Source organism: Zosterops lateralis, assembly GCF_965231275.1.
Source record: "Zosterops lateralis genome assembly, chromosome: 4".
Taxonomy (NCBI): Eukaryota; Metazoa; Chordata; class Aves; order Passeriformes; family Zosteropidae; genus Zosterops; species Zosterops lateralis.
Genome location: NC_139765.1, coordinates 22,960,730 through 23,021,677, shown reverse-complemented (window position 1 = coordinate 23,021,677; position 60,948 = coordinate 22,960,730). Strand labels below are relative to the sequence as shown.

Here is a 60,948-nt window from a genome sequence, read left to right as displayed (position 1 = left end):
TCTGTCCCAGCCACCCTGTCAGGCTGCCTACAGGCTGGGGAAAGCAACTGATCCACATTCCACACTCCAGCAGATTTCTCAAACAGTACATTTCTTTTAGAATGGCCATCCCAGCTCCAGAGCAAACTCCTCGGGTGAGGAAGCACACAGGTCACACAGGACTGTCTGTCCACAGTCTCTCCACAAGGCACTAAGTCCTGGAGAGAAGGGAAAGCTGCTGTGTGATCCAGACCAAGGTCACCCTGTCCTCCAGCTTTGAGCTGCAGGCTCCTTGGTGTTATACACCCCTCCAAACAGAACTTCCCTCTCCTCCTCTCCTTCATCCCTGTCAAACCCATCAAACACAGAATGCTCTAGAGCATGTAACTCCAAAACCAGAATAAGAAATATTCTCCACACATGGGACCTCTTGGATACTTTGGCTGAAATGCAGTTTGGCGTAACACTTTTGGCCTTGCCTGAGTTGCTCTTGCAGCTTAGAAACACCCAAGAATCCCAGGTGAGACAGGTGAATAAGGTAAACTCACCCATTAAATCCCATGACCTTTCTGGAGGGGGCTTTAAGGGCAATGTTTGAGAACTATTTTGGAGGTGAGAAAACCACACACACCCCTTAATAATGTTTATTCTGTGTTAGTGCCCAAGAACTCACCCCAGGGTGGGGACTAAATCCAAGCATACAAGGTACCAGTGATAACAGTGTCCACCTTCCCAGCAATTACCTTCTTCAGAAAGGAAAGGGAAGTGCAAGAGGACTCCATTCCTTACCACAAGCACGTGTGCCACCCAGCTCCCTCCAGAACCCTCCCTTTAGCAGAAATTGCACTGCTGCTGTCAGTGTTGAGATCATACCCTCCCCTTAACACACTCTGGGGAACAGCTCTCTGTGCACACCCTACAAGAAACGATGGAGAGATATATCAAGCTGGTGCCATTCACTTTAGCAGTTGGTGGCCAGCAGTATTGTTCTGATGTTCTCCATAGAGCCACAGGCACTGCTTTACTCTTTTCCCTCCCATTTCTGGCATGAGGAATCTATTTACTTGCCCATTGCTGGGTTGCAAATTTTTCTGGTGTGGGTTTTGGACACTTTTCTTTCTTTGTAATTTCCTTTCCAGTGCACATATGGAATGGAAGGAGGCCTGGCTGACAGAGGCAGAATACTCCAGGATACTCCACGACAGAGACCAGCATGCTGCTTAGGCTTACTCTTCTCCTCAGAGGATTCACTCAGTTTTGTCACCAGTACTCCTAAACCCCAACCATACATTTTTTTCCTCCCCCTGCCGAGGGCAACCACAGTAAAAAAATACACTGAAGTCCTAAGAAGAAAGGCAATTAGCTGCTAATAACTGCAGCAACCCTGAGGTAAAGAGCAAAGGCAGCCTCTGCCACTCCCACTCCGGAGAGGGCCACACAAATACAGCAAGGGCATTAGGGCATTTCATACTCCCCTGAGCTATCGCAGTTACGATCAGCATATTCAGCAGACAATGGAATAAGCCATTCCTGCTCTAGCGAGCTCCGCCTTGCCACAGAAATAGCTCCTAGCTATTCCATTTTCCGAGCACCAGTGGATTTCACTATCCTTTAAACACCAGGAATTATCTTCCCCTCTTTCCAGCTGGTACTGGCATTAGCACAACTCCTGTTATGCTTCAAATAAGTCACAGATTTTTTTTTTCTTAGCAAAATGACTTCAAATTTATTCACAAAGTTACCCAATTTCACCTGGCACAAGTATCAAACAAAAAGTTCCCAGGCATTCAGGTGTGGCACTGTGTTGTGTGGTGAAGAAACACAGGAGACAAGATGACACCGTATCTCCATGGAAAAAGGATTTACTGCACAGCAGAAATGCCAGGGCACTGATGCAGGAGTGCAAGCAAAGCTCTCCCAAGTCTCTCAAATTGCCCTGACAATGATGTGCCTGTTGCACTCTGCCCGAGATCCTCGGGGGGGAGGGGGGCAAAGATAGAAGGGTTACGCCAAATAGAGAACACGACCTTCAGCAGAAGTTTTTAAGATATTCTGTGGTATCCAGACACTTAGCTGGAGATCACTGCAAAAATAAATGGGTAGAGTGTCTAGTCACCCTGGCCAGTGCTCAAGAGGCTAGAGAAAGGCTGAACGGGTTCCTGGCTAGTCAGAACGCCATGTAAACAAGGTGCTTGCCCACAACGACAGGGTCCTGAAGTGCAGCAGGCCAGATGTGGAGCACTGTCTCAGCAGGTGGTCTGAAGATTATTTTATCTGTTAATCTTGATCATGGCCCATTTTGCCAGTCAGCCTCCGACGCTGAGTCTTAGTGGTTCGCCCTGTGCCAGACTTCTGGATTTTCTTACATGAGCCTTGCCCACGTTGAGATCTCTTTCCTTTTGTCTTTTTCCGGCTGTGCATGTGCAGTGTGGCAGTAAGAGCAGAGATTCTGTGCAGGGCAGAAAGAGAAAAATGTTTGGGGACTAAAGCCTGCAGAAGCAAGGCGACACCACAACAATAGCTGGAGAGCTCTGTGTGGCCCAGAAGGAATGGATACCAGACATGGCAAGTCCCAGAGGGACTCTAAGCTATGCAGGAAACCTGCAAGTCTCCATGTGTGGTAACAACAAAAATTAATGTTGTGAGCATTGTGCTGCCCAGACCTCACAGAGGTAAAGTAACTCTCCACACTCTATAAGCAGTTGTAAAACCCGGATATTGAAAAATGTGGAGAACGCCTGAGCTTTCAGCTTTAGGAGCCTCTGACCTTCAACCCTAGAGACAAGCTCTGCACGCTGCAGAATGTGCCGCGATAAAGGACTGGTTAAGAGGTGAGAACGAAGCCCACCCTCCTCCCTCTCCTCCCGCGCGGTCCCCGGAGCTGCAGGAGAGGAGCGGGGCGTGCGGACCGCGCTCCGCCAGCGCCCCCTGCCCGCGCACCACCGCACCTCGGAACATTCCCATCAGCTTCCAGAGCCAAATAGCAAAGGCCTGAAGGAATCTGTACGTACTTTTCAGACAGGAAGGGGTTTCTGGACTTCTTGGGCATTATTCTCACAGGCTTGTTCACCACCTCTTCCTCTTTCTCTTCTTCAGATCCACCAGTTCTTCCCTTAGAAAAAAAGCACTTTTGCGATTCTGAGGTTTCCACTGTCTTCTTGGTTTCACCCTGTTTTGTGAACTAACTAGTCACAGATGAATTTTTTTTAATTCCCCACACCCCTGTCTAAGTGTCAAGGTTTCCTATTGAAGTCTCGCAGAAAGGCACATCCAGAGATGTCCTACAGTAATCTACTCCAAGATCCAAAAACTTCAGCATGATCTTAATGGCCATGCGATTGAAGTTTAAACTTGAATGAACAAAAAGTCTTGGCTTTTGCTTAAATTGCCATCAAGACTCTTTGGATTTTCAGATCAGATGACCTTACAAATAAATGTAAACACAACCAATACTTGAAAGTCTCTATGAAACAAATACAAGATCTTAGTTACAAGGTATTTTGAGAATAAAAGTGACTACAGCCAGAACTGAACGGTTTTCTTATTTGTGGTCCAAGCATAGGATTATGGAGAGAAAAATGCCTCCTCATGCTAACAGTAATATTTCCAAACAGGACACAGGAAAGAGGTCAAGGGTAGACCATGCAGAAGAGTCTGAAATCTCACTGTTTGTCTTTTATCACCTTTTAAAATATTACACTGTTGCCATCCAGTCCAGTAACACTTTTCCTTTAACCAGGGTCAGTCGGGACTAGCAAAGGATTCCAGCGAGGTTTGGAGTGAGCTATTCACACAGGACACCTCCTTTTGAGGCCAAATTTAAATTGTGGAAAATATAGAAGTTATGAGTTTCCCTTTTCATCCCTGTTCCCAACCAGCTGCAAGGCCTTGGATATACTCAGGGACCACCAGCTCTACCTGATCAGCCCCAGGAGTGTGTGCAGCTGATACAGAAAGGTAGCAAGAGGCTTTACCACAGGGTTGGTCAGTCCCAGCTGGCGTGCCCCCGAGAGGTCCAGGTCACTGATGGTGGTCACTGTTACAATGTGCTTTGGATGGTCGATGTTCACAGACTCTGTCTTTGATGTCACCAAATGCTCCAGTTCATCAGCTTCCTCTGGGAACATAAGAAATCCTGCACTGCAAAGTGCCCAGCTTTTCACGGGATAAACTCACTTGTTTCTGATGCCCCATGCTAGGCAAGGGCGACAGCCGGCCTTGGCATGCAGGGATAAAGGGCAGAGGGGCTTGGCACTGCAAGCCTGGAGGGCAAGCTCCTTCTCCCCCCTGAGGGGACCCGGTGACACCTTGGAGATGTCCTCCTGCTTCTCCCTTTCTGTATAACTCTCATGATTCCTGGGACAGAGGGCTGCGGGGGTCACTGCTCAGACTGCTGCCCAGTTTGTCTGGGGAACACGACAGGACCGAGCCGCTGTTGTTGTGGGGACAACGTGCGGGCATCCCTGCCCCAACTCTCAACATCCAGTCAAGGCTGGACCAGGGGCGCCCACCTCCCTCCCCACCGAGGGCCCAGCACGTACCAAGCGCATCCTCCCTCTCGCTCAGCATCTTCAGATACTCCTGGTGCCGCTGAGGAATGGAAACAGGTCATGCGGCGCCTCTGCCCGCCCCTCCTGTCCCGCTCACTGCCCGTCCTGGCGAGGGGGGACACAAGACCCTTCCCTCACCTCCTCTTTCATTTTTTTCTGCTCTTCCTTCAGCTTCCGTTTGATCTCCTCCAGCGCCGCCTTCCTTCGCTCCACCTTCCGCTTGTGGAAGCCGGTCAGGTACTCCCTACCGCCGGCAAAACAGAACCGCCCAGCTTTTAGCGACCGGGGATGCCTTCCTTCCCCGCCCTGGGGCCCGCCTCACCTCCGCCGCTCCTCGTCGAAAGTCACCACCAACCGCCCCTCGCGGCCGCCCGGACCCTTCTTGTTCTTCTTGCGGCCCATGGCGGTCCCGCGGTGCCGCCGCTGCCGCCCGCCCCTTCCGCCGGAAGGCCGGCACATCTGTCCGCCGCCCCCCGGCCTGGGCAGGACACAGCAGCCGACGCCGCGGACCGCCTGCGGCTGTTCCCGGCCCCAGCGTCCGGCCTGGGGTGGACGGGACTTGCTTCAAGCGTGGGAGCCTCCGGCTACACCCCTCTTCAGCTTCCTCCCAGCAGAAGATTCTGTGGCGCTGCCGTGTGCGGAGAACATGGCAGTGTGGCACCCGATCTCACACCCCGAGACTCGCTCTGACACTCCAGAGTGTTTTGCATCTACATCTCTTTAATAAATGTCACTCTTCCCAGTAGTTAACACCTGCACTTCTTCAACTGAACATTCTTCAACAGAGCGCTGAGTTTATTTCAAGCTGTTGTCGTTTCTTGGTGTTAGCAAAGCGTGTGCTATTCCTCTTAATTGGGGAAGGCGATTGAGGAGATGGGTCTCAGTTCTGATGCTGTGTCACAGCGTCTGGCTGGACAGCCGTGATTTCTGTAGTGGTGGAGAGAGGTACTGGCATGAGCTGGTGGAGGCATCAAGACTGCCATGTTCTAATGGCTTAGAGTGACATTGGCTGAGCTCCTGAACCTTTATTGCTCCCCTGTTCTCGCCCTAAAAATGGGTGTAATTGCTGTGTGGTGGCCATCTGACTTTGGTGGAAGCTTCTGAAGTGTTGTGGGGGCAGCCAAAGCCAGTCTGCCTAGCCCACTGAGCCTGATGAGTCCTGACAGGACTCCTGTCACAGCCTGGCAGTCACTTGTCCACAGCCAGCTTTTCTTTATCAGCTTGCTTGCTGCTTGTGCTCTTTTCCTGGCCTGTCCTTTCACCAGCAGAAATGCGGAAAAACCAGTTCTGTGGTTAATTGCTGCACTTCCCTCCACGCCCATGGGGCAGGTCTCCTCCTCCTCATGACTCCTCAGGCACAGGCTGAGTGCTCTTCAGCCTCCAGCCTCTTTGCCCCTGCCTGTGCTCAGCCGGCTCAGGTGCACCAACAGGCCTCTGTACCCTTTCCATTAACCTTAACCTTAGGCTTCTTTTGCCTTTCTCTTTTCCCTCTGCCAGAGCTTGTCTCTCTGGTGGCTCCTTCTCTCCCGGATAACACAGTGGGTTGGCCTGCAGGTGTATAAGGTGCAGGAAGCTGCCCTCCTGGCCCTGCCTGGACGGATACCATTCCAAGGTGATGGCTGGAGGAAACGAGAGGAGCATGAAGGCCCTGAAGGAAGTGTGGAAAAGAGCAGAGAACTCTTTGTGTGCAGACTGCGGGAAGCCAGGTGAGTCCTCGAAGGATGCTGGAGGAAAAGCTGGAAGCAAGGAGCTGGGGTTGATCTCTAGCAGCCACTTAGTGCTGGCTATCTGGACTGCACAGGAGCCTGGGGTGGAAAGAAAGGAGAGGCATCACTCCGGGTATTCATTTCCTCTCCCTGGAGGTGGGTTGGTAAGGGAGGAGGGAGAAGATGCTGCCATAGCACTGGTGGGAAGGACAGGGAGTGGGAGTGCTAGATTAGCAAGGACTGCATAGCCGCAGCCCCATGGGTTGTAGTCACGTCAGATCTCAAATGCAGATCAAGGTCATGCCCAGCCAGGACCTGACAGGAAAGCTCTCAGTGAAATCCTAACTTCTCCAGAAAGAAGGCATGATTCAGGAGGGCATTGTCTCCACCATGACTCAGCTCTGAACTGACAACCTGCCACAGTTGCCTAGTAAATTTCATTTCCCGAACGGCCTGCCCTCTCAGAAGGGTACCCAGTTTGAGGTCCTACAAGTGCTTCTAACAACACCCACCATACACCTCCAAAAGGAGTGTACCACCCAAACCAAATTAAGACTGGGCAAATAAGTATCATTTTGCCCTACTTGATTATTCCAGGAGAGTCTTAGATTCAAGGTTGTTTTCTACTTCCTAAGCTAAACACTGTTAGGGGTTTGCTGTGATGCACTAAACAACTCCTGAGGTCTTTTCCCAGAGGTGGTTTCATTTTTGTCTTGGTGATCCTTTACACAAAGGGAGTTCACAGAGGACTTTGGGGTTTTTCAAGATACAGGTCATTAAAAATTCAGTCAAAGTGATTGGAACTAGGAATGAGGGACTAATAGCTGTGTTTTTTCCTGACTGGCATCCATGCCTTGGGTGTTAATTACTCAGCTTGGATGAAACTCTGGTCACCAGCTCCCTGTTTCTCAGGACTATATTCTCAGTTGAGGCATATCTCCAAGGGATATTCACCACTTCTAGTTGTACCTTTTTCCATATTCTCAGATCCTGACTGGGCATCTTCTACTTTGGGTGTCTTTATATGCCTCAGCTGTTCAGGAATTCACCGCAACATCCCTAGCATCAGCAAAGTCAAATCCCTGAAGATGGACTACTGGGCTGATGCTCAGGTGCAGGTGAGATCTTTATGCTCAGGCGTATGGCAGGTGGTTTGGACTAGGCTATACAGTCAGTGTCCTGGCAAAGTTGGTCCTTTGACCTCACAGAATTGGAATGTAATCTGGTTTAATCAATCTGTTTTCTACTTATGATAATCAGGGATAACTCCCCACAACACACTGGGAGAGGAAGGATACACTTGCATTATGTGTCTCACGTCCTGTTATTTTATGGCAAATGCAGAGCTCTTGTAATGTGTCTTACTAAGGCTTAGGGTCTTTGTTGCTTCAGATTACGTGTTTTCCACTTGCCAAGACCATTCAGCCTCAATGTCTCCTCTTGATTTCAGCAATCCAAGGGGAAAATCTTGGGCAATTCCATTCTCCAAGAAAAGTTTCCAGATATAATATGATCTCTTGAGAAAAATGGCACTTCCAAGAACTTGACTCCCTGTTACAGCCCCCTCAACTCTCTAATCTTCAGAGGACTGAAAATATTTTCTGGAGATCCAAAGAAAATATCTGCATCTTGTTGCTCTTTGGAAGAGGTTGGAATGTCCTTCCAGGTGGCATTGCAGAACTGTTGTCAAACTCTCCAGGAGATGTGGGGCATGGCAGCAAGTCCACTGAATGTGTGTGCACCCAGCCTTGCGGAAGTGACATTTATGGCACTCTGTTGATTCAGGTGCAATCACTGTAATGTCTGAGAGTAGATGAGACCTTTGAGACCCACCTGTCTGCAGCCAGACTGCTGGGATGTTGCAATGGAAGGGAAAGAGAATGCTCCATTAGAGTTTAATGTGCATCTAGCTCTGTAGTGGGTCAGGAAAGAAAAGGTCCAACATAAGTCTGCATCAAAGGCAAGGCACTAATTCTCTGTCTAACTCTGCAGTTTCTGGCCAAACATGGGAATGCTGTGACTAAAGCCATATATGAAGCTCACATCCCTATTTACTATTACCAGCCAACCTACAATGACTGCCAGTAAGTTGTTGCATACAGAAGAAAAGGGGGAAGGGCAATTCTCTGTTCCTTTAATTCCTCTAGTTTGTTTCTTATCTACCTGTCACCTCTCTCCATAGAGTGCTGAGAGAGCAGTGGATACAGGCTAAATATGAACGCAAAGAATTTACTGAGCCGGGAAAACAGCTGCCATATTCTGATGGTAAGAGCAGAACACAGCATCAGAACATGCTGCTTGTTGCCTTTGCTGGAAACTTCTGAGCATCATGAACTCTCCGTGTTGCAAATCCCACAAGTACTCCTGAGAGCCCAACTGGTACTTACAGGGCTTTGTTTTGGAGATCTTAAATTGTGGACAGCATAAGCTGGCACTGTCAGAGGTAGCTTAAAAGCCTGCTGTTACCAGGTGGCATTTTTCAAAGGCATTTGATGTCTTGGTGGAGACAGACTTCTACAGCAAGAAATATCTGTCCTGCTGCATGCCACCTCCTCTAACCATGGCAGTTGTCCTTGAAATGGCACTCCCAGTCCTGTGACAAAGGGCATTGGAGTCCAAGAGCCTGCAGACCCAAGTGGAAAGAGTTCTGGTCCCACACCAGAGTCTGCATGGGTCAGGACTCTAGTGTTCTCAGAGGTAGTAGTGAGAGCAGGACTTAGGAGTGGGAAGAATCTGGGAATGTCTTTTGGTGAGTGCTTATCTGCACTGCAAACATGGGAACACCACCGTCTTTAGTTTTAAGTCAGAGGTGAAACATCTGAAGTGTTTATTCTCAGCAGTAGTCCATCATGTTCTTTGTCCCAGAGGGATGGCTGAGCCTCAGGCTGCATGCAGCTCTTTGATGCCTACTGTGCCTGTGGGGGAATGCTATTATAAGTGGCTTTTCTGCTCCAAGGGGTGAAGGAAGGCATCCTTTGGAAGCGAGGTCGAGACAACGGGCAGTTCCTACCCCGCAAGTTCTTCTTGTCTGAGAGAGAGGGATGTCTGAAGTATTTCACCAAGCAGGATGTGAGTATGGTGGTCAACTCCCACCTCAGTGTGTATTCCACCCAGAGCAGCGGGGTCACAGAGATGTTCTGATTTCGTACACATGTTTCTGAGGTTGCCTTGCTCATCCTAGCTCAGGGATGATAACAAAACATGTTACTAAGGAGAAGGGTTCCCTTCCTCCTGTTAGAGTGACTTCTCCTCATGCTCTCCCTTTGTGCCTCCCTCACTACTGAGAAAAGGATTGATCTTTCACTTCACTCTTATTTGATTGCCTGGATGTGTAATGCTGCACCATTCCGGGAACCGACCTCACCCCACTGTGAGCCAAGTTAGCAAAAACCTTTTCTCTGGTTGGTTTTGAGGAGGGCTACTTTTCTGCTCATTTGTCTCTCTGAAATGGGTGGGGTAAGAGCTAAAATGCTGTCACAAGGGAGGGAATAGCTCAGGGTTGGGAGAAGCAGGACATACCACCCAGAGGAACCTGGACAAGCTCCAGAAGAGGGCTGATATGAACCTCAGAAGGTTTAAAAAGACCAAGTACAAGGTTCTCCACTTGTGTCAGGCCTCTGACCCTGCTTTACCCCACTTACTCAGTAGCTCAGGTCTCTTTCCTTCTAGGATTGCTCATGCATGATAAATATCTTTCTGTTTTCAGGCCAAAGAACCCAAAATCAGTGTTAAAATAGATGTCATCAATGCTACGTTCCAGCCAGAGAAGATTGGGAACCCCAATGGCCTGCAGATCACCTATCTCAAAGACAATAAGACCCGGAATATATTTGTCTACCATGAAAGTGGAAAGGTATCTGGTTTTAGCATCAAACACTGCAAAGCCATTGAGATGCTTTGAGGTGCTTTGCTGATATTAAACAAGATGAGTGGGATGGCGTGTGTGAATGCAAGTTGCTGTAGGTAATAGGGTAGGGGTTCTGGTTCTGTGTTTGGGAAAGGGTTTTGCTGCAGGGAGCAGGGCAGGAGCACTGGCTGAGTTGGTTTGTGTGGGAGGAGTTCTATGGAAGATGTGCTGCCTGTGCATGTGGGGAACGAGGCAGCTGTGCTGGCTGTGTGCATGTGAGGGAGATTCTGCGGAGGGAGAGCTGACTGTTGTTAACACAGGGCTGGGTGCAGCTGGGTAAATTTAGATGGCCCACTATTGCTCTGGCTAAGCTTTCTGTCCTGTCCTGTTCCATCCTCAGGAGATAGTGGACTGGTTCAATGCCATCCGCTCTGTGCAGTTCCATTACCTGAAGGTAGCATTTCCCATTGCCAGTGATAATGAGGTAAGGCAGCACTGCAGCGCGGTCCTGAGTCTCCCACTGCTTCTATGATAAAAGAGCTCATTAGTTACTGTTACAACCCCAGGTACTGAAGTGAAAATTGCAGAGTGAAAATGGAGGGATGAGAAGGTGTTTTTAAAATGGCCTGTGGTGGTCAGAAAACAGCAGTTCTCTGCCATTTCTGGGCATTTTGAAGGCAGAAGTGGTGCCTAGCTAGGCAGTTTAGGAAATAAAAATTTAGAAGGTGACTGAATTTGGGGGAATAGAAGGGTGAGGGAGGGAAATGAATAGCAAAGAGGCACAGCTAAGTGAATGTTACTTATGCCATTTTGCCAGATTAAAAATCGTTTGACCAGAAACTTTTTGAAGGAGGGATACATGGAGAAGACTGGTCCCAAGGTGAGCTTCTATGGTAGAAAAAATCTAACAGGAGCCTGCCACAGCACCACTGGCTTTTCCTACTTCAATGTTTTTCTCCTGCTGTTTCCTCATTCCCCCCGACTCTTTAGACACCGGTGGGAACAGTGTGTGTGCACCAAGGGAGGGGAGAATAAAAGGAAGGGGAAGGACACATGTGAAATTAGATGAAGCCAGAGTCCCTGCTTTCTCCCAGAGCGACAACTCTCTGCATGTCTCTGTGTGTGCGTGACCTTACAGGTATTTAGTGTCCAGATTTCTCCTCTCAACTCTGGGGTCCTTCATCAAAGTTCAGGAGTTGGGGACAGCAGGTGGGACTGAACAATCCGATACTGACCCCCACTCTCAGCTCAGACAGGGCGAGGAGGAGGTTGCAGTTACTGCAGGTGCTTGCTTCAAGTGGTTGGGATGAGTTTGGGGTATCCATTCGCACTGCTCGCAGCAGAGGGCACTGTCGCCTCACACATGTCACTTCTTCCTTTCACAGCAGAGAGAGGCTTTTAAGAAGCGCTGGTTCACTCTGGATCACCGCAGGCTCATGTACTTCAAGGATCCTTTGGTGAGAGGGAGATGTGACCGCCGGGCAGCTGCAGGCAGCGGTGCTGAGGGCAGGGTCAAAGTGCAAACAGAGTCTGTGCTCTGCAGTAAGGGTGGCTTGCAGGTTTCCCAGCTGCTATGAATGGACTCCAGCTCTTCCCCTTTCCATCCTTTTTAGTTCATCACATGTTTTCTGTGTTTGTTTCACTGCCTGCAAACAATGGGAGGAAGGGCAGCAATGTAAAAGTGGTGATGGGAGGGTGACACAGAGATATGAAAGCAGAAGTTCCTCTCTCAGGCCTCTTGAGATTCATGTGTTATGTTTTCACTACTGTCTCTCAGTACAGACTCACTGCTCCTCTAATCCCCTGACCACCTCCAAAACCTTTTGCTGCTGCATCCCCAGTCCTCATACACTCTCCTCCTGTCCTTAGGTGCTCTGTAATGATTCTCTTGTTCTTCTGGGATTCCATAAATCACTGTCTTTCCCTTCTGATATGCAGGACGCATTTGCTAAGGGTGAGGTATTTGTGGGCAGTGGAGAGAATGGATATAGCGTCCAGAAGGGATTGCCTTCAGGGACACAGGGCAACTTCTCTTGGCACTATGGCATCACCATTGTCACCCCTGACCGGGAATACCTCTTCACCTGTGAGACAGAGACTGACCAGCTGGATTGGATCAGAGCCTTCACTAGTGTCATCAACCAGGCCATGACACCACAGGAATATGCAAGTAAGTGCCTGGATGTTGTTTCCTTCCCCACCTGCCACTCCCATTCAGGGTATTGCCCTAATGCATCACCTTTTGTCTTCACTACAGTCGAAGCCTACTTCAAATTTAAATCCTAAGAAGCCATGCAGGAATCTTGCTATGACTCAACTCTTCCTGGTCCTATTGGGTGGCTGTCAGGACAGGAGAGGAGACTGACATCAGAGAAACACAGTGCTCTTGGAGCACCCTTTGAAGCACTTTTGCCCCCACAGAATATCCACTTTGTTTTGAGGGCCCGATTAAGATGCTTCTTTTCAAATGCAAGATTTTGTGGATCTGAATCCTCAGTACAACCTGTCCCTGTTAAATTGGTGTGATCTGACTGGATGCTGACAGGTCTTGCCTGGCAGTCAGGCCTCAAAAACTTTGGCACTTACTATGTTGGGCATGGGACCTAGCATCACTCTTGCATGAAACTGCAGACAGCCACCCACCTGACATAAGAAAACAGCTGCCTGGCTGGGGCCAGGCATCCCAGCAGGTTACAGGGGCTGCTGGACTAAAAGAGCCTGTTCCTTCACAAGAAGTTCCTGTTCCTTCTGCTGCTGAAGAGATGTGAAACATCTAGATATTTGATCAGTTAGTGCAGTGGTTGAGAAAAGTCACTTAAAAGATGTAACCTAACAGCCAAATCTGAGCCTTTTTCCTTCTGCCATCTATGGGCTTGAAAGCTTCTTTACACAACATTTGTGTGCAGACCTTCCAACAAATGCTTCAGAGAAGAGGTTAAGAGATCGTCTCAAAAATAATGTGGACATACATTTGGGTATGTGGATAATGTGTGTGCACACATGTAACAAAAAGTGATGGAGGTGGAATATTGCCCTAGGGAAGATACTGTGAGGGATATTCATGCCACTGAAGATCAGCTGCCAAATTTGAGTCTCTGTTAAACCAATGGAGAGAGGTTGGGTCTTGTAGAGAGGAACTGATAATGTGTATAGAGTTCAGAGTCTGCTGTCTCTACTAGAGCCTAGGGTTGGTGTCTGAATATAGTAATACATGGATCTCTGCTCCCTCATTCTCTGTATGTCAAAGGCCTGGCACTTTCATTCTGACCTGCACATTGCATATGTTTATCTTGTATATTGCATGTATATATCATTGTATGCAGTAGTATAATGGGAAGTCTGTATATTCATGTTCTACTAGTAAGAGTTAGTCTAAAACACTAAATCAACCCATGATTCATGTCTTAAAGTGCATCCCTTAAAGCTCTCTTGGGAGAGTTGTGTTTCACATGCTGGAATGAGTAGCTGAGTTCTGCTGGTGACTGTAGTATCTGATGTGTTTGCAGTTTTACACAGGCAGTGTGAGAGAAGGTATTTCATGTGTTAAGGGGAGCTAACTGGAATTAATGAGACACCCAGCATTTTAATTAGCTCCTAAAGAAATAAATTAAAAAATCCCATTGTAATTTATTTTAACTTCCTAAACTAGCTGACCTGTTAACTGTTGAGGTATGAGGTTGTTTCTTGGAAAAATGCACAGACAATTAAACAAAAAGCCATAGCTGTTCATTGTATTTCCTGGGGCATGTGTACTGTGATTATGTCCATCAAAGCCAAATAGGCAGACTCACAGTGCCCCTCTGCTTCTTTGAGGACCCCACTCTGTGCCAAGACCACCACAATCTGTTGGGAGCATCAACTTCCTGGATGAGAAGAAGCATCACTCACCCTGCTATCATGGTGCAATGGAAATATCCACCAAAAAGTATATTTTCACTGCATTTTGCTGACCTCTCCCATTTGGAGCATGATTTCCCTGAAAACCAAGGGTCTCTGCAATGCACAGTGAGGGGAGTACTGATGGGATGCCTCCTCCTCCTCCTGTTTGCTGCTGAATTACCACTGCTGGATATGAGCAGAGGCATTTGACTCAGCCACAATGAAGCTAATGCAGTGATGATGCAAAAGAGTGTGGCTGGAGTGGCCTGAAACCCTGAACTAACAGCAGAGTACATGTAGTGTGGCACATCTGTCTCTATTCCACAAATCCTGTCCCACCGCGTCTTCCTCGAACAATGAGGCTCAGATGCGAGTAGGAAAGGGGCAGGGTGTCATCGGGCATGGGTGTCATGTGAGGATGTCTCCTGAGAAGGCAGCCGTGCCTACAATGGGCTTCTGCTCCCTGCCCTGAGGCGAGGCAGCTTCCCGGGGCTTCGGGGGAAGGGGCGGAGAGAGAGAAAGCTTAGAGGAGGAGGGTGGTTTTTGTGGGGAGGAAGAAACAACTGAGTCTAAAATATCCAGTCCTTTGCGTCCTTGGGAGCTTGCTGCTGACTTGAGGGCAAAGGTGGAAAAGTGCCAGGACAGAAAATGTGAGATGTCCTGCCATCTGGTGGGGCTGTTTGCAAACTGGGGGCTGCATCCACAACACTCAAACCTCAAAGGGCCCTGATGTCCTTGGGAGGGAGCAGGCGACAGGTTCTTTCAGCGTGACTTGGCTAGAGAGAGCTGTGTGGCTGCTCCTTGCCTATTGCAATTCCAGGGCTGGCCCTTGTTTCCCTTCTAAAGCCACAGCATGATGCTTTCCACCCTCCTTGCCATATTATGGAGTCTTGTCTTTCAGTTGTCTCCTGTCTCAAATGAGAACAGCTGTACAAGGAGAAATGGGAAAAAGAAAGGGAAACAAGAACAAGAAGGAAGACGGAGCAGGATAAACGTGCAGGAAGATATGGGAGAACAAAGCATGTCTGCCAGAAAGAGGAGGGAGCCAGTGGGGCTCCTCAGCTAGTGGCTAAAAGCCCAGTATTAATTTGGAACTGTGTTCACACCAGTGTGTGAAGCTGTGAGTCAAGCACATTCCTCCATGCACTGGTCAAGGCAGCTCTCAGGGGTTGGTTAAGCAGGACAGAGCCCACCTCTCCAAAGTCTGTCTGAGCTGACACAGATTTGGGAGCAGAAATCTACTTGTTTATCCACTGTTTCTGTGGGCCCAGCAAACTCCGGAGAAGCAACAGAGGATGAGCTAGTGACAAAGAGAGACATTTCCTCCTGGCTGGCAGTGGTTATCTTGCACATATTGGTATTGAAGGAAAAGGCAGTGCCCCTTTCTTGGCTCTTTCATGGTTAAGGAAAACAACCGGACAGCACTTGTGATGGACAACATCAGCAAAATGGACTGGGCAGCTGGAGGTGAGGAATAGACTTCTCTGGAGCACCCTGTGTATGTCTGATGAACTCTCCCCGTTCTTCCCTTGGCTGCTTTGCTGTTAAGGATAGATGTGTCCTGTACAGTGAGGGTGGAAGGCAGGAGGAAGGAACAGCTCTCTGAGAACTTGATTTGCTCTTGCTCAACTTACCCAAAGATGTCTTACAACCCTTCTCTCATCAGCCCGAGTCCTAGAGATGATCCCGAGGGTGGCAGTTTCTTGGTGGAAACCAGTGGTGGGGGTGATGACAGCAATGTCCTGGGAGGGGACAGCCTGGTCACAGGGCCCCTGGGTGCAGTGCTGCTGGTCATGTGCCTCCCTGGGATGGTGGGGAACATCTACACAGTGGCAGTGGCCTCTGGCAGGGTGGCAGGCTGCTCAGCAGGCTCTTTGGGAGTCTACATGATCAACCTGGCCCTGGCTGGCCTCCTGTACCTCTCTACCATCCCCTTTGTGGTTTGCACCTACTCTGCCCACGACTGGTTGTTCAGGGATGTGGGTTGTAGGCTTTTGCTCAGCCTGGACCTCTTCACCATGCATGCGAGCATCTTCCTCCTGACCGCCATGAGCCTGGAGAGGTACTGGGTGGTGGCCAAGCCTCTGCGGGCCAGGCGGGCCAGCAACACTTACTGAAAACTGGCCAGTGCCATCATCTGGCTCCTCTCGTTCCTGCTCACAGCCCCCATGATGGTGATGACTCAGCTGTGGGAGGGGGACAGTCCCCACAAGCGCATCTGCGTCCCCACCTGGATGCCATCAGCTTTCTGGCTCTACCTGATGGTGCTGTTCACCACCAGCATCCTGGCACCAGGTGCAGTGCTGGGCATCGTCTACACTCGCCTGGCCTGGGCATACCAGTCCTTGGCCCAGGGCCTGGGGCAGCCGGCAGCCGGCCAGGCCCCTGCACGGCACGTCCTCTTCAGGATCTCTGTCATCATGGTGGCCTACTGGGCCTGTTTCCTCCCCTTCTGGGCCTGGCAGCTGGCCAGGCTGTATCAGGGAGAGGGACTGGGCATCAGCCCCACTGCCCAGGCCTACCTTAATTTTGGTGTCACCTGCCTGGCCTATGGCAACAGCTGTGTCAACCCCTTCCTCTACACCTTGCTTGCCAACAGCTACTGCCAGTGCCGTGGCCACGCTGGGATGGGCATGGTGCCTGCAGCACTCTCTCAGCAAGCTGTGGGAAGCCACAGCCTCCCCCTGGCTTTTAGGGAGTTGTTGGGGTCTGTGAGGGAAAGCGAGGGGTGAGCAGGCTGGGAATATCTGACCTTTGGCTGGGGTCATGTTGAGAAATAAAAGTGTGCCACCTTCCATGCCAGCATGCAGTGTCTTCCATCAATGTTGTTGCAGTGCTTTCCCCTTTGCATGGCTGCTCATCCTGCTCAGCTGCTCAGCTGGCCAAGGAGAGTACTTGTCTTAGGGATCCTGACTCCATCCTTAGATCCTTCAGCCCTCACACACCTTGCACAAGGCTGGGGAGTGGGTGGAAGGGAGCAGTCAGCTTCAATATGTCTAAATTATACATCTGGGGAACCTTTGCCACCCTTCATCTCCTTGCTAGCAACGGGCCAAGCCATAACAAAGTCAGGACAACAGTGAGTCATAGATTTCACAAGAACAGTGAGTCACTTCAAGAAACAGCCACGCTAGCAGGAGACCTCACTAAAATTCATAGTCCTGTGGTAAAGCTATCACTGAGCTTTCTTCAAGAAACTGTCACAAAAAAATCTTTGAAAAATCTAAAGAATGATTGCCAACTGCAATTAAGAGGCATTGCAAGATTCCCCTATAGTACAGCCCAGGCAGTCCAATATATTTGCTCAGCTTTCAAGATCAGTCCAACAGAGGAAGCTACAAGGAGAGAATTCTCCTCTGTGTGCATCATGACTGTTCATGGTAGCCTCACCAGCACCATGGCCCTGCTGTTCTTGAGGGAAATACCCAATTCTCTGGCCTACCAAATGTACCCCAGCCTGCCAGACTGTGTCAACACCACTGTTTAAACTGAGGCAGGTCTCTTGCTTCAAGACTATCTAGCCTAGCATGACTCATTTCCATACTGCTGAACTCCTCCAGAAAGGATGGCTTCATCCTTATCACCCCATGGGAAGAGTCCCCAGGCTATCCTGTCCCCCTGCCACGCCTGTGCACAGGGTGGCTATGATAGATGTCATGTTTACAATTACAGATGTAGCTCTAAAAAGAGTGTGATGTGATCACCCAAAGCAGATGGGCTTTGGGCAACACAGGACTTCAAGAGACATCCAGCTGCAGAGCCTCAAGTTGCTTGTACACTCCAGATGTTCCTACCTTTCAGCTAAGCTCTCATTTCTCTTCCTCCTCAGACCCACAATTCCTAGCAGCCCAGCCTCTCTCTGCATGGGTACCTAGGACAGAACACCTGGCAGAGCCTCATGAATTATGAAATAAGAACGGCAAGTACAGCTGCTGTAGGGGAAAGTCCCTGTTTTTCAGCTGCTCTGCAACTGCTTAATGTGAGGAATTAGCCCAGCCTGGCCTGCAGGGAATCCTGTCGTACGTGAAATTGTTAGTGCTTTGTGTTGCTTGTGGCCAAGCTTTCATCCCAGACCGACCTGGTAACTGCTGTGCACTGTGGGTAGGGCAGATCCCACCTTTCCTATACCCACCAGGCACAGCATGCTCAACAGCAGTGCCAAGGCAGTATTAGACTGAGAGAGTCCCTGAGGCAGCTATGCAGTAACATCAAACATGCCTGACTGCCTCAGACTCCTCAGAGTCTAGCCTCAGTTCAGACTGGGAAGTGCCCAGGTTCATTTGTGCCAAGTACAATGGGAACAAAATCATAGTGCACACATCCTTAGCATCCCACAATCCAGCTGGACATTGCTGCCTCTCTCAGCTATGGATGGAACAGGCAAAGCACAAGGGGCAGAATAAAACCAGACACCTCCCCCATTACTGCTCTCGTGTGCCAAAGCACAACACTTTGTGCTCCTGCAGTTACTGGAAGGAAGGATTTGGATGAGGAACACTCTACATGCTCTGCTACACCCAGCAAGGCAGCTTTTCTACTGTCTCCTTAGAGCAGTAAGAGGTCCCAAGCAGACACAGGAGTAGGACCAGCCTCTACAAGAGGCTGCAGCCAAAACTAACACAGTTGAGGGATTTCTCCTCACTCCATGCCCCACTAGGCTCATGTAGCACAGCCACTCAATGCTATCTGATGTCAGCCATGGGTGCTTAGTTTAGGTAGGGATAGAGTAAATTTATTCAGGCAGTGTAAGGTGTGAGTTTAGACCTCAAGAGCTGGTGACCTCACTTAAGGGACGCTTTTACTCTCCCCCCAGTGACAATTAGTCCCAATACCTCTTCCTGCCACTCTCCTTGGACTTCTAACTTTCTGTCTTCCCAGGCTTTTAACCTTCATCCTCTTCTCCATCCATGACTTTCAAGCACCAAGGCTGGGACAATTGCATCCACTTATGGTACTCAAGCAAAACTGGCTACCTCTATCCACCCACTCCCAGCAAGGTGCCCAACCCATGAGGACTCACAATATTGAACAGATTAGATTTTGAGACTTAGTACACCAAAACTCTTATTTATTGATTGTTTTTTCTGTATCTTTGAGATGGAGGTGTCAGAAAAAGTTATTCCCAGCTGAGGGACTGGAGTGTGAAATCCCCCTGCGTATCAAAGTAGTCAAAGACAGAGAGATTAAGCCGGTTAGGGAATGTGAACTGGTGGCCTGGTAGGTGGACTGTTACATCATTTTGGTTGACACCAAAAGTGATCTGCAAGGCAAATGGAAAAGTTAGAGAAAGTTTCCTCAAGTCTCTCCCCTCTGCAGCATTGCTGTGCTACCCTCTGCTTCACAGGGTGAACAAGCTCAGTAGAATAACCTGTTCATTAACAGGAATAGTATTATTCTGGTCTCCCAAGAGATGCCCATACCGTGTTCTGTTCAACAGTAACATCTTTGAGCCAGATGGAGCTTGCACATTTGATCCCCACTCTCCATCAGTGCTCAGAGCTCTGAGTGGGGGCACTGGCCAAGCAGGAGAAGCCAGCCACCTCCTGTACAGACAGCCCTGGGACAGCCTTTGCAGCTGGGTGTACTGTGCCAAATACCCTCCCTTCACCAGAGCATGTAAGAGAGTATACATATAAATATATGCATGCCTCACCTCTACTGTGCCCCCTTTCTGGAAAGGAAAGACAGTCTCCCTGTGCTCTGCACCCCACTCTTCCACCTTCTTTGAGTTGCACACAATGGTGTTCACGTCACCATGAGCATCAAAACGGGGATTGAAGTGAAGTCCGAGGAAGGTAGCATCCTTGCCCAGATTCATCACAAAGCTGCAGAAAAAAAAAAAAGAAAAAGAAAAAGAAAAAAAAAAAAAAAAAAAGAAAATAAAGCAGACATTAATACAGCTAAATATATAAATATATATATATAATAAAATCAATATTAATGGTAGCATGTTTTTCATTACTGTGAGCATCCCTGGGTCTGTTTCTTCAAGCCCAGCTGAGAGTAGCCTAAGAGAAAGCCTTTGCTATATTACACAGCTTCCCTAAAAAGATGGTGCTGTGGCAGTAAGCACTTTTCTGGGGTGATAGGCTCCAGAGTGCCATCCTGGGGAGAGACACCTCTTGATTTCCTCAAAGCTTTTAGCAAGAAAATGGTTCAGTAGACAGTGTCCTGAACAGAGTTGTTATACACCCAAACCAACTCCCAACAAGTCAGATGCTTTCCACAGATTTCCTTTCAGTCTTGAACAGTTAGCTAGTGCTGCATCCTGCCTGACAGCCACTACCTTCTCCCCATCCTGCAGGCAGCTGAAATAACCATGTCATTAGCTATCCCAAATATCTGCAACAGCAGTGGGAGGAAGTTTCCTAGTCTAGTGTCCACCTTGCCTTCAGGCCTCTTACCCAGATGAGAAGAGGCATATTGTTTGGCAAGAGAAAGGCTGGGAGGCTTCACTCAGATAGTATGAAACTTCAAAGGCACTGGGAAGAGCTGGGACATGTTTCCTGGAACACTGCTAGTTCTGGTACAGCAGCTACAGGCTCCACCTTACCTGCAAAGGGCCCCCCCCAGCCGCAGACCTGCACAGGGGCTGGGGGTTGCTGCAGAGCCTTCACTGGGAAACCCAGCCACCCGGATCCCTGCACATTTAGGGGTACATTTCCACTTAAGCCCACTGCCTGCTCACTACCTTTCTTCCTTCTTTTCCCACCACCATGTGAGAGACAAATCCACTGGGGCACCATAAATGTCCCTACTCCTGGCCATCTTTGTGCAGGGGAGAGGATGTGGTGGAGCAAATGCTTTCAAACCAAATCTCAGTACAGACACAGCTTCCATTTCCCTTACCCTGCACTAGAGAGGATGTGGTCACTGCCATCGTGTGCAGCTGGAACTTCACATCTGCTTTGGCTTAGCCCCCTGGCAGTACTGTGTCTGCAATGTGCATTGGGGGATGACTCACTGGAAGCACTGCTGGTGTTAACCCCTTCTCTGCTACCCAAGGGACAGAGTCCTTTTGCCACCACCTTTTGCAGACGCCTCAGTGCACTGCCTTGGCCGTGCCTGGGCAGCACAGCACAACTCACCTCTTGGCATTTGGTGCAATTAACCCCTTGACAGTGAGGCGCTGGCCAGGCTTGAGACCCAAATTGGTGCACACTGGTCCCTGGGGAATGTGGAAGCAGAGATGTTAGCTCAGTACCTACTGGCTCACTTGTTCTGACTTGGCAGCTTTCCCTGCTGCCTTTGATGCTTTGCTTTGGACCCATGGAGAAACAGGGAAGCTCCCTTGACCTAGGGCATTGCAGCAAGGACATCCCAGAGAAGTTACCCCAATCAGATGGTACATTTGATTGGAGCTCAATTTCCTAATCTTTCTCCCACTGCTCTCATCAACATATCTGTATTTCACAGCAGTGAAGTGTAAGTACCTGCACCTACTCCAATCACACCCACCCCATCCTGAACACACCCATGTGCCTTGCAGGTCTCATGTCATCCCACACAAGTTTGTCTGGGATGGATGGCAGGGATGGAGACTCTACTCCCTTCTAGTTTGTGTTTGAACTGCAAGCCTTGCCCAGGTCCAAGGACTCAGACACCTTGCTTCCCATCTCCCAATGGCTTGAGCTTTTTTTATGTAGGTTCAGTATTTGCAAGAACATTCTTCTGCTCCACAAGAGACACCTGCCCCCCACCTTCTCTCTAGGAGGACCAAAGTATCCTGGCAAACCCATATGTACTAATTTTTCATCACAGGAGAGCTAAGACCTCAAGAATACTGATTTTTTTTCCTATTCCACCTTAAAAAATAAACTTGCTCTTGGGACCATCTCTGCTTAATCACCCTCTGCCTAATGAAAGGCAAATTAATCAAAGAAGTGCAATCTCTCTTCTAACACAAACAGCTCCCTAGCAGTCACAGAATGGTAAGGGCTGAAAGGCGTCTTGGAGATCAAGTCCAACTCCCCTGCTAAAGTAGGTTCACATAGAGCAGGTTGCAGAGTGTCATGTCCAGGTGACTTTTGAATACCTCCTGAGCAGCAGACTCCACAACCTCTCTGGGTAGTCTGTTCCAGTGCTCTGTCACCCCCACAGTGACAAAGATTTTCCTCATACTAGCTCCCTGTGTTTCAGTTTGTGCCTCTTGCCCCTTCTCCTGTTGCTGGGCGACTCTGTAAAGAGTCTGGCCCCATACTCTTGATATCTGCTCTTAAGATAAGCTCTCTAACCTCTTAAGGTATTTGAATGTAGTCCTTGACATTCAAAGAACACTTCTGTAAGGCACATTCCTTCCAAGAAAGAGAAGAATAACAGTTCAATGACTCATGGAAACTTCAGCCAGAAAGCAAGCAGGAAGGCTGCCCAGAGAAGATGTTCAGACAGCAATAAATGTTACTGCAGCAGCTTCTCCAGAGTAGAGTAAAACAGGTTACCCCAGCTTAGGACTCAACCCAGCAAGGATCCCCACGCATACTGCCTCAAAGGGATCCTACAGGAAAAAAGAACCACTGCTGCCAGAGCACAAAATAGCAGCCAGCCCTCTGTAGTGCATGCAGCAAGGATCGTCCCCCACCAGTAGCAGGCATCCAGCTCTAACAGTCCCTCTGATACTGGGGCTGACATGCAAGGTGGCACGAGCACCCTCACACCCAGCCAACACAGACACCACAATCCCACTTCCAGCCAAGGAGACCCATCTCTTTCTCTACTCACACAAGACATGGTGCTGCTCTGCAGGGTACTGCTCCTCTCCACTGAAATGCAAGGGGCCCAAGCAAGTAGCTCTTAGAGCCCCTCCCTTGCCTTTAAATAAATGGAGAGCTGAGTTGTCCCAGCCCTTCTCCACCTCATGCACCAATGTGGAAGGGTGACAGGGGTTGGTTTTGAGAGAAGGGAGGGTCTATTAGACAGAGCTGCCTCCTCCCACACTCACTCAGCCTCCTCTCCCGCTGAATGCAATCCTTCCAAGCAGGCTGTGGGCCACTCCAGGAGGAGATCCAGCTCCGTGTGGTCATGAATCCAATGGAAAATAGTTTTACAATGAATGTTTTATTATCCAAGGCTTTTATCCTACATGGAAAGTGGTCATATGGATCGAAACTTGGCGGGACGAGTCTGTGGTGAGGGTGGGGCTCTTCAAGTCTGGTTAAATCAGGAGTAGAAGAAATGTCCCTGAGCACACAATAGTGCCTCAAAAACTCTTTGCAGTCCAGATGAAATCCCAGTAACAGAGGACTGAAGCTGCATCCAGGGTCACCCAACTGTGCTCTGAATCCTTTCTGTCCCCAGAGACTGCTCAGCTGCTGACCCAGCCTTTACCACCCACTTTAGTATGTACGGGAATCAAAGGAGGGAAAAGAGCCCTTTTTCTACAGGACCCATAGGCACTCTCAAAACTGTGTAGTTCATCTTGGCTGCAGGACAGAGTAAGCCAGGAGGAAGCTGCCTTGGAAAGTTGGGAAGAAATTATCTGGGAAAGCGCCGTGCCTGGCTCTTGCTTCTACCCTGAACACATCTAGGGGCCTGAGGAAGAGGGGAATGGGGGCAAAATGCTTCTATCTCAATAAGCCATAGGATCTATATGTCTTTTATCTGCCTCTGTGTTCTCTTTGTGGCAATATGATTCACTGGGTGAAAAGATTCCTTTGGAAAAAATTACCCAATTACTACATGGCTCAACTGTAATTACATTGAAAGAGGAGGAAAAATTCAGGCAGTGTGCCAAGCCTGTGGCTTAGAGCTCTCCTTGCCTTGCATATTTGTCTCTAAATCACAAGACGCTCTGTGATTTCCTTAGGAGGCCCAGAACTGAAACTCTCTGAAACAATTTTTTCTTCCGTGACTGTGAGGCCCATCAGTTCCCCCCTGGCTGAGGATATGAGAGTCTCCAAGCCCTATTACCCCCTGTGATCCCTGAGGATGGCACTACTGAGTATTTCCAGTTGATGCCATCAATGCCAGCAGAGGTAGCAGGGAGACCCTCCTGCCTGCTGGGGAGGGCAGAAACAGGCTCCAGACTTCAGCCAGGTTGCTAATCACTCCATGACACAAGAGGGCTAGAATAAAGACCAGAGTGATCTTCTCTTCTCTGACATGCCTGCTCCCCCTTTCTCCTGGTCACTTGCCTCAGGGTTCTGCACTTGAGTCTGACCAAGGGATCGTGTGAGGCAGGACTAGAAGTGTTCCATATGAGGAGGAGAAAAAGTAAATAGAGTCAGTTTCCCTCTACTTGGGATGTGTGTGTTATTAAATCAATTCTTTTCAAATCCAAGATTTTGTGAAATTAAACTCCAGGCACCTCTTCAAGTACTTGAGCTGCTGCTGGAGCCATGGTCTAGGGGGCTGGACTTGTTGCCCGATCCCGAGAGAAAACACAAACCAACAGAGTGTCAGTTTATGCGGTGCTTTATTCAGGGCCCTGGGGACCTGAGGACTAGCGTCCCAAAGTCAGTGTCCCAAGTTGGTTACAAAAATGCTCATCTTTTATACCTTTGTTACAAGTCTTACTTCATCAGCCTACGTGCAGTTTCCTACATACTTCACTTCAAACATTCACATTCATCTTCCAGGTAACCTTTCTAACGGCTATAAATTTTGCACGCTTGCTTTAGCTAAAATAAAGGTTAATTTTCTAAGCTTAACTCCCACCATAGAAAACATTTTATTGGTAACCATGTAATCATATTTCACAAGTAATTTGTATACCTATATGTACTACATGCTCTACTAAGTCCTTTAAACTTCTTGTTCCTTGCATCAGCAGATTCTCAGGCCTCATTTCTCAGGTTTGGTTCCCATGGGCCTGCAACAGGAACCAACTCCTTAGCCTAACTACTGCTAACGGAGGCCTTATGGCAACAGACTGGTAGGGACTGTTGGATGGGGAAGGGAAATGTGTAAATATTTGCTCTCTTGGAGATTGAGGTGGAAGGGCATTTAAAAGCTGTGGGATAGGTTCTGTGTTTTCTGCAGCATTTCTGGCATCTGAGCACCATGACTAAGGCTTAGGAGCCACCAGGTCTTTGAGTTAAGTCTGTCTAGGGACCTTCCTCCAAATGCTGCTGGGAAGATTAGAGACCAGCTTATGGCTAAGAGATGATAATGAAGAAGGGGCTACCATTCCAGAGAAGGTGCTGAAAGGGCTATTCATGTCAAGGAAATTCAGGTTTTGGGCTTGAGTCTATCTCCAGCAGCCTGTATTTGTCTGATAGAAGTCCAGGTGTCTCCCCTGGCTTTCATGAAACTTGAACTAAATGGCATTATCACAACTGGCTAATACTACAAGGCAAGGGGGCCATGGGGCTTCCAGTGCCTGCAAGCCATGGGACAATGTCACATCTGCCTTCCTACCTCTGGATTGGAGACATCATGATGAGATGACAAATTCTAAATGACAAACTAAAGCTCCAGCATCAGCTGGATGGCTGAACTGAGGGGAAGAAAGGTCCCTGCTCACCCTGGTGTCACACCAGGCAGGGATGGTGTCCCCAGGTGTACTGACACCTACTCCACCACATTGGAGACACAGAGGTGCTTGCCTGTGATTTTCAGGAGCAGTGTGGTGTAGGAAGAACCGCTGTGGGTTGAGAAGAGCAGAGCCAGGCTGGCTAGAGCTGGCAATCTTCACCGCCTGTCACCTCCTTCCTTATCAGTGTACAGTGGGCCAGCCAGGGGATGTACCAGCAGTTTAGCAGCCCATTTTATCTGCAATGCATGCAGATGGGGAAGACGAGAACAGATCACAACAGACTTCGGTGTCATGGGCTTGTGTGGGAACTCTACACAGTAACAGGGCTCTTCTCCTCCAGACTAGTCCTGCCTCTCCTCACCAGGAGAGCTCTCCTGCATAACATTTGAAACCCTAGGTTTGTTTTAGAGGGAGAGTGACTGATCTGCATTGTAACTTCGGGAGCAAAGGTCTTCTTTGCTCAGTCCAAAGGGAGTGAGTCAATATGATGCTCTTGCTTCAAACAGTGCTCTTGTCCATGCCAAACTCTTGGCCAGAGGGAGCCATGAGTGTGGAGAGAGGAGTAATGACCATGGGATGTGACTTCAGTAGTGCCTCACCTCTGGCTGTGAGAGGGAGACAGGTGGTGTTTGCATCTGCACCTGCTTTGTGCAAACTGGGGTTGTGTCCTGGACAGGATGGGGCCAGGAAAAGGGCATGTAGAAGAGCCAGCTGCCGTGACAGGGACAGACCAAATTCACAGACAACACAGATGTCCAAGCCCAGGCATCACAGCAAAGACCCCACCAAGCATTTACTATGCTGGGTGTAGGCACCCCACTCAGGTCTTGACTGTGGGCACCTCCAGTGTGGCCTGTGCTTCAGTCACCTGCCTCCAGGGAGAAACTTGCTAACCTCTCACTCATCTTGCACAATCTGCTCACTCGTCCTCGGAAAGTGTGAATTGTCCTTGTGAGCACTCCCAGACAGTCCTTGAACTTTTAATGCCTTTGGGCCCTGAACCCATCCCCTAGTGCTGGCTATGACCCAACATTCCCATACAAGGGGCCAGACATCTCTGTCTGTCCCTAGGGCTGCTCGTGGTGCTCATTGTAGCTCTTCTTGCAGGGCCTCAGCCTTTTTCTTACACTCTCCTTGACACTCTAAGAGCCCAGGCTGATCTCTCTATGCTGAGATGGCATGTTTTCTCAAGATCACAGCCTCCTTCATGGATATTCTCACACCTCCCAACCTCCGAGCTGTAATACACCTTAGGTTAAAGAGATTGCTAAAAGAGAGTTTCATCATTGCGAGTAGCTTTGATTTAGAGCATGCCTTCTGGTCTAGCTGATAGGCACTGGAATGCATCAGCATATCTGGACTGGTCCTGTGGTCTGAGAGCTGGAGTCCAGCTAGTGCAAGTTGTGGGGTTGTGTTGGAACACTGGACCAAGCTGAAAGGTGACTCTAAATAAAGTGGTTTGACAGCTGCAGAGGAGAAGCCCAGTCAGGCAAGTGTCTGAAGCAAAGGAGGGAAGATCTGCCCCAGATCTTCTTGTAAGGGGTGCAGCAACAGAAAGGGCATCCTGAGTGATGATCTAGGAGGAATGGAAAAGGGCCTGGCTCAAAAGCCTGTGGAGTGTGTGTCCAAAGCACAGTGCTCTTCAGTTGGCAAAAGCCTGTTTTGGCTGCAGTTACTCTTGTGGTGATTTGCAACACCTTTCCACTGGAGAGAGCCTTTGTACCTGTGCAGCCACTTCGTGTTATGTGGCCCGTGGTATTTTAAACTAAGAATTAGATGTGTTAAACTCTGATTTATTATCTTGTGGACACAGAGCCTCACATCAGGAATGAGCCACAGCAGGATCTCCCAAGCTGTGACTGCTGAAACATTTCCAACCACATCCAATTTCTTGGATTAGGAGCCATCTGTGAGGCTCCAACTCCTGCTGACTCCAGAATCTCTGCTTTCATTAAATCAGTATGCAAATATGTTCCCAAGGTGAAGATAATCCTGCAAATGTTATCAAAGGATATCTGGACAAGTGATTTATCTGGGTGAGCCTGATGTTACAGCTTGGGGACGCAGGTATGACTCCTTGTACTAATGATGCTGGGATGTGTTAGACGCACCTCTAAAGTGCATCCTGAGAGGTTCCCAAATCCATGCTCCTCACCTCCTGCCCTGAACATCTGTCTATTCACACTGGGCTCCATCTTGCCTTTGGGGTGCAAATCTGTGGTCCTTGCAGTGCTTGGTGGGGAAGAGAGTGCTCCTAGTCTGCCAGGAGGGTGGTATCCCCTGTGGCTGTGGGATGGACACAGCACCCTGGCCAGAAAGGCAGGGAGGGAGCTCTGTGCTGGGTCATGCCCACAGGCAACATGGATTAGCCTATGTCAGCCCATGGAGGTGGTTGGCCCAAGCTGTTCAAGTAGTCTTCTGGCATGTGAGATCAGTGAGGAGACACCCACTGATGAGGGTTAACTCCTCTGTCTGCTGGGGTGACAGGCAGCAGGACTCCTCGCCTCACCATGCTGGAAATACTGACAGCACAGCAAAAAAACTTTGATTACCTTGGACATGAAGGATCCTGACTGTGAGGCTGGAGTATGAACATTAGCAGATCTTTAATCCCAGCCAGGCAGTGACTGGTTGGGAAGGCTCCAGGCCATCTGCTCTTCAGTTTAAGGGCACTTGGCCCAGGGCAGCACAACAAAGGCGAGTCAAGGAACGCTTTAAGAAAGCCGTTCTTAGTTTTGACACAGAGAGGGTGCTCCCAATGACATAGCCTGGACCAGAGGGTTGCTGCATGTAAAGTATTTCCAAGAGCTATGAAGGCAGGTTAAGCAAGGCCTGGCAATTGCTGCTGAGCCAGAGGGGAACAGCAAACTGGGGAGAGCTGGATGGTGAATGGAGCAAGCCTTAAGTTCTGCTGTAGATAAAGTACAATTAGGGACCTCATACAACTCTGAATTTGAAGCTGATAATATTTTTCTTATTTAAAAAAAAAGTGGAAAATCAACTTCTGACCAGTGGCATGCATTTCCAATTGTCTTCAAATAAATCAAGTCAAAGAAATAGAAGGAAAGGTAAAGATAGAAATGAAAATGAGTTGGAGTGCAGCATGCATTGTTCAGGTTGTGCAGGCACAGAAGGCAAGGCTTCGAACCTAAGAAGAACCTATAAGAAATGACAAGTTTTGAAAGCAGAGCCGCAAGCTCAGCAACTGCTGACTATAGAGGGGAAAACATTGCCACCACTTGTCTGGATGTTGGCTAATGACTTCCAGAGGGCCTGCAACCTAAGCCCCACACCACTGCTGCAGGATTGAAAGGTATAATTGTGCTAAAATTTGATGCCAAGGATTATTCCTGTGCTGCTCATTAATGCTGGAAGTTCAAGGGCAAGGAAATGTAGCTCCATGCATGAGAGTCAGATGTTTTGTCACAGGTATGCTAGAACAGGAGAGCTGCTGGCTATTGCCTGACTGTGGGCACCAGCTCTGTGCTGCTGCAATACCCAATTGGTGCCCTTGAGGTGCCTTACCTGACATTTACTGAGCCTATTTCAAGCCTAGAAAAAACCTGCTGAGGCATATTCACTGTCTCATTTTTTGTCTTTTGTTAAAGTGACTTTTGAGATGCTCCAGGCAGAAGTTTATTTGCGGTACTTAATATGCAAATTGTAAGTGGATGCTGTGTTTGAACATGTTGCAGCAACCCAGATCCTGGTTTCAGGTCTTCCAACAAACAGTGCTCAGGAGAAGTATGTTCATGGAACACAGGCACGTCCTCCTCCAACACCCTTGAGACCGAAACTCAGCTGCATGCCATTTTTCAGCAAGCATTGTGTGTGAAAACCAGTGCGGAATGATAATCCCAAAGAAAAGGGTTGCCATGAACAGGCTTTGCTGCCAAGAATGACAAGAAGCCTGAAAACACCTGTTTGGTATTTTTTTTGTGTGTATGGGAAGTGGTACCTAGGGTGTGGACTGTAGTGTTAGGCTCCACACATGTCAGAAACAGCAGCAGAGATTCTCAGGAGGTAAGACTGGCAGGGAACCTGAGAAAATCAGGTTTTACTTCCTGAGATAGTCTGCTTGGGCCATCGCATCTACATTTGCAAATGCATTCATCTGCAGCCAGCCCATAAGCCAGTATTAGGGGCATATCTTGTGCTTGGAGAGCCTCCAAAGCACATGGGACCACAGGGCATTAGCACAGCTGAGCAGAAGCCAAGGCAGGCAAAAGACCAACTTGGCTTTTCCAAAGGGGAATGGGGCCCCACCAGACAGCAAGGGCTGGAGAAAACAATTGCATTGGGCTGACATGCAGCTGCCCTCCCTGGGAGTCCTGTGGGTGGTACAGCTCATCATTCCCTGATATGGATGCCTCATTCTGGCAGGGACAGAGCTGATGGAGGCTGGAACTGTCCTCCACAGCTCAACTGAGGATCCTGAATCCCCCAAAACACCCTTGGGAGTTTCAGTAACTTGTGCCATCCTTCACTTGGTGCCCCAAACATTCTGGTGGCAGTGAGCTCTGTTAGGCAGCTGCTGCCTGCCACCCTAGAGCCAGCTGGAACAATTATCCTGGTAAGCTGTCTGTTATCTGCCAGGATCAGCTGCTGAAATGGAAGGGTGTTTCAGCAGGGTTTGGCACCCTCATTTCCCTGAGGCTTACACTATTTTTGGGGAGAAAGTGCAGAGCACTTTCTGATGCTATCACAGTTTGGAGGCTGTGGAAAGCACTGGGATGTGTCATCCCCTGCCATGTTGCTGGTTCCCATTCCCTTGCAAGGGGACCCAGACACCCTTGAGGCTGGTGGGCACACACACATCACTGCTGTGGTGAGGCTGTGTTGCTCTTTTGGAAGTTTTTGCAAGTGGATCCTTCCAAAGAAGCCCTTTGCAGAGCTATCTCTACGCCTTCCATCAAGAACATCCACCCATCATCATGTCCCATGCAAGGGTCTGCTCTCTCTCACCTCAGGCTTCTCCAGCTTCCTTTGCACCCTGGGCAGAGAGTAGGTGCTGATGCAGCCCACCAACACCCAAGCTGGGCTTTGCCAGCCTGTGGCACCTGGGAAGAGCTGACCTTTGGTGGTCAGCCCAGTCCAGATGTCAGCTGTCCACATCTCATGCAAAAGATAGGATCCACACTGGGGATCTCCTTGGTTCCCTCCTACAGACTGTGAGCTGGGGCAGGTTCACAGCAGCAGCTGGTGGGTTGGTAATGCAGGTCATTTTGTCAGGAGCACGAGCTCACACACCCCCAGCACTGGCAGCACAGACATACTCTCCTCTTTTTTGGTGGGTGTTTTGTGGGTTGGTGTGGGGTTTTTTATTTTTTGTTTGTTTGTTTGTTTGTTTTGGTTTTGGTTTGGGGTCTTTTTTGTTTGTTTGTTTGCTTTGTTTTGGGGGGCTGTTTGTTTTGTTTTGTGGGAGTTTTTTGTGGGTTTTTTTTTGTTTGGTTGGTTTTTTGTTTTTTGTTTTGTTTTGTTAATAGAATATCGCTCTGCTAGGACCTTAAATTTCTCTACAACGGACAGGGACCTACTGGGGACAGGTTTTGGATTGACATGCGGTTCTGACCGCTCAGAAAACGGAACGCGACTTTAGGTAATACCCATATAAACTGAGACTGAGTTTATAGACCTTTCGGGTCTATAAACTCGGTTCGAGACCTTTCGAGACCTTCTCTTCCCCTCCTCCCCGCAACGTCTGGAGACCAGGTGACATCGTGAGCAGCTGGGCTGGGCCGTGGCGGGGATCGGGGCTGGCCGGGCAGGGCCGTGCCCCGGCTCCCTGGCTGCCAGCATCCCTGGCCGCCAGCATCCCTGGCCCGGGGAGAGGATGGGATCTCTCGCCCCCCACCCTACGCTGGGCCTCGAAGAGCAGCTGTGAGTGGCTCACGCCTTCAGGTCGAGGGGAATAAGAAAAGACACCCAGCAGCCCCCACCGGGGTGGCTTTGAAACCTTTGCGGCTGCCACGGCAGAGATCACCCAACCACCGCAGGCCTGGGCAAGCTTTAACTCTTTCCTGACACAGATTGAGACTTTCTTAAACTAACCCTTTTCAGAGATGAGAGAAAAGGCCAAATTGAAGACATGTTAAGGGACAATATGGAGATCTCAAAGTCAGTAAAGGAAGAGTAACTTTTAAGTTATAGAAATGACAGGTTGTCTTGGTTTTAAGCTGAAAATCTCCTATGGATTATGGTAACAGACTGTAATATGCTAGAATAATCTTTAAAATAGTGGACAATATAAATTGGGGACATGATTTGTGGATTTGAGCAAAGGTATCTGTGATGAACTGAGTGAATATTGAATTAGCAGCTGTGATTTTTGTGATCCCATGAGAGGTTGAACAAAGAGAGATAAGAAGCCCTCTACCAGTGAAGAAGTGAGAAGACATCTCTGTTCCCTGAGTTGAAAAAGACCTTTTGCCTTTGAAACTGCTCATTTTTAAAAGGTACCACCCCAATCCATGAGTCTATGGCCCACATGTAGTTATGTACTAAAGGCTACATGATATGGGAGGTTCCACAATTGCAGAATCTCCTGGGCAGGCTGCTTTTGTGTGAGTTGGAAGCCACAAGCAGACTGTATTCTCTTGTGGAAAGTTACCAAACAACAGGAGAGACTTCTCTCTCTCAAAGACTGAATGAAAGACAGTTTTATAAGTGGTACTGACCTGGAGTTCTGAGTTTTGCCTCTTTACATTGTTTGTAGAAAATGAACAGCTTGTGGTGGGAGAAAGGGTTGGTTTAAAAATTCATTTGTGTTTATTTTCTTTTCTAATTTTCTTCTCTTAGTGTATATTAATAAAATCTATCTTTTACTTTTAAGTTGAGGCTGGTTTTGCCCTTTTCTCCCAAAATCCTATCTTCTAGTTAGCAAACAAATTCAGCAAATGTAAAACCACCACATAAATGATGCCGTGACTGGGATAAGCAAACCAAAACCACAACACCTGTGTTCCTGGGCAGAAGCTCCTTGGGTTCCTCAGCCTTTGCCAAACAAAGATTGTGTCATTTTTCCAGAAGAAAGTCAAGGACCAGCTCATGTCCCAGTAGAACTGGGTGACATGTGAGAAGGGCAGGAAGCATGTTGATGCACTTAGTGCCAAAATTAACAACATGGCTTTGTTCTACAGGATTGTAGTCTTGCTCTTGTGATGGACAGGGAGGCCAAGCACTGACAAACTCCTGGCTTTTGCTGAAGGGGTAAATCTTGACATGCCAATCAACTGCCTGGACCTGTGCTTAGGTGGGGGCTTTTCTGTGGGACAGTTTTGGGGATTTTATGAAGCATATTTAGCCTGTGGGCTGCTGTTGGAGAGATGTTTTGGTAGAGAGTAGGATCATAGATTGAGCAAGGGGTTGATGAGATGTAATATCAGCTTCTGATTCACCTTGTCACAGCGGGAACCTGGGAGAAGAGAGATGGGTGTTCACTTGCAGCATCCACATGCCAGTGCTTTGGTGGCAAGTGCTGCTTGCATGAGCATAAAGCCTGCTCTTTTCACCCAGCATAGAAGGTAAGGGAGGGTCCATCAGCCAGCCAGGTATTTTGGGATATAACCTCCCTTCCCCATAGGCAGCTAGCCTGTAAGGCATGTCTGCACTGTTCAACCCACTGCAGGTTCATCAGATACACCATGAAGCCAAGGGCCACTGCACCATCTAAAAGTTTCCTTGTACAGGGTTGATTATCTTCAAAAACCATGGACATCTGAAAAGTACTGGCCTCCAAGCCCTCAGGCATTTGCTCCAGGAGCAGGCAACAGCTGGGATTCATTAGTTCCATTCCCACCAAAGCAAACAGGGGAAAACCAGGGAGGTTCTCCTGGTCTCTGCACTGGTTATATTTAGTCAGGCAGGTTTAATTTCTAATATAATCCACCTCCTCCCAAAACAGAGGGAAGATAGGAGATGAGAGTCGTCCCCAGGTCAAGCCCATGAAAAGGAGGTAACCTTATAGGGAAAGCTCTGTCTCTACAGATTCTGCTGTTGTGCAACCTTGCCCTGAGCGAGACAGGACATTTGCAGGACCTAGCCCTAAGCCAAGCTCTGGGCAAGGTGTCCCCCATACCAGGCAGGGTGAGCATCTTGGACTTGTTTCACTGGCTCTGCTGGGGGTAGAGAGAGATTACTCCTGGCAGGAGCAATCCAAGGGCCACTGCTGGATGCGGATGTTGGATTGGAGCACTGTGAACTTAGTGATGAGCAGCCCCAAAAGAAGGCAACTTCTTTAGAGCCCAGTTTTAGCACCCCATGAAGTGCCTGCCAGCCCAGGGGCACATGGAGAGGTCCAGAAATGGAGGCCAGCCCCATCCACCGCCTTCGTGAATGCCAAGCTGCTGTCTGTTCAGAATAAGAGCTGTCAGGGAGGGAAGTCTCCCTGGGCATGAGCCATGACTTTCTTGGAGAGAAACAAGCAGGGGGCAAAAGCCCCATCCCTCCCAAAATGCACCCCTTCTTAACAATAGTACTGTCAGCAAGGACTTGTGCTGTGTGACAGAGCTCCCCATGCCTCTCGGGGACTTATCTAACTCTTAACAAGATGCAGGGCGACATGCCATTCTGACAGTCCTTCCCTGGAAAACAAAGGCATTTGTCTCTCTTTGTGGTGTTCTGTTTATTTGGGAGAAAGGGAAGGAGAAACAGCAGAGAGCAGAACAGGGCCTTGCCCCACACAGTGCTTTATTCATTTCCCCTAGGATGCAAGCTCAGCTTTATGGGCAGGGGATGTTTTACCTGCTGAGCAAGTCCATGAGGACCTATACCCACCAGGAGGGATGAGTGGTGGAGGGAGAACAGTGGCTGGGAGAAGGACCCATCAGGTCTGGTGGGGCTGGGCTGCTGAGGGACAGGCCTAACGAGAAGATAGAACCTCTTCCCCAGCCATGAAGGTTTGGGTCTGAGGATGGTGGTAAAAAATACAATCAGCCTGTCAAAATCAGCCAAGGCACTCAGTCTTCCCTAGCTGGCAACCCAGCCGCTTGGCACAGGCTCCCACCCCACCTTCCCTGGGGCCTGGTCCCCTCTCAGAATGACCCAGCCAGTATCTGATTGGGTGCCACAGAAAAAACAGGGCTCTGTTTCCCCCTCTCCTCCTCCTCCTTCTGCAGTGCTGCGGCAGGATGACTGCCTGCCATGCTCAACACTCCCTGCTGGTGGGCAAGGATATCCATGAACTTGCTCGACAGGTAAAACCTTTCCACCCTGAGAAGTCTCTCCCTGCCTTTTATGACTGCTTACCTCTGAGCCAAGGATGCCTTTTTGGCAGCTCCAGGAGAGGGCTCGGCTGGGTGCGGAATGCTGTTTTTCTCTGGGATCTTATTACTTGCTTCATTTCTCAGGGTGTCTCAGTTGACCTTCCTTCAAGCTCACCATTGCTTCATCACTATCCACTCTTTTCCTTCCACCAGCCCTGCACAGACCCCACACAGGGCAGAGAAACCACAGGCAGCACCTGGTACTGTATGGAAATCTCTCTGGCAAAAACACCCTCTGCTAAGCCTTGCTACAAGCTCTGTATAGACTGAACCATTCAACATCCTTGTGATGTGTCTCATGGGCTGGGGAGGAGATGGGGTTCATGCAGGACCTCTGCTGCTGCTGCATTCCCATCTCCTCCTTAGCCCTGGCTCTGCTCAGAGCAGCCCTGACAGAGAAAACCCAATCCCCGCACATACATACCCATTCTTGGGGATCACAGGGTTGCTGAGGTATGGTCAGGTCAGCCTCAGAGATGATGGCTCAACCTCTTGAAAGCATGCAACGTGAGTAAAGAGCATGACTGACCAAAGCTGGTGTGCTGCTGCTGCCTGGAGACCACTCTCAAGAAATGACCCTGGATGCTGACCAGCTCCTCTTCAAGTTGCCATTTCCCCTTCATAAAACTGGCTTTCCCACCGGAGAAAGGTTAGGCTCTGCCTAACATGGCTGCATCTTAGCTCACTTGAGAGACTGATGGTTTTACCTCTCAGAGTGAAATTGGCATTTCAACACCACCCTGGCTGCAAGTGGACCAGGTCCCTGTCCTCCTCTGTCTGCAACCAGCACAAGCACTGACAGGCCCCAGCTCTTCAGCAAGCCTTTGCCCAGCTGACAGGTTTCAGCTCTGCCTGAGGGAGTGCAATGAGCTCCCTCTCTGCATTGCACCAGGGTGCCAAGTCCAGCTTCTCTGCTAGCTGTGGGACTAGTGACCACAGCCCTGGCTCTCCCAGGGCTGGGATATGGGCATGCTGCGGTGGCAATATCAGTGTTGTGGCAGCTGCCCTGCTCTGGCTGTCTGTGGCCTTCTCCTGCTGAAACATCACCCCTTAAGGGCAAACCTGCCAGGCACCAGTGAATGAACTGGGATGAAGGTGAAGACTGCCATTACATCATCAAGTTTGCATTCGTGCAGCTTTCCAGCATTCTGCAACCACAGTACCAGGTGCTCCCCTTCCCTCTATGTGGCCAGCCCTGTGTAGCTGCAGAGGAGAAGGGGCACTGTTCTGTGCAATCTGGATGCTCACCCACTGGATCAATAACTGCCATCCATGGGAGTCTGGAAACGGGCCCTGCATTTGGGATTGCTGTACCCCTCAGAAGGGATTGCAGATGGCTATGGATGTTTCTCTCATCCTGCTCCTTTCATGGAGATTTAAGTACCTGAAACTGCTGCTCAGGGGCTTACAGCAGTGCCTGAACAGATTACATCCTTTTCCACTTTGACTTGGAAAGGCAAAACCAATGTGCTATGGTTCTGAAAAATAGAAGATGAGACTTTTGTAGTGATGCAGCTGATGGAGCAATGAGTAAAGCAGCAAGCAGAGTATCTGGTGTTCATCAGGAGTGGATGAAGAGTACTGCATAAGTCAGCTTTTGGAGGGAGGATAATGTGCAAACTGGAAAGCATACTTCTATAGCAATTAAACTATAGAGCACTGGTGGAGGGCATGGTCCCCTGGAAGCATGACAGAAAATACCCAGCACAGAAGGAGCTGATTAAGCATGCACAAAAGAGACCTGTGACTTGGATGCAGACTGCAGGGCTGTTGGCTACATTGTGTGCCATTTGCTCTCCAGGACACAGCCTTGTGCTTCCGAGAACCAGGCTCTCCTGAGCAGAGATGCTTGCGTGACCAAGCTGCTGCCGACTGGAGCTGTGGGCTAAAGTAAGAATGAGCTGTGATGAGAAACAGCTCTGGAGCAGGGAGGTGCATCTGCAGGGTGGCTGGCTGCACCCAGGGAGCCAGCAGTAGTTAGGGCCCTGCAGTGTCAACAATGTTTAGTAAAATAAGCTGACACCCGAAGTACAGCCAAAATTGTCTGTGGGTATAAATCCAGCTTTTCAGCCCTTGGGAAGGGGTCTTGTTGAACAACAGTGAGGAATGCAAGATTTGAATGTGCAAAGGGACAGGATTTCCCACTCTTTCCCCAAACAGCTGCCATTTATCATCCATATTTCTGTGACCTCACTCATGTCAGCTGGGGTGACACTCCACACCATCCCATTCTGCTCTCCAACCTTCAGGTGTTCACCCCTGCCTGTCAAGCCTTCTCTCTTTTTGTGAAAGCATTCCTGTTGCTGAGCATTAGACTGATGTGAAAATAACTACAGTTTTTGCAGCACCAGCTTGTGTTGGGTTTACAGATCTATGGAGAAACTCTGATGTGGAACCACCCCCCCACTCCTTTCCTCCTACTGAGACAGACAGACGATAGGCTCAGGCAACAGCAAAAGTGAGATTTTGCTGGAAAGCAATTTCAGCTGCACTTCTTTCTAATCAGTTGTATTTTTTTTTCCTCTTACCATGCCCAGCACCAAGGCCTCTAGGTATCACCCAGCTGTGTGCTAAAGGACAGGGTAACAGCTTGTCTTGGTGGGTTGGATGGTGGCAGAGATGCACAACTCACACCATTACACAAGGAACAGTGAGGCAGTGGGGTCACTGGTAGTGATAACAGAAAGGTAAAAGGAAAGAGAATATTTCATGTCAATATTATGAAATGGAAGAAAAATTTGGTGTCAATTAACTCCAGCCAGCATAATGGGAACACAATACAGGAGCCTTCTACTTCTAAATTTATCTTCAGCCTAAAGAACAATAGTCGAGGGGATGGGAGGGTGAGATCCCTAGACTAATGTCTTACCAGAGTTGTCTGATTTACTTATTGGACCTAGCATAGCATCCTAGTTCAAGAGACAAGGAGCATATAAGGATGATCCTTTGCAGGTGTCTTACTGTTCTGCATTGCAGAACATTGCCAGGAAAAGAGGAGGAATTATGGGTATTAGACAGGATGCCTCCATGTTCTGAGCTTGGAGGCTTGCTGCCAGAAGTCCCAGGGTAACTCATGCACTCCTTTTCCAGGTAGATATATCTAAGTCACTACAGGAATCAGACGGGTTTTCCTGATGCTGTTTGTGTCCCATTGCTGGACACACTGTCCTGGAAAACTAATAACACACCCAAAGGAGTAATGACAGAGATTTGAATTGCATCAGCAAGCAGTACTATGGGTCTGCCTCAGAACCTGTGACTTAAAGGGTGTGCCAACCAGGACCGTGTGCTACTGCAATGACCAGCCACCCCAATCCCTGGGTTGACCTGAGGATCAGATATTCTCCTCTAGAAGAACTGTTCTACTGCTGCTGGGTCACCTCCAAGTGACAAGTGACCAAGAGGAAGACTACTTCTGTAGGAAGCTCTTCTGAGAATCCTTAATACCAGACTGCCCCAACATGTAACTGACAAGAAAGCAGCTCAAAAACCTAAACCGACAGGAAGACTTCCAACAACATTGGCTCAAGGGAATTCAGAGTTGCTTATGGCCAAACAGGAGTCAAACACAGTGTGGGATTGCTCAATGACATAGGTCCTTTCAGCCCTGAAATTGTTGTGAGAAGGCAGCTAATGAGACTGTGATGAATTGCAAGGCAGTGAGCATCATGAAACAACCTAAACACAGCCTACACTCTCCACTGGAGAAGTATGGCCACCCTGTCTCATGAGCTGTGTTAGTTTCCAGGTAACCAAGACTGTGTCAGGCACATGGTCCTCTAGTTGTACCTGAGTGCTGAACAGCAGCATATTGCCATTCTTCGCACATCTACCCCCAACCTTGGCAAGTGCACAAATAGGGACTGGCACTGCTCTGTGCTACTCTCTGCCTCTGTCCAAACCCAACTGAATCAAAAGCCTCCAAACACTAGGCCAGAGAAGGACACCAAGTCAGGAACACCTCTGTTTCATGAAGGAAGCCTTGCCAGGACCACAATCCTGTTGTCCCAGCAGGTGGGAAATCTCTAATCTACAGCCCACAAAGACTCAGTTTCCTCTGGCTTCTACACTGCAAGGATAAACTACCTAACTTGCACATAGGCAGCTGTAGTATGACAGCAGTCATACCTGGAGCATACCTGGAGGAAACAGAAATATGGATCTGAGTTGTTTCATCTTGCTTGAAACAGGTCAAGTATGGAAGCAATTCCAGCCAGGTACCACTTTCTGTCCAGCTTCTGTGGAAGCCAGGCTAGAGGTTCATCAAGGGCAGAAAGGCTGGCACAGGACTTTTGAGTGACCTGATGGACAACTGTGTCCATTTAAAGGACAGGTTTCTCTCACGCACAATGTGTGAAGAGAGCATTCCAGTGCTCAGCAGTATCCTATACAGATTGGAAACTGCTAGTTGCTGGAGCTGCGCATCCAGCAGGCTAAATCACAGGGCAGAACAACCTGGATCATCACAGGCAGCTGCCCTGTAATCTGGGAATGTTTCTGGCATTGTATCTCCCTTGTCTCCATGCTGAAGGCTTACAGAGCTGACAGTGCTTTGCTTGCAGTGGTGTACTGAAGCTACAAAGACCAATATAACTCTGAAAGCTGTTGGAGGCCTTAACAGTTTTTAATTGTTCTCAGCAAGTTCAGCATCTCCCAGAGAGTATAAGGAACACCAAAACAGCTTGTCTACCAGGAGCACTTCCAATATATTATCCACACACACACTGCTTCTCCCAGGCAGGGTCCATCAACAGCAGCAGTTCCTAGATGTGAATAGCCACGTAATTCTCCTGGGCTGTCTGGTGAATTTTCTGGGGTCAGAGTCCATAGAGCAAATGAGGCAGCAGTAAGGAAGGAAAAAAAAAAAATGGATAATGACAGAGAAATGGCATAGGGGAACCTGAAAACCCATGTTACAGTGGGGAGGGGATAATGCCTTGAGTAAAGAGTGAGGTGAGGGAAGCATACTGCAGAGGAGGGACTTCTACACACACTGCTGCTGGAGGAAGAGTAAATGCTGGTTGGTTCACTTGGGCAGGCAGTAACAGGCTGCTGCTCCTCACCTCCTCCTCCTCCTCCCTGCTTCAGCTGCTGCAGGACAGGGTGGCACCAGAAATGCCTCGCTTGGCAGAGGGGGACTCTCACATCAGGTTGAGCAAGTATTGAGTGAGTTCCTAGGATCATGATCCTTTCTTGGCTCTGGAGGCACTTTCCCATGCAAAAAAAACTCCTCTGTCCTGTCAGTCTCAACACCTTTCAAATTCTCCCACTTCTATTACCATGTCATGTGGCTGAACATTACCACCTTCCCAGCCAGGATGATCTCTAGTTTCTCATGTTAAAGGCATCTACTCACTGATTAATACCTTTGGGCCTATTTGTTGTCTTCCTGAAGTGTCAGTCACTTGATGAACTTGACAATCTTCCATGATGAAATGGCTGGCTTGGTTGATGAGAGGAAAGCAGTGGACATATACCCTGACTTCAGTAAGGCCTTTGGCATTGCCTCCCACAAAATTCCCCTAGAGAAGATAGTGGAAGTATGGGCTGGCTGAAGTAGCAGTGAATTAGACAGGAAACTGTGTGAACAGCTGGGCCCAAGGAATGCTGACCAGTAGCATAAAGTCTAGCTGGAGGCTTGTAATTAGGGGTGTCCTCCAGGGGTCAGTACTGGGTATTCTGTTTAGCATCTTCATTAATGAACTGTAAGATGAGGCATCAGTAGAGTGTACCCTCAGTAAGTATCTGTTGATACAAAACAGGGAGGAGCAGTTGACACACCAGAAGGTTGTGGTCCCATCCAGCATGACCTTGATAGACTGGGAAAACGGGCTGGCAGAAACCTCAAAAAATTCAATGAGAAGTGCAAAGTCCTTCACCTGGGAAACAATAATTCCAGGGACCAGTAGATATTGGGGAGACCACCCAGCTGGAAAGCAGTGTGACAGAAAAGGACCTGGGGTCCAGTGCTGGGTCCAGTTCTGGGCTCCCTAGTACAAGAGAGTCAGAAACATACTGGAGAGAGTCCAGAGAAGGGGCACGAAGATGACTAAGGGACTGAAACCTTGCCCAGAGCAGGTAATGCTCAGCAGGTTGCAGCTGACATCATCCAGCCAGCAGTTGCCACAGTAACTGCACTTATAAATGAAGGATAGGAGTTTTCTGGTGTAGTGGAACGACTGCCACCTGTCTGGGTGTTGTCGCTGTTGCACGGCAAGAAAGGGCAATGCAGTTTTCTGAGGATGAGAAAATAAATACCTTTTCCTACACTACACCAAGTGGGACTTCCCATCTGCTCCACCCTCCTGTGTGTGCTGCCACAGCTCTACGCTTCATAGCCCTGTTCCTCCCTGCCAACTGCACTCCTTCCCTAAACACTCGACCCAAGAAAAAAAGCTGCGTTAATCAAGAAGAAATCAGCTGACTTAGGCAAGAACCATTGCTTTTTTCAGTTTCAACAGCAGATGTTGCCTGCAGCCCTACTAGACCTATCCCAGAGGGAAGCAAAGCCTGAAGCCCATGAGGATCACAGACCCCCTATTGTGAGCAGCTAAATGGATGTCTGACAGGTTTGGACAGGGAGCTCATCATCCCCAGGGGTGCTCTCAGTCTAGTTTTCTAACAAGATCTGCTCAAACACTTACTACATGCAGAAATGACAGTAGCAGGGGGAAGTCAAACAAAATCAAAGCCTGGCAGACCTGATGGACCCCCAACAGTGCTGCTCCATCCCTGTTCAGAGCAGAAGCAGCTGCACTGATGTTTACAGGACAGAAGTCACCCCTGCCTAATGTTCTCACCTCCATGATGCACCAAGGGAAGGACAGATAAACCCTTCTGCTCCAAGTCTACCTCTGCTTCATAGCAAAGCCCTCAAGGGAGAGACACACCAGATGAAAAGAAGCTACATGGTCACAAGAGACAGGGATCAGCCATCACCTCTGCTGAGCTCTGTTTTCAGCAACAGACACATGAAAAAACTACTCTGCAGACTCACCATTTGGAATCCAAAGGACAAACTCCAAAGTATCTTTGGGGAGGGCCCAAATACAGGCTGGAACACTCTGACCAGCTACTGGATTTCCTGTTTCATTTCCAGTGTGCTAGCCTGGGAGACTACAGCCTCCAGCATCCCATCTGCTGTCTAGAACTGGAAAGAACAGAGTAGACAAGTGCTCATCCTCAAAGCACCTGAGAAAAAAGGGGGCATGGTCTGGGAATGTTCTCACTGTGCACAGTCTCTTCTGAACACCCACATATAACCAACTTGGCCTGGGAAATTTGCAGCCATACAGAGCATTTCCAGCCATGGCCTCAAAGTCACAACAACAGTGCTTCGAATTTCAGCCTGATACAAGAACTGAGAGCTCTGAAAAATAAACCAGGGTCTGGGTATCTCTAGATTGGTAACCCAAGTTAGCAGACACATCAGGTCTCAGTCTTGCTCTACTTAATGATGCAAGTGTTGGTCAAGTACTCATTAAGGGACTACCAGTCCTCTGGTGGCCTAATTGGACATGGGACAGACAGAAGAGAGAAATGGGCATATATGAAGGGGACTGATTAAGATTACAGGCAATCTTCAGAAAGCTCTTTGGATCTTCTTTTATTTTGGAAGGCTGTTTCCTAGGTTGCTTTGGACAGAAAAACAAAGCAGGAAAAGGCACTCAGCACCTGAAACTATCCTAGGGACAGTAAGTTGCATCCAATTCTCCCACATGAGCTGACACCACATTATCTTACACAGAGCATAGTTACTGAACATTAAATGCTGATCTCTCAAGCAGGAGATGTGATGCTTGGTTGCCATCAACAGCAGTTAAAGGAGTCTGACAGACAAAGGGGAGGATTGGCTCCTGTGTGACAAATGGAGGCAAAGTACATTTGAGTCACTTCCAACTTTTCTTACCCAATCTGTTTTCTCCCTCTGGGCTGGGAGTACAGACAAACCCAGGACACAGCAAGCTATAGTCCGGTTGAGGTAACCCCAGGGGTACGGTGACAGCCAACTCCCTGTCACTTAAAGCATAGCATGGTCAAGAAAGGTCACAGCAAAACCTTGCCTGGGCAGTTCTCAGCCCCCTGAAAGCTCTATGTACATAATAGAGATGGTCTCTCATCCCTACCCCAGCAGAGCCACACAATCCTTGGGGCCCACCTGGCTAGCAGAGGGCAGCCTTCAGGTGCAGCACAAGAGGTCACCATTCCCCAGCAATGAATTCCCCCATGCTGTGAAACACAAAGACAGCCGGCAAGGGTTGCATCACTCAGTGCTCGACTGACCTGGCTGGACACTGTGCCCTATGCCATAGCCCCGCCAGCCACCTCCACTCCGGTTCTGAGACACCAGTGATCCAGCAAAGGGCACCTCAAAGACACTATCCACCAGACCACCCACCTGTCCTGTCTACCCAGCAGCACCCCCTTGAGTGAGAAAAGGTCCTGCCATGTCCTCACCTGTGAGGGCTCAAAGATACCTAGGGCAGTTTCATCTTGATGGGACCATGAGTGAAAAAAAAAAAGAGGTAATTTCCAGCCTATGCTCACACTTTATTATATACAGAGACACAGTGAGTGTAAGAACATCAACATGAAACTTGGACAGTAAGGGATGCCCAAAGGAACTGCCTTCTGTCTCCTTGGTGCAACCAGTCAGCATAATTTATACAAATAATACAATATTTGAGCAATAAATAAGTTTGATAAATTAGATCAAGAAATTTAAAAAATGTAGAAAGACAAAGCAGCAAGGAATGATTTTGAGGACTGTGACACATTCACAGCAGTGACAACACCATCACAATCTCACCTGCACACCAGCCGTTGGAGCACAGACCCCCATCAGCACTTTTCTCTCACTGTACTACGACAAAATCCAACTGAGAAGGGGCACCAGGGAGAGTCATACAATTCACTAGTGCTGTGTTGCCAAGGTGTAGGAGCCCTCTGTCCTTCACAAGCTCCTTCAGGAAGGGAGCTTGAAAACAAGGTACAACTGCAGACCCACTGTGCGCAGTCACAGCTTGTCTGTTTGGCACAGGAAAAAACTCTCAAACCAGTCTCTTCTGTCCTTCAGATGGACACTGGCACAGTACTTAACTGGGTTGGGACAGGGGGGCAGTTGGGGAAACATCTCTAAGGAATAGGGGAGAGAAGAGATGAGGCAATGATCTTTTTCACTTGTGGGAGGCAAAGATGCTCTCACTCATGATTCCAGAACTTTGGCACACTCCTTCTACATGCCCTGGCACTGACAGACACCAGGTGGGTGACAATGCGAGCCAATCCCCTGGCAAGGAGGGGGTTACCACAGGACTGCAGGGTTGCAGCTCAGAAGTCAAGAGCTACAAGTCAAGAGACAACAGTAAAAGGCTGCCACTGGTTATCGAAGGGAAAAATAATACTAAAACCAGTCCCAAACCCCTGCAGGGGGAGAGACCAAATAGACACTGATTTCACCCCCCTTGCTCCCCCCAGCAGCCTTGAGGCCTCCAGCTCTCTCCCAAAGATGCTGGCAGCTGGCAATGAGGGAAGCGAGGACTCTGCCCATCATGGATAGCTCTAACAGAACGGAGACAACTTGAAACCTGTCCCCTCTTGCCAATCCCCTTCCCATTTTGTCCCCAAAGAAGGATGTTGGCACATGAAGAAACAAGGAATTGAGGGAATAGGGCAGTGAGAGAGAAATGGGAACAGACGGAGATCTGAGATGGGGAACCTGACCCCGCTGCCCTCACACGTACAAACTGTTACTCATCCAGGCCTGGTATCAAGTCTGCAATACTGTTCACATAGTAATTGGGCACCAGATCCTTGGCAGCAGCGTTGTCACTGGCCATGTAGGCCTGCGCCTCTTCCAGGCGGGAAACGCCTGTCAGGGTGAGAATGGTGGCAAGGCCGCAGTTCTTGCCGAAGAGGATGTCTGTCTCCAGACGGTCTCCCACCATGAGGGTGCGGGATGGGTCGACACCGAAACGCTCCACGATGCAATCAAACATGTATGTGTTGGGCTTCCCCACCACCAGTGCCTTGCGGCCCGAAGCCGTTTCCACTGCGGCTGTGAGGCTGCCAGTCCCTGCAGGGAGGGAAGGAGGAGGAACAGAAGTAGCTGCGGGACGCTCAGCACCCCGGGTCCCACCACGGGACAGGCAAGCGGGGTGCTGGCAGCACTGCTTCGGGAGCTGGCAGGCACGTCCTAGGGCATCCCTGCTTGTCCTGCCGCTCAGGGAACCGCCTCGCCCGCACTTGGGACAGCGAAGCCCACCCGAGGCCACCCCCGCCACCAGCCCCTTCCCCCCGGGGCGGCGCAGGACGGGGCGCGGGCTCACCGGGGGTGCGCTGGCCGTCGCTGAGCGGGTGCCAGGGGTCGGGGTCGGTGGCCACCAGCAGGCACTGAGGGTCGCGCAGGTAGCCGCAGGCCTGCGCCAGCTTGGCGAAGGTGAATTGGTCGTCATAGCCCACCAGGACGGCTCGCACCGGCTCGCCGGGTGCCGGCTCGCCCTCGCCCGCCAGGCGCAGCCCGGCGTCGCGCACCTCGCCGCGCAGCCCCTCGCCGCCCAGCACGAAGACGCGGCCGGCCCCGCTCCCGTTCCCGCCGCCGCCGAGGAGGCGCTGGCGGAGGAAGAGCGCGGAGCAGAGCGCGGAGCTGAAGACGTGCTCGGCGCGGACGCCGCGGAAGCCGAGACGGCTGAAGCGCCGCTCCAGCTCGGCCACCGAGCGGCGGCTGTTATTGCTGACGAAAAGGGCGGCCTTGCCGCTGCGCCGCAGCCGCTCCAGCAGCTCGGGGGCGCCGGGCACGGCGCGCTCGCCCGCCCACAGGACGCCGTCGCAATCGAAGAGCAGCCCCTGCGCCGGGCCCAGCACCTCCCGCAGCCCCGCGCCGCTCAGCCGCCGGCAGCTCGCCATGCTGCTGCTGCTGCTGCTGCTGCTGCTGCTGCTGCTGCTGCTGCTGCTGCTGTTGCTGTTGCTGTTGCTGTTGCTGTTGCTGCCGCCGCCGCAGCCCGCCCCGCCCTACTGCGCAGCCAATCACCGGCCCCCACTGCGCCCCGCCCCTCCGCGAAACCAATCACCGCCCCCCGCCTTTCCGCCGCCACCAATGGGAGACCCTAACGCTTCCAGGGGCAGGGCCGAGCCGAGGGCCGGCCCCCAAAGTCACCACGGCGCGAGGGGGCGGGAACAGGCCCGGGCGCACTGCCTATTGGCTGGAACCGTCGCGCCCGGCCAGCGCCGCCCGCAGTGCTCGCGCAGCCGCGGAGCGCCCCCTGCCGGCCGGTGGGGCCTGTGGCAGCGCGGCCGCCATTACGGCCCCGCCCTGCGTCTCCGCCGGCCGTGGGCGTCGGCCGCGCTCCCGCCTCCTTTCCTACCCGCTGCCGCCCCCGGGCTGCACTCCCCAGCACTTCAGGCTGCCACGTGTGCCCTTCTTATACCAGCCTTGGACTTTAACACTAGCTTTTCAAATATTGTCAAAAGATCACAGAACCGGTTAGGCTGGAAAAGCCTTATAAACATCATCGAGTCCAGCCTAAGACCGACCACCACCATGTCAACTAGACCATGGCAGTAAGTGCCACATCTTGTCTTAAACACTCACTCCACCACCTCCCTGGGCAGCATTGCAACAGCTAATCACTTTCTGTGAAAAAAATTCCTCCTGCTGTCTCATCTGAACCTCCCCTGGTGCAGATTGTGACCTATGTCCTCTTGTTGCCTGAGAGAAGAGGTTATCTCCACGGTCTCTTTTCAGGGAGTTGTAGGGAGTGATCAGGTCACTCCTGAGCCTCCTTTTCTACAGGCTAAAGAACCCCAGCTACCTCAGCCACTCCTAATAGAACATGCACTCCAAATATATCTGTATCTGTCTGTCTATCTATCTATCTATCTATCTATCTATTTATCTATTCATCTATTTATCTATCTACCTATCTATATCTGTATTTATATACATCCATCTGTGTGTTCCTGGGGCAATGCATTTTAAGGGAAAATGGGGCTGGGATCATGGCTGAGCATCTGCAAATGGCCCCATAGGGCCAAGCTGCCTGTGCTGGCCTGAAAGCTGCAGGCAGTGTCTGGGCCTGCAGTGGAAAATGTGGGCAGGAATCTGGGCCCTTACTGGTGGCTGGGCTCTGGCATGGACATGGTAGTGTGGGGAGGTGGAGACTGAGATGGGAGAGCGAGAGAAGACAGGCAAAGCATGCCAGGTGGTGTGAGCCAAGGGAACAAGGTGGAGGACCAAGAGATGCTGTCCCTCAGGCCACCCTGGCATTTCCACAGCACCTGCTGTGTCCTAGGGAGGTGCCAGATCCCATCTCCTCAACCTGGCATTTCCCCGTGCCCCTCACCCTGTTCAGTTCTCTGTGGGGTGTCCTTCTGGGGCTGATGTGGCCAAGGGGCTTCCTCCTGCAGGCAGTGGCTGTCCCTCTGTGGTTCCCAGCACACAGTCCATGGCAGCCACTGTGTCAGCCTCGCCAGTGGGAGGCTTGGGGGATGGTGGGACATCTCGGCTGTGGCGGGGTGCTGGCTGTGGAGGGAGCGGTGGTGGGATGGAGGGGGCTCTGCTGGGTGCTGTCCGTCGTGGCAGGGCTTTGGGGCTGGCTGTCTGGGCAGGAGCCATGCTCCAGGGCTGCGTCACAGGAGGTGGTGGCATTGTGGGTCGGGCTGGAGCTGGGCGTTTGCCTGAAAAAGGAGATGAGGTGAGCTAGGGTCCTCTCTACTGGGATCTCTCCAAAGGGCAGAAGGAGCTGCAGACAGGTGGTCAGACAAATTGCCCCTTGCCCAGCTTCTGTCCTGAAGACACAAGTGCACACCAGCTTTTCTGGGGGCTTTTCCCTCTTCCCTTCACAAAGGGCCATGAGTTTTGACACCTCTTTACCGGCGGTGTTCAACTCAACACTGGAGGTCGTACTGTGTCCATCCCACAGTCCCATCTTGGCTGTATCCTGGCCATGCTGCCCTGGCCAGAGGCCTTTCCCCTCATTTGGTGACAAGGATGTCCCCAGTGCCCACCTGTGTGGGGCACAGCAGGATGATGACTAAACCACAGGAGGTGGCATTGGGGGATGTAATTTCCCAAGGATCTGGGGCACCCTAACCTTTGCGGGTGGTGTTGTCAGTCGTCATCGGAGCTGGTGGCCCTGCAGCTTCAGGAGATGGCCTGGGCGGTGCTGGGGATGCTGGCTGAGACCTGGGCTCAGGGTCCCTGGAGGTGCTGTGCAGAAAATGGGGCAAGTCAGGCTTTGGTTGGGCATGGTGATCCTGGCTGCGAGGCACCTTGCAGCCACCTGTGACGGTATGGCCCTGATGTGGGGTGGGAGGGAGGAAGACATGGGGAGAGCTGGGACAGCCAGAGCCTCTAGCTTCTATCAGACTTACGCCTCTCCATCCAAAAGGGTGCTGGCTGGAGGAGTCATAGGAGTTGGCTCTTCCACTGGGGGAGCCTTGCAAAGTCCAGTGTTTGTGGGCAGCATGAACATGCCCGAGACATTGAAATCTACCTCTGGGTGAAGAGAAAGGAGGAGATCCTGTGAGGAAGCCACACAGAGCAGTGACCCCACAGCAGGGAGCCAGAGCAGTCTCCCACTTCTCTCCTCCTGGAGATGGAGAAATGTTCCTTTCCCTTCTTCTCCCTGTCACTCTCTGCTGTGGGCCACCAAGTGATGCCCTGGTCCTACCTTCAGGAAAGAGAGTGTCCACGTTCTGGATGAGGGCTTCCACCACAGCCTGGATGGAGGAGACCGAGGCCAAGTCCAGTTGCATGGGGTCTCTGAGAGACAGGGGTGGGGGAGTCATCAGAGAAAGGGTTTGGAGGCATTAACCTCATATGGGTTTTTGTGTTCATTCTGCAGGGCTCAGGGTCTGAAGGGAAGACAGCCCAGCCAAGGGCCATGGCAGCATGGGTGGTGGGCCTTTTTCCCTGTCCTTTGAATCCTGGTTTGGTGTTGAAGGCCAGTGGTGTTGAAAGCCACCCATGTCACTAGTGCTTTGGGTCTTAGCCTGTTCCTCTACTACTTTGCAGAGTGGCTAAGAGGACGTGCTTTGTGAGGGGATATGCAGCCTGGGGACCATGGGAACAAGGGACAGGACTTGAGGATGGAGGAGGTGTAAGTGCTTTAGACCAGCCTGAAGGCTGCTGGATCAACCTTTATCAGGGCATTTGCCTTCTGGTCACCCCAGCTGGGGCTAGGGAGCTGCCTCTCACCCCTTCAAACCAGATCTTACCCTGTGCTCTGCTGTGACCACAGCAGGTTTGGGCCCAGCACAATGGCAATGTTGCTGGGGGTCATTTTATTCACCTCCTGGTGTTCAGCCAGCTTGGCTAAAAACTTGATTAGATACCTGCAGGGTGAAAGGAGAGCAAGGGTTTAGTAAGTATGGACTTGAGGAGGGAATGGATACCTCTGGTGATTGCTTGGGGCTGAAGAAGCCCTGTTCTGACAAAACACCTCAGATTGTTGTAGCTGTCCTGGGGCAGGCGGCTGCAGGTGTCTCGCAGGCTCTGTACGCGGTTATCAATGTCCTTTAAGCTGTAAGAGAGAAGGAGGAGCAGAGAGCTCAGCCTGTTCCCTGTGGCAGAGGGGGACACAGTGAACAAGGAGGAAGGCCAGTGTTGGCTGCCCCGTGCAGGCCATAGCCCTGGAGATGGAGATGTCACACTTTGTACTGGGCAGGTGGAAGCAGGCATCCACGGAGGCACTGTGTTCGTATCTCCCCAAATGAGACAGAGCACCCCTGCTCCAAGTGCCAGGAAGGATGGAGGGGATTGACTGGGGGCTTTTTGAGACCTGCCAGGGATTTCCACCCCAGTGCCTGGACCCACCTGGCCACTTTGACCCATTCATCATAGAGTTCAAATGTCATCAAAGGCTGGGGCAGCTCCCGCAGGTAGGATTTCAGTGCACCTGGGAGGAGAGGGGGAGCAGTGGAGGTGATGGCAGCTGAGGGATGGCAGGGACTGCCCAACCATGTCCCCCCACCCTGCCTTGCTGGCACTCACCAGCCACAGCATGGGGGTCTGAATAAAACTCCTCCAGGGCATTGGAGCCGCTGGCCAAGCTGCTCTTCAGCTTTCTCAGCACTGAGGCACCTGCTGCCAGCCGGAAGAGTCCCTGGGGATGAGATGAAGAGGAAAGGGATGCATTTTGAGTTTGGGAGGAGTGCATCTAGTGGGGAGAAAGGCAGTGAGGGGGAGCACTCCCTACCTCCTCCTTCATGCCAGAAGCCAACAGCATCATGACACAGGCTTCAATGGGAAGTGCAATCTCCCGGCCCAAGCTTTTGAGGTGTGTCTCTAGGGACACACCATAGTACCCTGCCACTGGGATGTCTGTTGTGAAGGAAGGCTCTGGAAGAGGAAGGAAAATGTCAAGAGGGATGGTGGACACTGGGATCATCCAGCATTTGGCCATGACAACATCCTGCTCTAAGCCTAACTTGGCTGGCTACAGGCAGAGGCAGAGTTGGAGGCAGGACAGGCAGCATCCCCAGTCCATGTCAAGCTGCAGTCCCCAACCTACCAGCCCAATATGGTAGGCTGCAGCAGGTGTTGGCAGGGAAAAATAGCATTTTTCAGCTTTGCTGGCCACACTTGTATCCCCTGGGCTCAGCTGCAGCCCTTGCCAGGCTGCATGGAGAGCCAGAGGGTACCTGTCTGTCTGTGGCTTTCCCTCAGCTCTGCTAGAGCTGACTCCAGAGATTCCAGTGATTGCCGGTGGTACTGGGCTTGGATTTCCAAGAGCTGCCAGACAGGGGACAAGCAAACAGCATTCAGTTGGCACCAGCCCCTCTTGGAGAGATGCCCATTCCCAGGACATTGCACACACATGATGACAGGGCAAAGAGGAAGCTGCAAGGGGAGCCCACCTGGGGTCCATGGGACTGTGTCTTTAGTAAGGGGTAGAGGGCAAATTGAAGAGGGGTATCATCAGCACAAGCTGCTTGTTTGCACTTGGTGTTAGTGGTGGCATTAGACTGCAGTGCCTGGAGCAAGGCCAGCTATAGGCATCAGCTGATGCCTTGATCTGTCCCCTGCCCTGTTTGGGGGCACTTGGTGTGTATGGGGGCAAGGCTGGGCTCAGACATGTTGCAGTTGATGTTCACACACTGGGGAGAAGTGAGACAGAAGACTTACTTTGATGAAGTAGCTGGCATAGATGTCCTCTTTGGTGGAGAAGTGGTAGAGGTCAGCCATGTACTCATCCTGGGAAGGGAGACACAAGAGCAATCTTTCATCCCCTCCCTGCACCCGAGGAAGAGGAGACACCTTCATGAAGCCCTTTCATCCAGTCTGTGAGTGGTCTAGACAAGGTCTCTGGGTGCAGTGGGGCTTTCTCCTTGCTTCCATTAGTTGTGCTTGGGTAGTGGCAGCAACCTGCCCCATGATTGAGGTCCTGGCACAAGTGGCTCAGGAACAAGAGGTCTCCTTGAGCTCCAGTGAGCTGACTAGCTCTGCCAGATGAGGTACTGGGCTTTTCAGAGAAACAGGGCAGAAGTGGAGAAAGTTGATGTGAAACTTCTCTGCCACCATGACAGATCCTATTCAGGTGGTTTCCAGGGGGCCCCATATGCTCCCTGATTTAGCCCCTGGAGCCCCTAGAGCCTCCTCTCTGCAGCAGCTTGAGCTTTGGATTCCTTTACTCTTTTTCTTCCCTGGGCTTGGGCCATCTCCCTATTTCTACTTGAGGGGCTGCTTTGCTTTCAGAGGGCAGGACATGCTGGCTGGCTGCAATCCATCTCAGCATGGGGTCACCTTGGACAGGACTGGTGGAGGGGAGAAGGTCTGCAGTCCTGGATCTGATCCACTTGAGAACAAGTGACCATCTCACCTTGCACTTCTCCACCTTCCTCTTCACCTCCTCCTCTTCTTCCTTCAAGATCTCCAGTTTGTTGGCAGCAGAAGATGCCCCTGGGCCAGCACCAGCTCCAGTGCTGTTACTGGAACTCTTGGCAGCTTGGTTCAGCCTTTGGTATGGGAAAAAAGAGGCACATTTATGGTCTGAGTGCCAGGAATGCTGGGTAAAACAGGTGTGCAAGACTTCCAGAGAAATCTGGCACGGCAAGGGCTACCGCTGGCAAGAGTTGGAACGAGGTGATCTCACTACCAAGCAGCACTGGGGCACTTTGCCGCCTTTAGTAGCAGTGCTGCCCTTCTCTCTGGTGCTATGGAATCAGCATCTGAGCCCAGAACAAAATGCACCAACAGAGAGGAGCTAGCTGGGTGCTCCAGAAGAGCTATTGGAAATTGACTCCCCAGGGCAATTATCCTTCTCTCTCACCCAACCTGTCTGGGGGCTGTGCTCTGTATGCCCTCGCCCCCCAGGGCTGCAGTGTGCCCCATACCGGCTCTTGATTGTGTTCCAGTCAGAAATCAACTTCTGGAGGGTCTTCTTGCGCTTCAGGATTACGGGGAGCTCCTCCTGGGGGAGAGAGGGTCAGAGTGAGTGGGGGGAGGCCTGGGGACACAGGAAGGAGTGGTGAGATTGGAGAGTGGAGCCAGCACAGCAGCCAGGACTACCTCACTGAGCTTGTTGAGTGGCTGCAGGATGTAGTGCTCCAGGGCAATCTCAAACTCAGCCACGATTTTGGCCAGTGAGCTCTGTATGCAGCAACCCATCTCCAGGACTTTCCTGCATGGGACAGAGATGAAATGACTGTGACTGGAGCCATGCCCCTCTCTGACCCAACATCCCCACTGTACCTGTACCTACATGGGACCCTGAGCCAGCCCCTGGCCCTACTCTGCAATGGGAGGCTGAAGGTGCTGGCTGTCCCTTCTCCCAGATCAACACCAGTGTTTGCTCTGGGGACATGGTTTGAGCCATGGCAGCCCGTGAGCCAGGACAATGTCACTACCAGGATCTGGCCTCTTTTGGGGTCACCCTGGCACTTTCTCCCACCAGTACTTACCCAAGGCTGGACTCTGTGTCCAGTTCCTTGAAGCTCTCAGCCATCGCCATGGACAGAGCCATCAAGGGCAGCTTCTTCTGCACAGAGCCAAGGATTTGGGAGAGAAGTGATGACACCACTGTGCCTGACCACACAGTGGTAATCCTCACCACAGGGCACCTTGGGTGCCAGAGTTCACAGGGATTTAGGAAGGAACATAGACAACAAGGGCTTTGGAGGGTTATTCAATGCAAAGACACTGTCTCTCTTTCAGGAGTGTCCCAAATTAGTGATGGTTGGTGATAAGTGATGGTTGCCCTGCTCTGCTCATCCCAGGCACATGCTGGGACCTGGGCTTGGCATAGCTTTGGGCCACTCTTCAGCAAAGCTGGCAAAGCAGGGGCCTGGCATCCCCATTGTTGGCAAGGAACAGAGCTGGGGTGAGCACAGGCTGCAGTGTGAAAATTTTTCTCACCACTCGCTTGTCCATCTCGGAGCCACATTGTCCCTGCAGGCAGGCTTGGAGCCTCTTGGACACACTGTGAGCTGCTCGCTTGGCCGGTTCAATCCTCTGTTCAATCTGAGGACAGAAAAGTGGGACCAGGGAACCCATTTTGTCAACCATGGGCACCTCGAGGCCATTTCCTCACTACCCAACTCTGGGTGACAATGGCCTATTGTGTTGGTTTTGCCTGGGCTCGGTTTTGGTAGTGGGGGGGGGCCCAGGCTTCTGTGAGAAGCTGCCAGAAACTTCCACCATGTCTGGCAGAGCCAATTCCTGATGGCTCTGAAGATGGACATGCTGCTGGCCAAGCCTGGGCCAATTAGAGATAGTGGTAATGCCTCAGTGAAAACATGTTTAAGAACAAAATCAAAACAAAGTAGGAATACAGTTTTTTTTCTAGCTAGAGAAGAGGAAGTGAGAACATGTGAAGGAAAGGACATGGAGACGCCAAGGTCAGTGGAGAAGGAGAGGGAGGAGGTGCTCCAGGCACCAGAGCCAAGATGCCTCTGCAGGCCATGGTGAAGACCATGGTGAAGCTGCTGTTCCCCTGCAGCCCATGGGGATCCACAGGGGATGCAGAGATCCACCCACAGCCTGTGAGGGAGGTGCCCATGCCAGAGTGGGTGGATGCCTGGAGGAGGCTATGATCCAGTGGGAGACTCAATGGAGAGAGGGAGCCCTTGCTTCCAGGCCGGACCAGCCTGACCTTGGAAAACTGCACCCCATGGAATAGTGACCCATGCTGCAGCAGTTTTGGAAGGACTGTTGCCTGTGGGAGGGACTCATGTTGCAGCAGTTTTAGGAGGACTACTGCTCATGAGATTGGGAACCACACTGGAGAAGTTAATGGGGGAACTTTGCGGGGAGGGACCCCACAGAAGGGAGGGACCTGCAGCAGAGCAGCAGGACTCCTCTCCCTGAGCAGCAGAAGATGATCTTGGGTGATGAACTGACCAAAACTCCCATACCCCATCCTCTGCATAGTTGGTGGGAAGGAGGGAAGGGTTGGGGGAAGAAAAGGTGTTTTTAAGGGTTTATTTTACTTCTCATTATCCTCCTCTGATTTTGTTAGTAAATAATTCACTTTGTACCTCTAAGTTGAGCCTGTTTTGCCCTTGGAGTATTTTTCCTGTGCCTTACCTCAACTCATGAAGCCATAATTAAATTTTTCTCTCCTCTGCCCAGCTGTGGCAGAGGAGGATGAGTGAACAACTTTTTAAGTGCCTGGCGTTTGGCCAGTGTCAAACCACACCTGCCCAGCATCCTGCCACAGCCGGGAGCATCTGGTCCAGTGAAAAGGGACCACAACTCCTGGTCAGGATTCATCCCTTTGTGAGCAGCTAGGAAAGCCATTCCTGATAGCAGGAGCTTGCCAATCCCTTAACACCAATCCCTTAACATCATGGTCCTCTGGCATGCCAGCAGATCCCAGCCCCATGACTTGGATGTGCTGGCAGGGCAAATGGCAGGCAGGAGCGGGGCAGGTTCCCACACCCAGGCACAAGCAGACACACGCCTGCCAGCTCATGCCTCACCTGCAGCAAATCTTCTGACAGGAGTTCAGTTGCTTCTTGGGCTCTGCAGAGGAAGGAGAAGGAACTATCAGCAAATGGGGATAACCTCCACCCACCTTCCTTGGGAAGGCAGGTCCTTATGCATCCTACCCGCCTCTCTTTGGGCTCCTGGGAGCAGGAGACACAGGCTGTAGCCTGGACCATCAGATACAAGGCTATGGGTAGAATGAGCCTGGGAGGACAAGAACAGCAGGAGCAGGTCAAGGGAGCCAACTTTGCTGGCTGGTAGACACCCCATCAGACAGGGTTTCCAGTTCAGTGCACCTCAGTCAAAAAGTCAAGATGTGACCTGTGTTTTTGGAGTCAGAGTGCTTAGCGGGGCCACAACAGGAGCAGGATGTTTACTGCCCCTGACTGTCCATCTCCCCCCTGAAGGTGAATCCAGGGCAGTGATGTTGCATCTGGCACATGTCTTTGCAGGCCAGGGTAATCAGTAGCTGTGGGGCCACTGGTGCAAGAGAAACAGTATCCTTGTGGTCAAACACGGGTCCAAGACCAACACCAGCCCCTCCAGAAGTGCCTACACAAACCCAGCTTTCTGTGGTTCTGCTGAAAACCAAATTCAAAACCCACCATGACCATGACCCTAAAACCTCCCCGATGCCTCCCATAGAGGAAATCTTGCTTCACAGCCTGCTATCGTTGCAATGTCCCAGGAACCCCATTTGATTTCCATCTGCTGTTGCTTTTTCCCCAGTTCACATTTCTCTCTTTTCACTGCCTGCTAAAGCCAATGTGGGATGAGGATGTGGAACTTAAGGAAATGGTGGTTTGGTTGAAGGCAAGCAAGATCACGTGAGGTCATGGTGCACAGAGGAGAAGCTTTGCAGCAGGTGAAGGGTTTGCTCTTGGACTTCACAAGCTGCTTGAGACTTGCCTGCCTGGGATTAAGCAAAAGGGAGGTGGATCTGTCATGGAGATGAGGAATCTTGAGGAAAGAGGGATGGGAAGGGGCATCATGCTCCCTTCCAGGGAATGCAAGGGGAGCAAGAGGCCACTAGCATATAGGAGTTGCTTCCCTGTGGTTGATTTGCTGGGCTGGCTGAAGGACCTCAGTGGTTCAGGGGACACACTTGGTCCCACTTAGCCACCAGTGCTGGGAACTTGCAGAGGTGGCAGTAGGAAAGAGAGTGAGAGGGCTGGGCAGAGAGGGCCTAGCCCTGTTATTTCAATTCTGGGTTTTGCAAGGGGAGAGCTTTGGAAAACCAAAGAGAAAAAGAAGGAAATGACAGAGATAGGACAGGAACAGAGGGGTTTTGTGTGAAGCTGTATGTCCTCCATGGGTCCATCCAAGGACCCCTGGTCCTCCTCTCCTCAAAGGGCATTCTGGGCTGCTCATGCTGGCTAGAGGTATGCAGAGCATTTGATTCCTGTGGGGCACCCCAGACTCAGCAGGGAGGGCAGGTCCCAGCCTGATCACCTTCCTGGACATTGCACAGCCAGGGGCATGTGGCTGAAAGGTCCCTTCCCACTGCTCCACTGCCCCACATTCTAGTGAAGCCAAGCTTGGGAAAGCCCTATTTCCTGGTGAATGTCGTACCTGTGGGCCCTGGGAGAGTAGCTGGGCTCGAGGATTGTTTACTGCTGAGCAGCACCAATGCAGCCTTCCCAAAGCCCCTAAACTTATGCTGAAGATGATCTAACCCCTAAAGTTTTTCTCCCCCTTTTCCCAGGCCACCAGCACTGGAGGTCAGTCTAGCCCCAGCATAAACCCTCCAGGACCCACATCCCACTCCCTCCGGTACATGTAGTGGAGAAGTCCTTACCTAATGGTGGTGTTGGGATGGGACAGCTGCTGGCGCATTCGATTAAACTGTCTTTTCATCATCTTGAGAGTCAGGAGACCACAAAATCTGGTCTGCTTGGCTGTACCCGCTCAGCTCCCTTTGGTAATACTTGGCATTGGATGCCTGCAGCCCCTCTTCTCCCTGGAGCCACTTCGCTTGTCCCGGAGGACCTCTCCGTACTTACTCCTCTTCCTCCTTCCCTCGTTCCCTCTTTTTCAGTTTCCCCAGCTGGTCCCCTCCCTAGTCCCTCCCTGGGGATGCCCTGCCTGCTTTCTTTTCCCCTCCCTTGAGTTCCCTTCTCTCTCTCCCTTTCCTTTTCTGAGCTTCCTTCCTCCTCCGTCCGCCCCTCCGCCGCAGGTCAGGTAAGAACAGTTCAGAGAGAGCTCCTGCTCCGTTCTGTGTTCCTGTCACCACCCCACAAGTAAAAATAACTTCAGCCCAGCCTTAAAAGGGAAATTTTATTACAGCATACACATAACAAGGCAGGACAAGCACATGCCGCTGCCGAGCCCGAGTGAAGGGCCCACGCTTTCTTGCTCTCTGTCTCAGCTGGGGTGGTTTCCCCTTCCTTCCCGTGCCCACCCCCAGCTGTGGCGCGGGACAGCCCGTGCCGGTCCCAGCTGGCTGTGCAGCTAATACAGGGCGCCTGATGTACACCCTGCCCTACCTGGTCACCCAACTCTGCCAACACTCCTCAGGCACCTCTCCGTGCTCACGGGCACAGCTCCGACCTCTTTCCCTGCGACATACCCTCTTGTGACAAAAGCACAAGCAGCAAAGCCACCTGCACCATCCCTCTCCGCACCCCTCACCCTCCTTTCCGTCCCTGCCGCCGCTGAGGCTCTCCGGAACCACCACAAAGCTGCAGCCACCGGCTGTTGCCTTGTGCGTTGGAGAGGTCCCTACCCCCCACTAGCAGTTCCTCCGAGCAGGGGCAGCAGCACCCGCAGTTGCACGGGGACCGCAAACTCCCGGTTCTCAGGCTCGGCTGTTGCCTGCTCTCTGCAGAACTGCACCAGAGCTCATCGTGGTGGTTTTTTTTTGTTTGTTTGTTTGTTTTGTTTTGTTTTTTCTTCTTCTTCTTTTTTTTCTTTTTCTTTATCGGAAAACATCCACTTCACACTACCACGACTTTTGGTCCTGATTCTATGAGATGCAAATCTCACCTTATTTCTTGCTACCTGCAGATAGGACTTTCCACCTGCACTAAGAGAGAACAGAGGTTGCTGTTGGCTGGGTTACATGGCTGGCAAAGGAAGCAGCAAACCAAACCAAAATGAGAAGCGGTCAGCTTGTGGGCAGAAGAGGCAAGCAGCAAAGGAAAATGAGGCAGAAAGGCTACTGCATCTGTGCCCTGAAGCCAGCGGAGAAAAAAATTAGAGGGCTGCTAGGATGTGCTTCTTGGCAAGGGTCACATCTTCAGTTACTGTATAGCAAAGCTGTTCTGGCAGATGTTTTCAAGTGGTTATGGGGTGACAGAGCACTATTCTCTCCCTGCCCCAAACACCAGGCTGTTCTAAACCTGTGGCAGAGCACATCTGAATCCCCCACCATCAAGCCCTGGGGGTGCTCCTAACAGGCAGTTGCTTAAAACAGCTCTTGCAAAGATGCAGCAAAGCCTACCCAGATCCTCACTGGCTGCATCAAGTGGTGGCTAGGCCAGTCCTTATATGCAGTTATCAGAACTGCTCCCAGCCCTGGGCTGCTGCTTGCCAGAGATCCTCCTTTGTACCCCTGAAATAAAACTGCTTCATGGAGCTTCTTCCAAGTGCTACCACCAGCAGTGGTGAAGCTGCAGTCATGTGGAGCATGGGAGCATGGGCTGTCAGGCATATTCCTGCCCACTGCCTCTTCATGGGGCATGAGGGAAGTGGGCAGCACCAAGTTCACAGCCTCAAAGTGACTGCTTTCAAAAAAGGAATTGAGAACTGTAGGGGAAATTCCACCATCCCTGCTCCCTGCTCATTGTAGCAAGGGCCTGAGTGACTGAGGGATGAACTACAGGACTGAAGGGACAAGATTTGAGTGAGGTGCAGAGAAGCTCCTCAGGTGTCCAGGAAAATAAGGGAAAAAATGCATTCCTTGGGTCAAAAGACAAAGAAACAGGATCAGGAAAAAACTCTTTATTTCTCATAAATACAGCAGATTCTTCGCGCCGGGCGTCTAATTTTCAATGTTTGTTTTCTCCCATTTACAGAATTTTGCACTGAAAATATATACAAGTCTATTCAAGAACCAAACAAGATCTGCAAAGAAAAAACCCATACAAAACCCTGAAGAGATGGGAAAGGGAAGTAAGACACAGCTGAATCCCAGCATAAAGACCTTGCTTCCCCCTCTCCTTTACTGCCTGCTGTGCACAGCTCTGAGACACATCACCTTCGCTGCCCTGAGCCAGGAGTGCGAGTCACCCTGCTCGTCTCCATCTCACACATGCTTCCTTCTACCTCTGGCAAGCCAATGCAGAGCATGGCTTGCCTCTGCTTTTTATGATTAGGCCCTCTCCAAACCAGCTTACAGATGGGAAGCAGCTCCCATGGTCCTAAGTCCCATGGGGTTGGGGATTGCTTGGGGTGTGCTACCCTCAGTCTCCTCTGTGCCTGCAGATCCCAGCTCTTGTGTCACAGTGATCAGGCGGCTGCAGCGAGCACCATTCCCGGCACAGGGAGCCAGGCCTGCCCTCAGCTGCAGCAAAGGTGCACAAGGCACAGCTGAACTCCCCCCTCCCCGTGCCCCAGTGCAGAGTTTTGTTTTGATGAGCTGGGCTCCCATCTCCCCCCAACTCCCAGCCCATCACTGACCCCTCTGTGAGAGGACACTGAAGAGCTGAGAAAACCCCCACCCCACCAAGATCTCCAGCTCAGCTGGGGAAAGGAAGTCTAACTGCTGGTTCCTCTCCCCATCTGGCAGGAGGCTGCAGGGAGACTCAACTGCCACAGTGTACCCCTCTCTGGCCACCGTTCCCAAAGCTTGCTATGTTAGTGCTATAGGAGTTCAGAACGCCAGCTGAAGGTGCTAGGAAGGCACAAAGCAAGCCCTTCCCAGCCCCTGAGGTCCCACCCTGGAGCCCACCTCTCACCAACAGCTCTGTAAGCAGCTAGGACAGAGATATGTTATGATCACTCCCCCTGACCACCCCCGCCCCAAAGCAAGGACAGCTCTCTGCTCTCTGGTGCTGGAGAGATACCTAGGCTTTGCCCAGCCTTGTTCCTTATCAGCTCCAGTGTGATCCCACTAGATGGAATCACTGGGGCCCAGCTCCAAGGAGGGGGCAAGGGGGACTCAGAGAGAGCACCATAGAGCACAAAGTAGCTGAAGGGCTGAGAAGTGTGGAGGGGGAAAACAAGGAAAAGGATCTTCCTTTGCTAAGCCTTGCTCTGGGCTGGGGTTGTTACAGCTCCCTGTCCTTGTTTCCCTATGCACCTAAAGCAGGAAAGCAGGGTTAGAAGAGAAGCTGGACAGACTGGGGAGGGAGTGTCATCTTCAGAAGAGCAGGGAAGGCAACTGTTCACATACATGAAGCTTTCCACTCCACTTCTAGTCTTGTGAGGTGAACATCTCCTGGCATCTCTGCTCTCCTCCTTGAGGCCCGCTCCCTCTGGCCCTTGCCTGGCCATCTGGAGAATAGAGCGTGAGCACCAGCCCCCACCCACCCTCCCATTTTCTCTGGCTGCTCCAGCCCCACAGGGTTGGCTTCCTAAGGAATCCGCAGTGTAGTGCCTGCAATATGTGGCCCTAGAGGTTTCCCCAGGATTCTGGTGGGGGAAACTGGTCCACATCCCCAATTTCGTTGTAAGTTTGCTCTCCCATGGTGAAGGTCAGTTTGTACCGTAGCCTCACTTTCTCCTGGAGATGGGAGAAAAAGGATAAGCAATCAGAAGAATGGGAAGAAAGGCATGAGGCACAAACCATTCAGATCTTAGATGCTGCTGAGTAAAGGGAACAGGGATAAGGTAGTGAGGCTTTGCCTAAACACCAAGACCAGCCTCTGTTCGTGCCCCAGGGACAATGCTGTTATACCTTCTGTGGGTTAGCGAGCAGCAGGACTTGGGTGATGGCACTGGGGTGGACAATGGGATTAAACGCTGGCAGCTCCGTGCCTGAGGGAGGCTGTAGCTTCACCTTCATTATCTAGGGAGAGAGTGAGAGAAGAGAGTGACCACATTCCTGAGAGTGACTTGGCAGCCAGAAGCCCTGCTCCTGTACTTGGGAAGCTTCCGCTGTCTAGTCAAAGAAAAAACATTGTACTAATCTGAAGGCAACAGAATTTGCTCCCATGCCCATTTGCCCTCTCCACTCACCCTGTTTTTCCTGCAGAAGTAGAATCATGCTTTGGCCCAGTCTGGGGACCTCAGCCCCAGCAGTAGTCTTACCTTGGGGACAGCAGACTGAAAGACAATATTGCGAATAGGCTGCGGGGCCGTGCTAAGCATAGAAATCACCACCACAAGCACATCAGGCCTCTCGGGCAGGGCATCCTTAGCAAAGTGGAAAAGGACACGGAA

At 50.7% G+C, this 60,948-nt stretch overlaps 6 protein-coding genes and 1 pseudogene across 10 annotated transcripts in view; 2 read left to right on the top strand and 5 right to left on the bottom strand.

The window, feature by feature from the left end:
• Positions 1-1,825: 1,825 nt before the first annotated feature.
• On the bottom strand, positions 1,826-4,931 carry NOL12 (nucleolar protein 12; the record flags this gene model as incomplete). The annotated part of the gene is made up of 6 exons (XM_083859396.1): positions 1,826-2,428; positions 2,991-3,091; positions 3,954-4,096; positions 4,521-4,569; positions 4,668-4,773; positions 4,852-4,931. 6 exons carry the CDS (start codon positions 4,929-4,931, stop codon positions 2,257-2,259), a joined length of 651 nt encoding a protein of 216 aa, XP_083715522.1. The 3' UTR covers positions 1,826-2,256.
• A 913-nt stretch (positions 4,932-5,844) lies between these two features.
• LOC310908280 (arf-GAP with dual PH domain-containing protein 1-like) lies at positions 5,845-13,804 on the top strand. 4 transcript variants are annotated; one of them, XM_083859124.1, is made up of 12 exons: positions 5,845-5,947; positions 6,084-6,235; positions 7,223-7,353; positions 8,228-8,319; positions 8,418-8,500; positions 9,192-9,304; positions 9,942-10,088; positions 10,483-10,566; positions 10,900-10,962; positions 11,468-11,539; positions 12,021-12,252; positions 12,340-13,804. In XM_083859124.1, the coding sequence occupies exons 2-12, from the start codon at positions 6,145-6,147 to the stop codon at positions 12,366-12,368; spliced, it is 1,137 nt and encodes a 378-aa protein (XP_083715250.1). In that variant the 5' UTR covers positions 5,845-5,947; positions 6,084-6,144; the 3' UTR covers positions 12,369-13,804. The 4 variants fall into 4 exon arrangements, 3 of the variants coding, with proteins under 3 accessions (XP_083715250.1, XP_083715249.1, XP_083715248.1); XR_014589826.1 differs by lacking the exon at positions 12,340-13,804 and adding an exon at positions 11,073-11,220 and having other exon boundaries at positions 5,851-5,947; positions 7,269-7,353; positions 12,021-12,058; XM_083859123.1 differs by having other exon boundaries at positions 5,851-5,947; positions 7,269-7,353; positions 11,471-11,539.
• Positions 13,805-15,415: 1,611 nt separating this feature from the next.
• On the top strand, positions 15,416-16,693 carry LOC310908881 (urotensin-2 receptor-like; annotated as a pseudogene). The gene has a single exon. The product of its transcript is annotated as a urotensin-2 receptor-like (transcript).
• A 2,301-nt stretch (positions 16,694-18,994) lies between these two features.
• Positions 18,995-22,804, bottom strand: LGALS1 (galectin 1). The gene is made up of 4 exons (XM_083860296.1): positions 22,680-22,804; positions 21,050-21,129; positions 19,615-19,786; positions 18,995-19,221 (listed from the first exon to the last, which is right to left on the bottom strand). The coding sequence occupies exons 1-4, from the start codon at positions 22,686-22,688 to the stop codon at positions 19,078-19,080; spliced, it is 405 nt and encodes a 134-aa protein (XP_083716422.1). The 5' UTR covers positions 22,689-22,804; the 3' UTR covers positions 18,995-19,077.
• Positions 22,805-43,201: 20,397 nt separating this feature from the next.
• Positions 43,202-45,602, bottom strand: PDXP (pyridoxal phosphatase; the record flags this gene model as incomplete). Its single annotated transcript, XM_083860660.1, has 2 exons — positions 43,202-44,772; positions 45,026-45,602. 2 exons carry the CDS (start codon positions 45,600-45,602, stop codon positions 44,447-44,449), a joined length of 903 nt encoding a protein of 300 aa, XP_083716786.1. The 3' UTR covers positions 43,202-44,446.
• A 509-nt stretch (positions 45,603-46,111) lies between these two features.
• Positions 46,112-56,842, bottom strand: SH3BP1 (SH3 domain binding protein 1). The gene is made up of 18 exons (XM_083860462.1): positions 56,423-56,842; positions 54,618-54,660; positions 53,053-53,157; positions 52,599-52,675; positions 52,207-52,318; positions 52,032-52,108; positions 51,518-51,653; positions 50,824-50,892; positions 50,340-50,430; positions 49,895-50,037; positions 49,690-49,801; positions 49,513-49,594; positions 49,139-49,219; positions 48,915-49,031; positions 48,368-48,459; positions 48,069-48,192; positions 47,789-47,904; positions 46,112-47,372 (listed from the first exon to the last, which is right to left on the bottom strand). Exons 1-18 carry the CDS (start codon positions 56,482-56,484, stop codon positions 47,044-47,046), a joined length of 1,968 nt encoding a protein of 655 aa, XP_083716588.1. The 5' UTR covers positions 56,485-56,842; the 3' UTR covers positions 46,112-47,043.
• Positions 56,843-58,551: 1,709 nt separating this feature from the next.
• The window catches only part of GGA1 (golgi associated, gamma adaptin ear containing, ARF binding protein 1), a 10,691-nt gene continuing 8,294 nt past the window's right edge, over positions 58,552-60,948 (bottom strand). Inside the window, exons 15-17 of the mRNA XM_083858985.1 lie at positions 60,817-60,948; positions 60,464-60,574; positions 58,552-60,289 (exon numbers count right to left, since the gene is read on the bottom strand). The exon at positions 60,817-60,948 is cut by the window's right edge and continues 38 nt beyond it. Coding sequence (XP_083715111.1) covers positions 60,179-60,289; positions 60,464-60,574; positions 60,817-60,948 — 354 coding nt within the window. The 3' untranslated portion in view covers positions 58,552-60,178. The remainder of the gene's footprint in view (positions 60,290-60,463; positions 60,575-60,816) is intronic.

Excerpts from the sequence above, each read along its gene's own strand:
- LOC310908280 (XM_083859122.1), top strand. The coding sequence starts at position 5,873 with ATGACTCCTCAGGCACAGGCTGAGTGCTCTTCAGCCTCCAGCCTCTTT. Across the intron at positions 8,320-8,417 it reads CCAACCTACAATGACTGCCA|AGTGCTGAGAGAGCAGTGGA; the intron begins GTAAGTTGTTGC and ends CTCTCTCCATAG. Across the intron at positions 10,963-11,467 it reads TGGAGAAGACTGGTCCCAAG|CAGAGAGAGGCTTTTAAGAA; the intron begins GTGAGCTTCTAT and ends TTCCTTTCACAG.
- SH3BP1 (XM_083860462.1), bottom strand. The coding sequence starts at position 56,484 with ATGATGAAAAGACAGTTTAATCGAATGCGCCAGCAGCTGTCCCATCCC. Across the intron at positions 53,158-54,617 it reads TGTCAGAAGATTTGCTGCAG|ATTGAACAGAGGATTGAACC; the intron begins GTGAGGCATGAG and ends TTCTGTCCTCAG. Across the intron at positions 52,676-53,052 it reads CCGAGATGGACAAGCGAGTG|AAGAAGCTGCCCTTGATGGC; the intron begins GTGAGAAAAATT and ends GGCTCTGTGCAG.
- LGALS1 (XM_083860296.1), bottom strand. Across the intron at positions 19,787-21,049 it reads ATTGCACCAAATGCCAAGAG|CTTTGTGATGAATCTGGGCA; the intron begins GTGAGTTGTGCT and ends TTTTTTCTGCAG. Across the intron at positions 19,222-19,614 it reads AGAAAGGGGGCACAGTAGAG|ATCACTTTTGGTGTCAACCA; the intron begins GTGAGGCATGCA and ends TTTGCCTTGCAG.